This window comes from Elaeis guineensis, chromosome 5 (assembly GCF_000442705.2).
Source record: "Elaeis guineensis isolate ETL-2024a chromosome 5, EG11, whole genome shotgun sequence".
Lineage (NCBI taxonomy): Eukaryota > Viridiplantae > Streptophyta > Magnoliopsida > Arecales > Arecaceae > Elaeis > Elaeis guineensis.
In genome coordinates, this window is record NC_025997.2 from 106,487,734 (window position 1) to 106,559,822 (window position 72,089).

The following is a 72,089-nucleotide window of genomic DNA, read 5'->3' on the forward strand; positions in this document are numbered from 1 at the left end:
ATATTTTTTTCAAATCTATTTCTATTTCACTTAGGAAGAAAAATCAAACCCAACTTGTTTAATGGTAGACATCTTTTTAGAAGATAAAAAGAAAAATCTGACCCAAATTACATAAGGATAGACCTCACTAATACAGCAGGGGCCATGTGCCTCAGTTTATGGTAGAGAATTAAAAAGAAAAAAGAGAAAAAAAAAGAAACTTGAGCTCTACTTTTGAAATTTTTTCTCTCCTATTTTTTTTTATGAAATTCGAGTTGAGCAGACTAAAAAAAATCTTCCTTCACCCCAATCAGATCATATTGGTATTAGAGCTTTGATTCTCAACATCTATAGCAGCATTAGCTTGTAGCCCGGATGCATAGTGGTACAAGCAAATAAGAGAAAGGCTATCCATGTATGAAGTACATTGAAAGACAAAGGCAAATATAGTTGCTAGTTCTATTTCAATGGATAATGAAATAAAAGAACATCTCACATAACTAGAGAAGAAGATTGCCCATGTCTCCCATATTGTATCTCAATTGACGACATTTTCAATATAAGCACCAGCAACTCCTATAGCGAAGTTATTATTAGAAAATATGTCCTAAAGCCAATCGTTTTAACGATTGTGCTCTTTGTAATCTGTATATAAATTAATAAAAGTTATTTTGGTATTTTCATCACAAGATGTACATTTTTCTTATTAGAACTCTTGTATTGTGATAAAGTTTTTAGAACTATATGATAATCGATAAAGGAGGATTTATCAAATAGTTCTTAAACATGTTCGTGATCAAATGATACACCATTAACAGACGATGATATTTATCAAGTATAGGTCGTTGTGTGCCATATAGGTTAGTTGTCCTTATAACCAAGAAGTATAGAGACATTGATATGGCATACATGTGAGATATAGGGATACATCATCACCAAACAAATGACTCACCTGCTGAGTGCTCTGTCAGGTCTGATACATGGATGCATAACTAATTTTTTTGATATGATCACATATTATATGTTACTAGATTTTTTATATAGGATATTAAATCTGATTTAGACCTATTAATTAAAAATTATTTAATCTGATTTTAATCAGATTTCATGAACCTAATCAACGGTTGATAATGGTTAGTTATAAATCTGTTATAACAGAATTTTTTTGATACAAATTTTTATTAAAATAATAATCAAATTAAAATTTATTTTAAATCTATTTTAATAAAATTTTTTGATATTATTTTAGATTAGATGTTAGACATAATCAAGATCTAAATTAAATTTATTTTGATAAATTTTTAGATCTGATTTCAAACAAAATTTTGCACAACGTAAAATCGGGTCTAACCAAAAATTTTATTTCTATGCATTCATATGTGTGTTTGAATTATTTTTTTATGAGATTCTAGATTTAATTTAAGTATTTTATATATCGTACAAAAGTAGATTCAAATCTAAAATTTATATAAAATTTATCTAAAATTAATCTGATGCATTGATCTAATTAGATTAGATACATAATATAAATGATATGATCATGTTCATATGAATACATGCCTATTTTGATTATTGCATATGTAGATGCAATTAATTTTAAAAAATTATATTTCTAATCTTAGTAGCCTAGTACTCAAATTGAGATGATCATCAAGCTGTCCTGTCATAAGAGGAAGCAAGGATTGAGTCTCTCTCTTATCCATTCAACGGCTTCTCTTATGACGTGTAGGGGTGACACTGTGATCATATCTCATGAAGAAGAATAGCAAAAAAAATTTAAAATTATTTTAATGATGAATATATATTTAGATTAGATCTAAAGTGATTATGATTAATTATAATTTTAATGAAATAAATTTAGATATAAAAATTATTTTAAGATCTGAATTGTAGGTTGCATATGATATAATTGGTATTGATCTAAAAGTGGTCATGATATATGTGATGTATATATGATATTTAAATCAAATTTATGCATGTTTAATTGTTAAACATAGATCTAAAAATTAGATTTTAAGATCTAAAAATTATATGACATATGATGTATGCCACACTTGTGAACCCTAGTAAAATAGTTTTACGATTTGAAACACGCATTTCTCATACTTAATTTAGAAGTAAATGATCTAAATTTGAGAACTAAAAGATGTTAAGACATCTCATAAATTGATGGGCCATGGGTTAGCACAAATCAGATCTTCTAACTGGGTTAGACCTAGGATTAGAAATAAATATGAATTAATTAGAGAAATTGATTAAATCTAATCAAGAGTTGAGTTAGATTAGATCAGAAATTCTCTAAGATCAACCTCAATAGTTGTAGCTTGATCAAGTCTATATTTTTGACCATCTTAGATGGACTTAATTATGGCTCAATGGTTTAATCTAAATCCTTTGATTGATCAAATTGAAACTAATTGACCAATTGATGTCTAAGATAAGTTTGGCAATATTGCTTGCCAATATGACCAGTAGTTTTTAACTGGCAGTTGGCTTATCTAGCTATTTTGATGGTGTCTAAGGCAAGTAAAGATAGATCCTCCCATCGATCTCACTTATCTGACCAACTCGATAAATTATATTTTGGTTAGGTCACTAATTGATTCGAGCTAATCTATACCATTAAGAAAAATCAGTGCGACTGATTTAGATATTTTTAGACCAGCTTATCTATAATCCTCTTTATGACTTGATGAAGTCAGTGGAAGAATTTGTGACTTGTTTGTCATTTTTTTTTATTCTTAAATTATTAAATCAATTCGACTGAATTAGGTACTCTTTCGACTAGCTTGTCTTTAATCCAATTCTATGACTTGGTGAAGTCAGTGAAAGGATTTAAGACTCGTCGATCAATTGTTTCTCAAATCATTGAAATCAAATCCTCTAAATTATTAGATCTTTAAAATGAGCTAGTTATGAGGATAACTAGATCATAGCCTCCCATTAAGATGGATGATAATGGGTCCAATAGCCTAGGTAAACATTGTAGTTCTATAGGCCTAGTGTTTATTTGGATATTGAAATTATCATTCATTATATGATGGCTCAGTTGTGCCTATCTGATGGGTGGTCAGGTTGATTGATCATAGTCGGGCCTAATCATTTATTGATTAGATGGGCTGAGTATGGTCATATTAATGGTTAGACCTAACCAGGACTTCAGTGGAGGCCCTAGCCTACTAAAAAAAAATCTGAAATAAAATTAGTTTCTAAAAATTATTTAAAAAAATAATTGGTTAAGAACCTACTCATAGATGCATATAGATTAGCTGGCCATAGTCGGGCTCATGTACAGTCTGTGTGGATTCTAGTACCTACTAAGGAATTACAGTATTTCTTTGAATTGAAGACAGAGACTACCAATTCGTATAAAATAATGGGAGGACCTTTAGACTAAAGTCCAAATCTATAAGATTAAATAATTTATATACTAATAGATCTTTATTTTTCTTTCAAGATGGCTAGTAATTTATCGCTCCACTCACTATTGGACAGTGACAAGCTTATACGATCAAATTTTGATAATTAGTATCGAAAATTGAGAATAGTTCTCGAGCATGAGAGGATCCTATATGTGATTACAGATCCAGCACCTAAAGTACTAGCTTTCAATGTAAATACAATGATTGGAGACACTTATTAAAAGTGGCTCAATGACTGTATGACAGTACATTGCATAATGAGAACTGCTATGAGTGACGAATTTAGCTGTAAATTCAATGATGCTCAGTCGAAGGAGATGCTTCAAATATTGAAAAAGTCCTTTGGTATACTTGAGGATTTGTCCTCAACAGGCATCGATACTCTGAGAGAGAAAAGACAAGTATAGTGTAGAGGTATTGTGCTAGGGGTTCTAAGCCCAATCGAACTAACCAGTCTAAAGCAAATCAGAGTTAGACAGAATGCTTCTTTTATAAGAAGTTGGTGCATTGGAAGAGGAATTGTCCTCTATATCAAGCTTTCCTTGATCTGAATAGGTCTATAAAGAGAAATCAACAAAAAATTACTGGACAATGTACTTATATGATAATATCTTGTAATTTTTCTATCTGTGATACTACTATCTAGGTATTGGATATCGAAAATTTGATTCATATTTGTAATTCATTGCAAAGGCTTCAAATTAGCAAAAAATTTGAGAAGAGCGAATGATTCTTGAATGTTGGAGATAGGAGAGCTATTCCAGTTCTAGCTATAGAAAAATTTCAGCTTGTTCTTAATTCAAATGTCATTATTTTAGATGGTTGTCATTATTGTCCATCTTTTCTTATGAATATTATTTTTATAAGCCTTTTGGTCAAGGATGGTTATAATTTTTTTATAAATAAAAATTACTGTGATATCATTATGAATGGTGTCACAATTATGCGTAGATAATTAAAAAGATGGTATTTATATATTATCACAGTCTGTTAGTATAATGTACACATCAAACAAATATCCAAGAATAGATAATGTTATGGATGCCTATCTTTAGTATAGTGGGCTTGGTCATATTAATAAGAATAGGATAAATAGGTTAGCTAAAGAGAAAATCTTCGATATCAATGATTATGAATCATTGCCGATCTGTAAGTCCTATCTTTTTGGAAAGATGACCAAGTCATCCTTTACTGGAAAGGATGAACAAGCTAGTGATGTTCTAAGTCTAGTACATAGTGATGTATGTGGATCTATAAATATAGGCATCAGAGAAGGATATTACTACATTATATTTACTGATAACCTATCGAGATATGGGTACGTCTACCTTATAAAGCATAAGTCTGAATCATTTGAAATATTCAAACAAATTCATAATGAAGTAGCAAAATAAACTATGAAGAGTATTAAAACTCTTCGGTCTGACTGAGGGGGTGAATATCTTTTCAATAAAATTTTGACATATCTAAAAAAAATGAGATTCTCTCATAATGGATCCTTCTTTGAATATCACAGCATAATGGGATATCAGAAATGAGGAATCAAACACTGTTAGATATGGTTCGGTCCATGATGGGGTTTGTGAGTTTGTCAATCTCTCTTTGGGGTTATACTTTTGAGACTGCGTGCTTTGTTCTAAATAACATTCCAAGCAAATCAATTGTAAAAACACCATATGAGATATAGACTGGACGTAGGCTGATCCTCTCTTACCTTAGGATTTGAGGTTGTTTGACTTATATCAAATATTTGCGGACCAATAAGCTTGGACCTTGTTTTGATAAGTGCTTATTTATAGGGTACCCTAAGATGTTTAGCGCATACTATTTCTATCTTCCTAATGAACAAATGGTGTTCGTGGGTCTTGAGGCATTCTTTTTGAAAAAAGAGTTTCTTGGGGAAGGAGCTGATGCTAATATGATTGAACTTGATGAAGTTCGACAGGTAGAAGAACCAACTCTGACAAGTGGCTTGATATCATGAAATCTGAGATGGAGTCCATGGAGATCAATGGTGTATGGATATTAGTTGATCCATCCGAAAGAATAAAACCCATAGGGTATAGATGAATTTTCAAAAGAAAAAGATGTGCAGAGGAAAAGGTGGAGACTTATAAAGTTTGTTTGATTGCCAAAAAATATTGTCAATATTATAGTATTGACTATGATGAGATATTTTTCTCTGTGATAATGCTCTCATAGTTAAAACATATATTTTAATAAAATTAGAATGTATGGCTTTATTAAGAATGAAGAAATATCAAGTATTATAAATGGACTAATGGTTCTGTAGTCATATTCCTTGTATTATATATAGATGGCATACTCTTAATAGAAAATGATATTGCTACTTTATAAAGTATAAAGCTGTTGCTATCATCATAGTTCTTCATGAAGGATTTAGAAGAAGCATCCTACATCCTAGGGATGTAGAACTATAGAGATAGATCTATGAGGTTGTTTAGATTGTCTCAATTTATGTACATCGACACCATGCTAAAACAGTTTGGCATGGAGAATTTCAAGAATGACCATCCCCTGATAGGTCTTGAAATTACTCTCTAAGTAGGATTGTCCGACAATCCCTCAAGAGAGAGAGAGCGTATGAATAGAATCACATATGCTTCGACAATTGGATCTATCATGTATGCCATAACATGTATAAGGCTGGATATGTCACACTCACTAGGGGTAGTGAATAGGTACCAATTTGATTCGAGTCAGAACCATTGGAAGGTTGTCAAAATCCTTCTTAAGTATTTAAGAAATATTAAGGACCAATAGCTTATCTATGAAGAATCTGACTTAAAACCTATAGGATATAGTGATTTCAATTTTCAGTCGGATCGAGATGGCCATAAAAGTATGTCAGATTATATTTTTACCATAAATAGAGGAGCGATCTGCTGAAAAAGTTTCAAGCAGCATACCATAACCGATTCAGTATGTGAGGCGGAGTACCTTACGGCATCTAATGTTGATAAAAAAGTGATCTGATTGTGGAAGTTCATCAGTAAGCTTAGAGTGGCATCCTCCATTGATGGTCTAGTCTTACTGTATTGTGACAGCACTAGAACCATAGCTCAAGCTAATGAATAGCAGTCCCACCAGAGAACCAAACATACTCTGCATCGCTATCACCTTATACGAAAGAAGTTTCGATGATATTGTTATGGAGATCATAATATATGATCAAGATGACGTCGAGCTTTAGAAGATCGATGAAAAGAAGAACTTAGCTAACCCATTTACTAAAGTCTATAGGATCAAAGAGTTCGACGAACACAAATGAAAGATGGATATTAGATACTGTACCGATTGTCTTTTGTCCAAGTGGAAGTTATTAGGAAATATATCCTAAAGTCAATCATTTTTTATGATTGTTCTCTTTGTAATCTGTATATAAATTATAAATTAATAAAAATTATTTTGATATTTTTATCATAAAGTGTATATCTTCCTTATTAGAATTTTTATATTGTGATGAAGTCCTTAGAGCTATATGACAATCGATAAAGAAAGATTTATCGAATAGTTCTTAAATATGTTCGCAACCAAATGATATGTCATTAAGGGACGATGACGTTTATCAAGTATAGATCGTTGTGTGCCATATAGGTTGGTTATCGTCGTAACCAGGAGTGTGGAGACACTGATATGACATATAGGTGAGATATAGGGATACATCATTACCGAATAAGTGATTCACCTGCTGAGTGCTCTGTTGTCAAGAGTAGCTCACAAAGCATATGGGCATAAGTGTTTCTCAGACCTAAGATCACTATAGTGACTTACAAACAATTTACTGTACTTTGATGTCAGACTACCTGCATTTTTAATACAGTGATAGAAGACTATTGGATACAATCAAATACTTGTGGAGTTAGTATGTAGATCAAAATAAGATTGATCTCTTCGAATTGTAAGAGTTGATGCATCACTGTATTTCAATTTATAAATTCTAAGCCTGAGTAATCCATATGATGGATGTGAAAGGTTGAAATACAATATGGATGACTCATCTAGGATTGACAGTTAAACCCTAAGTCTTTCTTGAGCATTTGAGGTCAAAGCGATGAACTATGCGGTAACCATATACATAAGTTCTTGAATATTGCCTTACAAATATTCGATCCATCCAGACATCGGGAACCATTGTTAAATGGTAACTTCGATTAGTATAAAAAATTATTCCTGTGCTACTGGCTTAGTATTCAAATCTATGGAGTCACGCACAAAGTTAAGCAACATAGGAAAGAATTGATCTGAGTCTATGAATTCAATTTGAAAGTATGTGATTTGATTGAACAAATAGATTAGCTTAATTGAGAATTAAGTTAGAGGTCATATGGGATTAAACAGTTGACTATGTCCAACTAGCACTGGACATGAGGTCCAGGTTTAATTCTGAAGATGATAATGATCTGATCGATGATCTAAGAGATTTATGAGAGATTGAATTCAAGGGCTAATTAATTTCAGGTTAGATCTGATTTAATTAGGTTTGAATTAGATTAAAAATTTAAGTTAGATTTGGATTAGAATTCTAATTAAATTAGGATTGATAGGCTCTTCGAATTTGATTCGAATCATGTTCGAATTAGATCGAATCAGACTAAATTTGAGGTAGTTTGGTTTAGAACCAAAGAGTCCCAAAACCCCGAGACTCTCTCTCATGGTATGGCCGATCAAGAGCAGATGGGGTGCTATTTTTTGTCACCCCATATTCTTGTTCACGTGTGAAAGAAAGGAGCGCACAATGGTTGGCGCTAATCCTTTCCTTCTTAGGTTTCTTTGGTGATTGGAAGAGATCCAATCTGTCTGAAATTAAGAGACCTAATATGTCTGAAATTAAGAGACCTAATCCCTTGAGTCTTGATAGGGCAACAACTATAAAAAGGGAGGGCTTATCCTCTGGTGGATAATAATCCTATTTTGTACGACAAAAAAAAAAACTACCATGAGGAAGAGAAAGGTGTGTGCGACAGGAGAAAAATGTGGGGCACTGATTTGTGGACGTCTCCCATCTTGGCATCATACCTCTTGGGTGCTCATGTCTTGGTGTGAAGAGTCACATTTGAGATAAAATCTCCTCCCTCCCTTGCTACCTTTAAAAGGATTGACATCCCAAGACTTCATCTCTCTTTCCTGTGGGGCTTGGCGTGCGCACGATATAGAGGATTTGTGTGTTCAGACCTCACGAAGTATCGAATTTAAGAAATCCTCAATATTTGATCCCTATTCTACTACAATCAAGATAAATATAAATGTTATATTACCACTAGAATAGAAAAATTTTCAAATTACACCCTGACGATCCGACCCTGATCGGATACTTTCCCTTCAGTTATATCCTACATCTAAAGATCAAGATCTACCAATAAGTAAAGAAGATTAAGGTCAAAAATCATCTCTAGGAAAAATCAGGTGGTTCAACCATGAAATGGAAAAGCAAGATTTTTGATCTTCAATTTTGATTTAGTGGGAGCTAAATCTCTATTTTAAATCTCCTAAACAGAGAGCTTTGATTAGGGAGTATCCTCAAATTCAATATGGACCATTTTGATCGCTATGAGTATGGGCTAGGTAGGATTTATAAGAAAGATCTATGATATCACAAAGTTAAATCACCTGTCAAGCTTCAGGAGGTTAAAACTTAGTCATATGATGTCCAATTAAGATAATCTTTTTTTATAAATTAGGTTTTTTTTTGAGATATAAAACTTTCAATCAGTCCCTTTCCAAAATTGCATCATTTGAACCTTGAAACAGACTGCTCAAACTGAAACTTTCATTTTTAGAAAAGACTTTGATCGAGAGTTATCTTGTAATTCATAAAGAATGAAATAAAGCAAAAGTAAAGAAAGTTGATATATAAATCGAGATCTATCTCTTATAGGAGTTTAATATTTTTTCATAATTTTTTATATTTATTATTTTTTTAGAGATCTATTCTTATTTAAACTAGAAAAAGGAGTCCAACCTAACTTGTGCAATGGTGGACGTTCTTTTAAAAGATTAAAAAAAACAATTGATTCGAATTATACAAGCATAGACCTCATTATTATAAATAGAGGCTATGCATCTTAATTTATGCTGGAGAATCAAAAAAAAAAGAGAGAGAGAAAAGTGGAACCCTACTTTCGAATTTTTTTTTTTTAATCTTTCTTTGTGAGATTCAAGTTGAGCAAGTTAAAGAATATATTTCTTTTTCATGATCAAATCACAAAAGCAAGGATATGAATCCGTTAGGCACTAATATCAATTTTGTAATGCAATAATATTAATTTTATAAAAAAAAATTTATATAATAACACATTGTAATGCAACGATATTATTTTATTCTGGTGAGATCAAAATTTGAGCTTTTGTTAATGATAGAAAATGTATACAGTTAAAGGGTTCAAGAAATGTTAATAAAATGATATCTCAAAGCGATCTTGATATTGTGCCCGGCCAATGGTTGAACCATAACTTTATGAAGAGATTGTAGCACATACCATTTTGATTATGTATGAAACATATGAAATTTATTTATGAAACTTATAAAACTTGATTGGAATATAATGTTGGTTTCAGATCTTTCTGATGAACTCAATTATAAAGAATGGTATTACTTGAATATGTATCGAATTCCATGACAAATATGAAATGTGATATGAAGTTTCATGAAAATATGATATAGAATGTCATTACAAAAAGGAACGTCATTACAAAATAGTCTTATAGAATATTATTACAAAATCTCAATAAAAAAATTATCATTATAGAATGTAATTATAGAAAATCACTCATTATAAAATAGTCTTCCCATGTCATTACATAATATTATTATAGAATGTTGTTGAAGATTACAATATCATTAAGAAATTCCTCGAATATCATTCAACAAAGAAGAGTATGAGATAGAAGATGAGTTTGAAGCATAACTCTTATTTGTTGTGTCGAAGCATGGAAAGTCCAATTCGACTCAAAATCCATCCTTGGACAAATGGCAGGAGTTGGATGGCCAACTTCGATATTATGAAAAGAAACTAAAATTATATACCTTGCATCTCGAGGGTTATATTTATAGAGTGAGGGATGTCATCCAAATTTTCACAAAAGACTACAACTTCAAAGATAGTAAGATCTCTAGCACTCAGCATTTTGGTGGTGATTTGATCAATGTGAGCAAAGTCATAAATAATTTTTTTAATAGATTCAGCATCCCAAGTTTGAGGTGGCATACCATATAAATGTAGTAGCACACAAACCTGCAAATGATGAGGAGCATATCCATCTCTGTAGAACCAAGGTCAAACAAAGGAAGCAAAAATTTCTAATGTATGGCACCATGTTGGATGACCTGTATTACAATGATTTAAGATAGAAAGGTGATTAAGTATTATCCCCTAACTTAATTGGATCCCAATCAAATCCCAATATTCCAAGGCATATGAGAACTTGTGCCACTTGAAATGCATTCGAAAGGTCACCTCCTCTTACAGGATGGATATGGACCATTCCGACACTATGAAGTTTCTAATAATGCTGCAAATGAACATCTTGAGTTGGCAAGAATACTTTGAAATTTTTGGCATGCTTTCAATAACGAACACTCCCAAATTATTCATGTTCTCACCCACCTTATAATTGCCAAAAAATCTTCTAAGTGTCAAGAGATTTATAATGCTTTGCCGCCATCTATCGAGAATAGGTGGAGGATTTTCTGCATTATCATTGCATTCTCAGGAAAGATGGCATCCTCAGAAAGACTGTTGTGCTTCATCATGTCTTTAACAATAAGCTTCCAGAAAATAAACGATGTGAATAACTACTTCCATCGCATCTCTAGGGATAACCTACCCCACAATAGCTGGGAAGACCTTAAATAGCACATTAAACACCACATTAGCAACCAAACATTGTTAAGCATTATATAACCAACAAAGTGGATTAAATGAAATTTCATTAATTTGAAATATTTGTGTACATACTCGATAACATCATTCAAAATCAGAAAAAATTGAAACCAGTCAAACAAAATAATTTAAGAAAAATATCATTGATTCCTAGTAGCTCTGATTCCTCCAAATAGCAGTGTGCCACCAACAACAATAGACATCTAAGATCTAATCAACATATACTTGTAAAACTCTCACTTCTTGGGAGGCCATTACTTCCCTCTCTAGAGCAAGCATCTTCTTTACACGAACAATTCCTTCCTATTTCGAATATAAAAATTAATGAAAAATTGAAGAACTTTCACTATATTTGGAGCAACCCTAGAAATGTTTTTCAAAATTTTTCTTTGTCTATAATGTCCTAACCATTAATTGTTCCTTATAATAGCAAAAAATCTGTCTACTATTGTTGTTGCTTGAAGAAGATAATGAGACATGCTTTACAATACCTATATTTGGATTTTTTTTAAAATTTAACAAATTTCAAAGCAAAAATATAATTTAAAAAAGAGATAATACTCGATGTAGTCCTTCTTCCTCCTTTCCTTCAGAGTGATGAAGGAAAAGGCTTAGATTTGCAAAACAGCCATCAAAATCTTGATGGAGTCTTCAATGTGCTAAAAAATCTTTGATCCAAAGAAATATACCTTCAATTATATAATTTGGGGAAGAATAGAGCTATAAAATCATGGCAAAATGAAAACCTCGATGCCATTTTACAGCATAAGTGGTGATGGAGCAAAACAGAGTCTAATGACTATGGCTTCACGTGGATTGGGTGCTACTTTCTAAAGCACAGTTGAACTTAGTATAATTGGGCCTAATATCAGGTGGGTAAACTAAAATTATCTCAAAAAAATTTATAAACATATACAAATAAGTAGTAAATTTGCAAAGGTACACATGTATTTTGGATTTTAATAAGGGTTTATAAGTATATATACATAAATAGTAAGTTTATGAGGATATTCACATAATTTCAAGTGCTTACAAGGGTATGCATACAAAAAGCTCTAATAAAAATTATATATAATTTATTTAAAAGATATCTTACAATCCTATAATTCAAATACTTATAAATCTAGAATATAAGATGTTACAAACAAGCATTACTTAATCAAAAACATGAGTGAAAATCAATCATATATTAATGACATACAATTAATTTGTTATTCAAATTATACATACATATATTTAGATTAGATTGGTTTACATCTGGATCAACTGACCTTTTAGCCCAAATTTAAGTAGATCCAATCTAGTTTATGAATATACAAACTAGAATCTACATGATTCTATTAAGAACATGAACCAAACCCACCAAAGATGGTTGGCTCAGCTCAAATCTTGGGTTGATCCAAACATATGTGCATGTCTATTTTTGACAAAAATATTAATAAGTTTTTCTAAAATGTAAAGTACTAAAATTTTAAAATTCTCCAAATTACTTTACAACAATTTTTTTATCAGTAGTTATTAAATTATACATGATTTAGTCATGGATGTTACTATTTATTCACAAATTTTTCACAACTGATTCAAAAAATATTTGTGCACTATAAATTAGTGATGATACATATTTATGATGATGTTGATTTTGTCAATCATTTACCAATCTTATTACTCCATGAATATGTTTCTATAAGGATGAATATATAAATATTTCAATAATTTTATGTTATTATTTTGTTAGATACATTTTATAATATTATCATTTACCAATCATTTTAAATTTTAAAATTTTCTAAATTTTAGATTTTATGTTCTATCAAAATATTTCAAAATGCCAATTAGTAACTAGACAAAGCAGCTTTACAAGATTTTGCTCCCTTAAAATGCTAATAAGTAGCCACTGAATTGAAATTTTTTTCAATGTAGATAATGCAAGAGTTTTGTAAGTCTAAAAAGGATGGTAACTAAATACTACTTTTTAAAATCTTTTCTACATAAGAATTTAATTTTATAATTTATTATAAAGAATCTTCCTGTATTCTAATCTTTTTTTTCTTTTTAAGAAAAAGATTTATGAAGAAATGAATAGGGTTCTTCCACCTATCATTTTTCTAGGACGCAGTCTAATAGCTCATATTTTTATATTTCGATCAAAGTACTCTACTACTTTAATTCTCACTTTAATCTCTTGTCTTCTTTGAAGTTTCTAGATTTTTGCATATATCTCATCCTAGAGTGCACAACATGCACCAACTAACATCTCCCTTAAAGTGAAGATCTTTGGTAGCATCTGATTAACTACAATAGCAAGTGTAAGTATTAAAGTTCTTGAATTCTTAGCAAATCAAATACAAGAAGTTTTTACTTATACAAAATAAAATGTACAAATTAGGTCATATTTCAACTTGAAAGCAAGTTTAATAGTATGGGTCTAAAATTTCTTTCTAGGACATGCATGTTAATAAGGTAATATGAATTTCTATATACCATAAGAGTAGTCAGAGTTAAAGTCTTCTAATGAAAGCCTATCCAATTTATATACTTACTCTTTGATGAAGGGATACAGCAAGGATAAAAGTCAAATCATTTTATAAATTAACCAATAGATCCATGTTATTTCAAGCCACTTAAAATATCTTTCAAGATGTTACTTTATTGCATAGGAAACTTCATTGGCAGTGTTTCTTCATAATTATTAAGAAAAAATAAATATTATACGTGTTCAAGTGAATCAAGGAAACTCAAAATAGAAATACATGAAAACTAAACAGAAACAACATAAAATAATTTCATATTCACATTCTAATTGTCATTTAATGATTACAACTTGCAAAGTAAAAACTTTCTAGCCCATTATTTTCACAATCATTTATCTTTCATTTTTCAAGTTATATCACATTCTAAATACCAAGATAAAGTTATAATGCAATGTGTTGAAAGTGACCCATTTGCTTTCTCGGGTGTATCAATTAGACTACCAAAACAAATAGAAAAGATAACAATAGCATACTAAAATTACATAGAAAAACCCTCCATGTAAGAGAAAAAAACACACTGCGAATCTAATTTATATGTATATCAGGCAGATAATGGTTTTAGATCACAATGTCATGTACAAAGCTTATATATAAAGAAGTATAATATATCACCAAGAAAGATGCCAAAAGATATTTGAAAAGAATACCAAGATGAAAATGTAAGAGGACATAAACATAAATACCTACTATTAACTGCAAACTTCATAAGATTAACTGCAAAAGCACATCGAAATATACCAACACCTTGAAACATGTACAACAAATCTAATACTCACATAGACAATTTCCAACATGAACTGATTCCTAATACTTTGATTGCCATGTAATAAGTATTCTTTGACCAAATTATATTTAATATCTAGTACTTAAATACATAATAGATCTCTTTTTCTTGTTACACATAATTAAAATTAAAGTCAAGATCGATCCTTCTCTCACTATCAAGCAAACCTCATTGATGGAATAATGCATAACCTCATTTATACTTCTTTGATATAATATAACTTTGGTACAAAAATCTCTATCAAATCTGTCATGCCCCAAACCCAATATCCAATTTTGCAATGCAATACGGCCATATGAACCCTAAAGCAAAGCCTTAGAGATCATATAAGACATATAAGATGACTATATCACTCAAACTCTAGATCAAATTCATCTGAAACTGTGTCCTACAACTCCAAAAAAGAAAAAAAAAATTATGAGCTTTACAGTCCAGTAAAAATTCTCCATATACCAATATGAATATGAAACATCTTTTAGTAAATATATATAGCTGATAGAAAAATAATAAAATTTATACATCATCAATTTGATAATTGAAGAATATCATCATAATTCTATTAAATACGTCACATATCATCAATCAGTAATTGCTTACATAAGATTCGAATCTCAAAACCCAAAATCACCTTGATGGTTGCAATCAAATATAAATAAGAAATAATCAAAAATAAGAAAGAAGAATATGGATACCTCCAAGAAAACCTTGATTGATTTTTATAAGACACCCAAGCAGATGTCCTCCAATGATGATCCATAAAGAAATGAATCAAAGACTCTTCCTCAACTTTTTCTTGATTCTCTTCTCAAAGAAATCCAGCGTCCTTCTTTTCTTTTCTCCCTTTGCCAAGAACTCTTCTTGGATGTGAGAGAGAGTGGGTGTGTGTCTCAAGAGGGACTTAGATGTCCAACACAAGAGAGGCACTCTCAACCTTTTTCGTGAAAATATTGGGATGTGAAAATACTTTCACATGAGAAAGTCTTGGATGTCCAAACTAAAGCCTTGGATCAAATCACAAGAGAGGCATTAGCCCTCTTTTCTAGAAAGAGGGGAGTGGCACCCAAACTCTTTGGACGTCAAACCTCTTGGGTGTTGATTCCCTTATTATAAGATATAGGATGTCCAAACCTTTTGGGCATGAATCTTTCTTTCACGTGAAAGAGTTATGTTGGAACGCCAATTCTTCTATGCATCAAACTCTTTGATGCAAGGGTTTGTTCTAAGTGTGGAGTTTGATGACGTCAACCCATTGATGCATCAAACCTTTGACATAGCAACCTTTGATTGTTCAAAGTTGTTGAGAGATTGATTAAGATTTTTATATGTACTAGCATGTTTATGGCCCTCATTAGGATTTCTCATAAATTCAATAGGTTCTCCAAGGCCTAATTCTAAGTTTTGATCAATTTTTTTTTGTGCATGACCCATTAAATTTAATATCTAGCCAGCAGTAGGCTCAAGCTTATGTCTATCTAACTTAATTAGAACTCCTCTAATTAATTAAGCTTAAAACATGTAAGCCCATATGCTACAGTTAATTAGAACTCTTCTAATTAATTACTGAATTAAATTATTTAATTCAACAGAATATACAAGTCAGGATTGACGTCTAACAATATATTATGACTTAAAAGATGTAGAATTTTAGTGGAATAACCAAAATATCATTTTATAAAAAAATTATCGTACAATTCAATCCTTTACTCACATAATATTTTCGATAAGTCATGGGCATGGAATCATATCAAGCCCAAATACTTATCTATATATATCTCGATTTGATGACAATCACTTAGTTGATAAAATATTATATATTTTTTTTTAATTTTTATTCTGCTTTGGCCAAACACTTTTTGAGTCATCATCCTATGAGATTATATAGGATATTCTCTCCTCTTACAAAGAGTGATCGATTCTTTATTGACTACTCACAACAAACATACACATTTTATCATACCCAGAACATCTCACATATAATTCAGAGAGTCCTGCTAAAGTATGGATTAAAGCATAAATCTATATACATAAGGTACTATAGTAATCTCAAGTCTAAAGATCACTTATACCACTCCCATCAGAGAACCATCTTTTGACATGCTTATAAGACTTCATCAGATGTTCTCTCTGTGGATCAGTTTAGTGAATTAATTCTTCAATGAACACCTATATTCTTATATTAGTGTCTCCATATAAGTGATTGTGAGATCAATCATCCTCTTCATCGAACATACATAGGATATGTCAATCTTACCGATATCATTGATCCCTAACTCAATGATCCTATAACTGAAAATATTTTAAATTAAGATTATCAAGATTTTAGGTCTCATTGGCATGATCTTATTATGGCCTTAAAATCATTATCCAAACCTATGGAGTTCATCATAATCTTAATTAAATTATAAATAAAATAAGATATAGCATATGATGAAACACAGTACCTCTTATTGTTATCAAATAAACAATATCATGTACATGAGTAGCAAAATAACATAAAAAAATTTTATCGCATCATTCATGTGATTGGCTTACAGGATACTATTCTTTCATAAAGCTTATGTATGAAGAAGTATAATATATCATCAAGAAAAATGCCAAAAGATATTTGAAGAGAATACCAAGATGAAAATGTAAGAGGACATAAATATCTACCATTATCAGTTTATAGATAAATGAATAAAAACTTCATAAGATTAACTGCAAAAGCACATTGAAATATACCAACACCTCATAACATATACAACAGATCTAATACTCACATAGATAGTTTCCAACACAAATTGATTCCTAATACTTTGATTACCATGTAATAAGTATTTTTTTTCCAAATTATATTTAATGTCTAGTACTTAAATACATAATAGATCATTTTTTTTTACACAATTAAAATTAAAGTTGAGATTGGTCCTTCTCTTACTAGCAAGCAAGCCTCATTGATGGTATAATGCATAACTTCATTTATACTTCTTTGATATAATAAAACTTTTGGTACAAAAATCTCTATCAAATTTGTCATGCTCTGAACCCAACATCTGATTTAGCAATGCAATATGGCCATATAAACCCTAAAGCAAAGTCCTAGAGATCATGTAAGATCGGTAAGACGACTCCATCACTCGAACTTCAGATCAAATCCATTCAAAACAATGCCCTACAAGTCTGAAATAGAAAATGAGGATTGTAAGCTTTACAGTCTAGTAAGAATCCTCCACACTCACTCCAATATAAATATGAAACATCTTTTAGTGAATATATATAACTAATAAGAAAATAATAAAATTTATACATTATCAATTTGCCAATTGAAAAATATCATCACAATTCTATTAAACACATCACATATCACCAATCAGCAATTTTATTCAATAATAATTCAATAAAATTATTTATCATTAACTAGTTAACATAGTTATGATTTTGATGATATTATTATTCCAGCACTAAACTAGATCCACCTACTTTCCAGCCCATGGTAGACCAAACACATACCACGTTTCCATCTGTGGCCGACAAATACATCTCAACCCACAATTAACATTAAAAACACCATATTTTTCATACATACCAGCTAGTCCAGATAATCATCAATTAGATATGGTTCATCATTTTGGTTTAATTGTAGTATTAGACTAGTTACAACCATGCTCTAACCCATAGTAGCCTAAATGCACACCATACTTCTGCCCATGGTCAGCAACCATAAATCATTTCTCAGAGTGGTTGATACATCATGTTTCACACATGGCCAACTAGTCCATATACTCCCCTTCTTCCCACTCTTAAAATTATGTAAAAATCATGTTTCTCATATTGAACTAATTACAACCATGCTCCAGGCCGTGGTAGGTCAAACACAATATTGCACCCTAATCTAATGCCGTTCTAGCATATACACCATATTTTTTGTATGATCAATCTATCTAATATGGCCCATACCTCATCCATATCATTAAAATTATGATCTGATTTTCAACATCAAAATAGTCACGATCATACTCTAGTCTATGGCAAGCCAAATACAATGCTCTACTCCAATCTAAGGCTGAACCAGCATATACACCATGTTTCTTGTATGACCGATAAATTCAAATGTCATCCATAACCCATCAATTATGTTAAACTATATTTTTCTTATTCAACATAATATCTATAATTAAATACTAATTAATCATGAACCATGCAATATTAATTCATCAACACATAATACATATATCAATATATACAAAACAAGAAACAATCATGCATATATATTTATATATCTAATTTTCATAATCATATAGATGATTATGTTGAAGAATCTTTATCTTTAATGATGCCCGATGCAACACGATGCATATCGACCCACTTCTCAATTAGATACTAGAGTGAAACACCTTACCTGATGCTCAATAGAACAAATACCAAACATCATAATAAAGATCATGAAATGGATTCAACAACCTTGAACCCTCCACTAAAATCTACTAGGGTCCGTCATCATGTCCATTGACCACCAATTCCCATTGATCGACTAGAGAGGGAAGAAAAAAGAGAGAGTAAGGGAGAAAAGGAGATAAAATAAGAAACATAGATATTCTCTCTCTCTCTCTCTCTCTCTCTCTCTCTCTCTTCTTAAAATAGAAGAAGGGAAGAGAGGCACCATTAAGATGTTGCAGTGGTCAGAGGTGGTGACCTATAGCGGTGCTTCACGACGGCATCAATCGACGATAGTAGTCTATCGATGGAAAGAAATTGGAGAAGAGTAATACAAAAAAAATGAGGATCAATTGAAATAAAAATCCACTTTGATCACAACCAACCCATTGGCTGGTGATTATACCTCATCATGTGACATTGAAGCACTCAAAAGAACTGTGAAGGTTGGCCCAAATCGATAGTTGATGGCGGCAAAATACCAAAATAGGGGAGAGGAGCTGAAACAGAGGAAAAGCTTTGTTTGATCCAAATTCAATGACTTGTTGATGCTACACCAAATGATAAGACTGGCCAGTCTGTCTATCCGTAATAATTAATTCTCGCTGATCGCATCCTATAGGGATCATCAAATCGATAGCAATAAGCTCCGTTTGAAGAGATTTATATACAAAATGTCTCGAAATAATATCTGGGGTAGGAGATTCAATTAATCGAGATTTAGAAGAAGAGGATTGAGAAAACGAGAAGAAGAGACTATGAGGGGTCCTCACGTCGTCTTCGATGAGAGATTGACGGTAACTTGCTAAGGAATGTTTGATGGAAACCAAGAGAAATCAAATTGATCGGAAACTAGGAGTGGGATGATTAGAGAAAGGAGGAGGGACTTTTATAGATCCATCATCGAAGTCTGAAGGTCCTTGAAAATCCTTCTGATGGGATCAAGGAAGAAGAAGTGGACTCCCATCTCCTCTACTTCATTTTTTGGGGGGTTGCGCCAAAATTTGTGCAGAATTTGGGCCTATCTTAAGGTTGAAAAGGGATCGGATTGTAGTATATTTATATCCATATTTATTTTATTTATCAAATATAGATATAGATACAGATATTAATCGGATGCAAAAATGTATATCTATACTTATTTTAAATAGATACGGATATAAATCGGATGCTAAAAGTATGGATATAAATATAGATATAAGTTGGATAATTCAATTTTATAATTACATAATCAAAGAAATTACTAAATAGATGATAAATTAAATTAATAGTATGTTACTATGGTTATATATTTTTCTTAAAACTTCTTGACCGATATATTTACAAATAGAATCGGATACTCGGATATGATTGGATCATTGTCTATCCATATCCATATTCATTTTTTTTAATGGATATGAATACGGATATAGATATTACTTGGATGCTTAAATTTTTATCCATATCTAAATAGACTCGATATGAAAATGGATCCAGATAGATATTATCCGATCCACTTTCACCCATAACCTATCAAATCTCTTGTGTTGGGTGTTATTACAAAATTAATAAGTTGTCACTAAGTATTCATTTGGTTGGGATATATCAGGTTATGGGCTAACTTGATGATCTCTAAGAGTTATTTATCTAGAAAATTAACTTTGAAAGAAAATAAATTTTATTATATTTGGTTAGTAGAAAAGTTACTCCAATAAAATAGCACCAAAAAAAGATTATCATGCTTGATTAGAGATAATCTTACATAAAAATATTATCAAATTTTCAAAAATATTTTTAAATAAACAATTTGAGTACTAATATTTTTTTGTTCAATCTCTTTGTTAACTATTTATAGCCCACTTACATGAAGGTTATCAAAAATAGACCATTTCAAATATTAAATATATTTACATGAGTTAATAAATATTTTAAATTAATTATGCATTAATTATGCATATATTAGATAGTATATTTTTTATTATAAATAGATTCCAGTGTATTTTTGATAAATTAATAAATATATTACTTCTTAAAGTCCCAATCTAGATTTATTAATAATTAATATATTTTTATTAATTATTTATTAAAATTAATATTTATATATCCATATCATAGTTATATTATATTTGTAAATAATATCATCTAACATAATACTTATAATAAAGTAATTTATTACATTAATTATAATAAATAATTAATAAATATATTAATAATGATATAAGATATAATTATATATTCATGACTAATATATTTATAATATATTAATATAATTTATATAATATTAATATAATATAAGTGATAGCATATCTATCGAGAAATAATAATTTCAAATTACTTTTATTCGTAATCTAGTGTAGAAAAATAAATACCATCCTCATGGTATTTATTTTATCTTTTTTTTTATTAAAATAAATATAGGACCTATCATTTATTTTATCATTTCTCTCATCCTCTTTTTCTTACCAAATATAGTAATTTGATATGGGATTTATGTCCCCATATCAAATTAGTCTCAGTAAAACGAACCCTAAGATGATGTTTGGTAACCCAAATGGGATCACCAAGATGATCTAAGATCTATGGTGATCCTTATCCTATGATAATCTGATCTCTAGTGATTTAAAATCACCGTATTTAGTATGCTATATTCTAGTAATTAAAGATTTTCAGATGTCTATAAGTAACTTATTTATTATTTTCCAGAATCTAAGATCATTCACCATGTAATAACAAACTATCCCTAATATATTTCATAAAAATATATTTATTAATCCTATGAATTGTTAATTCTATAAAGATATATTAATAATAAAATCAATATTTTTAGTTATGCTTTTAATGTATTATTTTTAATACTAATATGTATTTTGATTAGAAAAATAAGACAAATAGAAGTCATATAGTAAATAATATCATTATATAAATATAAAGTATAATAATATATTTCTGTTATAATTTTTAACTATCATTGAAGAATAATATAATAATAATAATATGATTAATATATTATAATATAACATATCATAAATACAATATATTTAAAATCAATAAAATATATATAATATAACAACGGTATATTGATATACCATTTTTTTTCTGTTAGATTGAGGGGTATTTTTATTTCCAAACTTTAGTCCAACATTACTAACTTGGGATGATTTTTAAATATCTGACCTCAATAATGGATATTCTATCACCAGATTGGATGATGATTAGAGAAAAATAATTTAGAGTCACTATTCATATAGAATCATCATGATGCAACCAATCACGATGCCTCGACCCATATCACCCTTGGTCTTGAGATAATCACTTCATATCAAATGCCCCCTAAAGTATTCAAAGATAACAAATGATGTCGCCATTGGTTGCCATAGGTAGCGGTGACATGGGGTCCTTTCTGGATTCAAGAGTGTCTATTAAGATTTTCTGATAGAAGTTTTCTTCTTTGGAAAACAAGTCGGAAAAAAAGTGGCAACCGCCAACAAGCATAGTTGAAGCACAGCCATGCATGATCAACCTAATGCTTGACCGAATAGAGTTGATGCCTGGAGCTTGTTCTTGGATCGAAAAGTGAAATAAGCACCTTCCCTTGACTCCGTTTTTTATTTCCTAATCTACCTTTATAAAGAAATAAAACAAATATTTTCTGAGAAAGAAGAAAGATTGAGGCCATAACCAGCCCTTATAGCTGCCGGCCATAGCTGCAGATCTCCAGCACCATTAGTGGTGATCAGAGGTCATCCTTTTTTTTTATTTCTACTTTTATTGTCCCCTCTTCTTCTCGTTGTTCTAGAGACACTTGAGTCTGTTTTCCATTTCCTCCTCCTCCTCCTCTCTCTCCCCCCTAATTCCTTCCTCCCTGCACCTTAAAATGGGACTGCTGAGGAATTGACATGATAGAGATGCTGCAGTTCCTACATCAAAGAGGAAGATATTGTAATTGGGCACTCAACGTTTGCTCGAATAACAAAATAAAGCACTCAATGAACTATGATCTTCTTCTTTATGAAAAAATTATCAGAGTCTTGCATGATCTTATTGGTCTTTGTTGGGCTTCAGATTCTTGATTTTATGTTTTGGTATATCTTAGAGGATTTTATAATGGGTTGGAGAAGAGTGCAGATCTTCCTTACAGGAACTAGGATGCAGGCAATATAAGATCTTCACCAACGAAGTTGGATGACAAGGGGATCACTGGCTAGCAGGAAAAGAAGTGGACGGTTCGGGTTTTTATTCTTCACTAGCATGAAGAGAGATTACAAATGGAGTCACAAAATATTATATTGCATTTTAAGATATGAGAAAATGTGTGTCAATTCTGCACAACCAATCAGTAAATTGATCATACAAGACCGTGCAGCGATTCCATAATTGACCGGTGACACGTTTGGCAACAAATCCTGCAAGTTGCACCAATCTCTTCTTGTTAGTGATTGTTTGTGCGAACATCATGGGAACCTGCGACTCTACTCCATCATTTTAAGACAACCAATTCCTCCTATTAGGTCATTTATCTTAACCTAATTTTTTGTCGCTATTGCTTGCTGACCTCTTTTGTATATTTACAACAAAATCCCCTGCCATAAAATCTTGAAGATTTTATCGGACCGATAAGATCTTCCAACATCCAAACAAGAACCATCTGAAGATATTTAGGCTTCATTAGGAACTTCAATACCTTCTTATGTTGAAGTTTGGACATTTGCTTGGAGACCTGCATTGGTTTCTCACAAACAAGATAAAAGCAAGTGCAAAACATCCAAGTAATCTTACCACTTGTTTATTGTCTGCTTTCCTACTTATTCTCCATTGCTCCCTGCGTGATTTTCTTGCTGATGGTGAACTCAATCATTCTCTAACTGTTCTCTTTCAATTTTAGATAAATTTCACTGCATTTCAAAACATACCCTTCTCGGGAGCTCTTGCACTCCACGAGCGTTTTCGTGTAGGAAATGTAGATTAGTAATGTTAGTTACAAAGGTAAACCTTCCATGCAAGATTAGGACTTAGGAAGCAGCTAAATTTTCCCAACCAGCCAGCTCAGCTGGTTGGCATCCCTCTCTCTTAGGAAGAGTTACAGGATTGGAACCCTAAGGATGCAATCCCCATATATTTCTCAGTAAAGTAAAATGAAATAAAAGATATCAATCTGACACATGCCTCGCCAAATAAAATAGTTCGTTCTTGGAAAACTTTCTTAAGCTACAGGTACCAATTGCAATGGAACTCCAAAGCCTTTAGCAATATGTGCAGTTATATTCATACAAGTTCCAGAAAATGTGAGAACTTACATCAAGTACACTCCCAGCCACTGCAATTACTAAAGCGACCTCAGCCATCACTGGCCCACCTTTATTGATCCCGGACGTCCTTTCATACAAGTTAGGACATCAAATAAGTATACAATGCCTCTAATGTAACTCACAACTCTATGCAGGAGAACAGCTGCTATGTATTTATATGATTTTTTATTTCCCTGTATATTGTAATGCTAACATGGAAGACCATCATAATCTGCTGTGCCATGTGCCTTTCTCCATTCAGTGTTTTGAGAACATCCCTTGAGTTAAAGATGAGAAATCGTAATCACTTAGTGATTGGTTGGGAGTAGTAGAAGGGGAAGAAGATGCCGAGTTTCTGCCTGCTCCACCTGTGGTTGCTCCATTAACAGGTGCAGGTGATCCAGTAGCATGCATGCTGCAAGAGAGTAGCTTTAGACACGTATAATTTCATGCTAGTTGCTCTTTAATGTATCTTTTGATAATAATTTTAATATTTTGGGAGAACATATATAAATCGTATGGAAGAATCAAATTGATTTCAATAGTGTTTCTCTAGACAATTCAATTTTCAAGAATTTCGATATACCAACACTTTTGGACATCCACAATTAGCTTAGATGCCTTTTTGGCATCATTTTCATGTTTTTTAAAAATAAAAACAGAAATTTTATTTCCATTTTCATTTTAATTTTTTAAACTATAAATATATTTGACATAATCAATTATTTTTTAAAAATATAAATATGATGATGATGGCCAAGATGGTGGTGATGGTGGTGGTGGCGGCGGCAGAGACAGCCAGTGTGCTAGTAATATAGCAGCAACACCAGGTTGGTGGCATTAGCGAAATGGTGGTGGGGACACCAATAATGTGGTGGCGGCAATGATAGTGGTAGTTGTCAAATAGTGGCGGCAATGATAATGGTGGTGGTCAAATGGTAGAGGTAGTGGCAAAGGCCATCATGATGACAATGTTGTAGTAGAGGTGATGGGGTGGCAGCTTAGCGGCTGTGAAGGTGGTGGTAGTGGTGGTGGTGAAGGTAGTGATGGAGACAACAACAATGGTGGCAGTGGTGACAATGGTAATGGTAGAGATAATGACAATAGTAGCCGCAACAATGACAGTGACAATGAAGGTGGGGTTGGATGGTGGTAGTAAAAGGCACAAGTTTCTTGTTTTTGAAAATAGTGAGATAAGATTTCTTACTTTTATTTATTTGAAAATAATGAAAATGGATTTTGAAAAATAGATAATAAAAAACAATGGCACCAAAATATTTTTGGCCTCAATTTTTGAAATTCTATTTTCAAAAGCAAAAAAAGAAATAAAAGGATGCCAAATAGGCCCTTGGTTATATTTTCTTCTTAGAGGCATAACATGAAAATTCATTACCTGTTCTAGACATAAGGCTGCTTAAGGGTGAATTAGTTCGAGTCCTCACAACTTGCTGACAATGAATTAATTTTGGTTTAATTGTTATGGACTAAAAAACTAGCACAAAGTATGCAAATTGATTAGGAGTATAAATCCTATTTGGAAATCCCTAGATTGTTTTTGCATTAAAAAGACCTCAGTTTTGGATTTTAAGGGCTTTTAATACATCCAATGTTTCCTAGGACTTGAATATAAATTTGATTTGCATAAGTACAAAAAGGATGTGTATGAAGAATTATAAATTGATTTTCTTCCTTTTTTATTTTGCATGGTGCCTCACAATTTTCCCAGCTTAGTGAATTCCCTCTTATTTCCTTCTCACTATTCTTAGCTTTTTTTCAGCTCATCACCTTTTAATTTACCCCTTCAGTAGACTGCACCAGTTTTGTGTCAGATCCTCCATCCAAACAAACTTACAAAAGTCTGCTAGGAATTACCATACCAAATTAGATTAGGATGTACCATAATTGTGGCAAGTGCATTGAGAAAACTTATGACAGGCTTCAATAGAAGAGAAGAGAAGTTGGATGATTTTCAGGAAGGGACAAGTTTAATGTTGGACTAATTTATTTAAGAAATTATAAAGCCAAATTCAAATGCTAAATTTTTATAGCCTACAAGTTATGCTTGATTCAGAAATAAACTGAATTATACATGTAATAGTGACTGCCAACAATAAAGTTTAAATTAGCCTGAGTATCAGTAGAACACCAAAATCCAGCAATGAAAAGGGTGTGGCATGAACACAAAGATTAAAAATAGAAATGTTAGGCGATTGCCTACCTAGATGTAGGAAGAGGACCAGAATTGCCAGATGGATGTGCCTGACTGATGTTTCCAATCTGCCATCAGAAAGAAAGAAACAAGTCAGAACTGCAGATTTGCAACATCCTGAGTACGCAGTGGTGTATTTAGGAGCATCTTTTTTTTTTTTAGGTGTGTATTTAAGTGTATCACCTGACTGAGGATGTCGGTGTTCTGTTGTCCAGCTAGAGACGACATTCCAGGAATTTGATAACCAAGATTTGGCCAAGTTTGGGCGGTGAAATTTGCATTAGGTGCATGTGAATCAGCACCTCCTGCCTGATGAGTTTTGCCAGGAAATATTGGAGGTGCACTGCCAGATTTAGCTGCAGCCATGAGAAGAGCCTGCTGTTGGGAGAGGAAAGCAAGCTGCTGTTGATGAATGGCATATGGTGACACCATATTGGACTGCAATACATCAACACAAAAAGATGAAGCAATTAAACCTGTTTCTCATCAATCAAACCTGATTAAAATTTTCACTTAATGATACAGAAAATGCATGGTAAGTAGCTTAATTGTGACCTTAAGCTCACCTGTATCATGTAATATAAGCTTAAAAAAGGGTATTCCTGGCAGCACTAGACAAAATTACAAATCTTCCAACTACAAAGGGGGGCAGGCTTGGATAAGGTCGACCGGATTTGGACTCAGATCCAGTCAGATCAAAATTGAACAATGGAGGTTCTACATCGATGATCCAAGCCGTTGGATGTGATCTACTACCTCAAAACTGCTTGCACACCAAAAATCATATAATTTGAAGACCCCTAGTGTCTGCATCAAGTGATCAAAAAATACATCTAATTCAATTTTATTTAGGTTGTCCAATTTTTGACTACTTGATGCATGGGCTAAGGGTCTCCAAATCATATGATTTTTTGTGTGCAAGCAGTTTTGAGATAGTAGATCACATTCAATGGCTTGGACCATTGATATAGGACCCCTATTATAGAGTTTTGACCTGACCGGATCTGAGTCCAAATCTGATCGACCTGATTCTAGCCTGATTCATTACAAATGTTACCGCTATCAACAAGTTTTTGGATTGAATGGGACAAGAACTAAAAATTTATTCATATATTCTCATTTAAATTAATTTGATAACCAAAGTTATGAAAATACTGCAAATAACTTTATACTTATGTCAGAATATTGCTAAAGCATGCCATTTCCTTCATGACTAACCTTATCAAAGAGGCTCATGATGTCATTTTTCACAGTTGCCTGGGATTTCTCTGGAGCTGAGGACAGTGCCATTGATGCTGGATCTTTAAGTAGGTTATCAATCCCTGTTGCTGACCGACTCTTTCCAACAGGTTTTATAGTGGTGTTTTTCTCTGAATCCAACGGCAGTGTAACTAATGGTGAACTTTTAAATAAGTCGTCAATTCCTGATGCAGATTGGCTCTTGCGCTCAACAGGTTTCATGGTGCTGTTTTTCTCTAGATCTGAAGGCAGTGTGGTAGATGGCGAATCCTTAAACAGGTCCTCAATTCCTGATGCAGATTGGCTATTGCTTTCAACTGGTTTCATGGTATTGTCTTTCTCTGTGGCACTGGTTGCTTCTGCAGCTGCAAGATTTAAGAAGTAACCAGTTATTGAACTGCATCATTTACAATTAGAATTCAGCACGGGAGATACATGTGCAGGCATAAGGGACAACAGTTATTATCTCTCTGATCTCTTAGGTGAATGTGCTTCATCCAATTTATTATCAAGAGAAAGATGTGCAGTATATGGACAGGAACAGTACTTGCATAAATGTTTTGGATTCCAGAACCATGCCCGGACTTCAAGGCATTTTACATTATATAGAGCTTAATATACCTGTTTCAGTTCTACCTAAATGTGAATCATCTAAGATGGTTAGAAGAAAGAGATTCGAAATGATCACAAGGAAAAACACAAGTATAGAAAACAATGAAAGCTGCATTTCAGTGAACGAAAATTGACCACAAGAAACAATCATGAACTGCAAAAAAGAGAAATTCTTTGTACACTACCCCCAGTGTAGAAAATCTGACGTGGAGCGCACTACCTTGTCCGATTGGTCCATGTAGCCATCACTTTCCAATGCACATTTAATGCCTGCAGTTTCGCTTTTTCTTTTAAAATTTTGAACGATGAAAATGCCCCCCTTTGAAAAAAATTATGATATTCTGTAGTCAAATTATGACTTCCTACACAGACAGTCATAATTTGGCTCCAGAATGTCATATGGGAGGGGGCATTTTTGTCCAATTATTTTTCAATGCGTATTTAATACCTGCAATTTTGCTTTTTCGTTTAAAATTTTGAATGACAAAAATGTCCCTCTACATCTGAAAAAATTATGACATCCTGTATTAATATTATAACATCCTATGGTGAAATTATAAATTCCTGCATAGGATATCATAATTTTTTCAAAGGATGTCATAATAAGGGAGGGGCATTTTCATCACTAAAAAATTTTATAAATTTTTAATGACGAAAATACCCTTCAAACTTTATAGTTTCTGGAAGAAAATTTATAACATCCTGTGCAGGAAGTCATAATTTGACCGTATAATATCATAATATGGCCATAGGATGTTATAATTTTTTCAAAAGAAGAGAGATATTTTTGTCATTCAAAATTTCAAATGAAAAAGTAGAAATGCAGACATTAAATGCGTGTACTGCAGGTATTAAATACGTGTTGGAAAGTGATGGTTCTGTGGCCCAATCAGATGAGGCGGTGTATTTTTTCTACACTGGGAGCAGTATACAAAAAATTTCTCCTGCAAAAAAAGCCCAGTCTCCATGACTAACAGCATAACTTACACTGGAAATTTGCCCATGCATTGTCATCAGCAGAAGATGATTCTGACACTTTTTCACTTGGGTTCTCCACCGCAAGCACGTTGAAAAGATCAACTGTCTGATCAACTTTTGGAGGTGGGGCAGGTGGAGTATCGACTACAGCAGGAGCTGTCTCTGAAAGCTGTGGAGGAATTACCAAGATTGTGACTGGTTCTGCTTTTGATTGAGGGGGTACCTATATGACAGAAGGCCATAACAGGTTATAATTATCTTCTAACATTCTGTGATTCTTTCATATAATGAACATGAAACCATTTTCAGTGGGAAAGAAAGCAAATCTATTTATAAGAGTTCACACGTATGATAGAAACTACTAGGGCAGAACACATAATGAAGAAAAAGTCCTGCTAACTAAATCAACTGCATCAGGTTTCATGATCATAAATTCACATAATAATGTCCACATTCCTCAACATAGTAGAATAAAATTATCATTTGGAGGGGAGAAAGCATTAAAGAAATCCAATTACAAAAGTTAAGACATCCAACAACTATTAATAACATAGACCAAACAAAAAAGAGTGCACCCACCCCTTCTGAATCCGGTTTCCCCAAGCAATGCCTAGGAATAGAAGCATTTACAGTTCAGAAGTCTACCCTCAGAAATCTACACTATATCAAAGACTGCCAAAGCCGGAGGATTCACATCAGGTTAACAGCCTCTTGTAAAAAATTCGTCAAATAATGACATGGATTCAAGTTCCATAGTCATTAATGCTAGGGTCTCCCCTGTTAAGCTTGTAACATTAGAGGTATCATTAAATAAGAATGCATGGGGGCGGAGGATCTAAAAAGCCAACCCAACTAGTTGGCACACAGATGGATGGTAATGTTTATTTTATGCTGATAAAATATTAAAAGAGAAAATTTGAACTTTGGGAATATTTCAGAAATACTCTATTCGACAATTTTAGTTTCCACCGTATCCTAGAGACCTAGACCCAAATGTAAGTTAGGATTTTCTTTTTTTTCAACCAAATCGACAAGGGACCAGCAAAAGTTCTCACACATCCACCTCTAAGCCATAGCAAATAATTGGATGCATTAAATGCCACAATCCTTATGACTCGGTTGTGTTCTTTTTCTTGATGCCAAAGTGAGAGAAGAGGTAAGGGATTCTACCTCATTGACTATTAAAAGATAAGCATCTGAAAGAGAAGGAAAAAAATGAAAGACCCAAGAGAATGAGAAAAAAATGCATCATTGGTTGTTTCATGCTAGAGGCCTAGATGTCCTAGCATGCTTATGTCATCCTTTCTCTTCTCATGGTCCCACCACAAATGATTCCAAATATGAAATGAAGAGCCAATATTCTAATAGCAAAGCACAAACTGCTTACCAAAAAGCTTTTGCCATCTAATTTCCTAAACCCCTACTCCCAATTTAAACACCCAACAGTAATATTCTGAAATCTTAATTGATTAGTATTGGCCATTATCATAATTAAGAAACTTAATGATGCATGATGGCAGTGAATCAACTGTCATCTACATCCATGGCATTATCTATCAGGCATTCTGTATTAAATCAAACAGGGATATATTATTAGGAATGCATGATTTCATGATATTTGGGATGCTCAATGAAGTTTGCCTATTTTCCTTACATTGATCCTGTCAAGGTGACTGACTTGGGAAAGAAAAAAGAGCAGCATGCAGATCAGATTGCTCAGATGAAAAATGGAGTGAAACTCACCTCGTTGAGGAAGGGCATAGAAACAGTGCATTTAAAGATGAAGTTGACTCTATTAAATTTGAGATTTGTGGAATCCAAATCAGTGAGCAATTATAACAGAACAAGAGGAAGGAAACCCGCATGCGAACCTACAGGAATATTTGTCAATCTGATGGGGAGCAACCTCCTGTTGGATCTTTGATCTTCCTTTTCCTAGGCTCCATATGTGATGGAACTTTTCACATGACAAATAATAATCTTCTAGCATAATTTTTTAAAATATATATCTCTCTCCCTCCTGAAAATACATAATCAATAAAGCACCCAGCTCATCTTTCCTGTTAATCCAATCAAACATAATAAAGAACCAACTACACATTTTTTCCCCCAAGAAATCCAAAACTTAAATTTAAATCAAATCCATCTCTATTACAAATATTTCTTTCCTTAAATAGGAAAATGGCAAAATCTCACGTTCATCTCCCTCCTCTTTTTTTAAGAACACTCATGTTCATCGCCCTCATGCTTCCTAACAAAACATGCCTCATCAACGAGATTTTTTCCCTCTAAAAAATCCATTCTTAATAATTTTAAAAGTCCCATCCCAAATATTGGGCTACTTTTTTTCCATTTTGATCCAACTATTCTCGCTTTTATTCCTTAATTGTTACATAACCGTCTTTGCAATTTGGAAAAGAAAATGATCTTCATGCATACTTTATTGTCTTTATTTCTAGACAAAGAAGAAAATAAGTGAAGCAAAAGGCAGGGATGAATTTAATAATTTACATAAAAATATAAATGTATAGCATCAAAAGTATCATCTTATATTTTTAATTTTATTTTTATCTCTTCATGTTAACACCTCAAAATTCATTTTTAACTTATTTTAATTTGTTTTGTGTTTTACCTTTTCTCAAACTTGTTATCATGCTATTATTGTACTTCCTGTTTCTTCTTATCTTTGAATAATCCTGCCGTCTCTCTTTAGCATATGACAAAACAACTCATGCCATGCACAAAATTAGTGGTAGTACATGAAAAGGAAAATGTTCAGTACAGCTAAATAAGTTCGTAAGTGGAGTAGACACAATGACATTGTAGGCATGTAGGTTTCGTATGAATACATCATTGAGATCCAAAAAACGGTAACCCAGTTGGTTGCAGATGCATCATAACTAAACATGACTGAAAAGATATGAACAAATTGACCACAGTATTAGTTCAAATATTTGGTTCTGAGCTATTTAATTCGACATTCATCTCACTCAACCCAAAAAGAAAGGGGTGAATTGGTCCTAGAAATGCAATGAATATGAGCTTATACATTATGTGCATGATTATACATACAGTATTTAAAACATAAAATTATGTTACTATGTTTTTCATCTAGCTTGAGATGCAAAATTTGAGAGGATGGGTCCCTTACCAATTCAATGACCAAATCTTACATAGAAACATTTAAATAAGTTGATTTACATATATTTTCTTAATTTAATCACAATAAGTTTGATGTATGATCTCATTAATCAGCCAACCGCAAGCTAGTGGATACATCAAAAATCTGTTTCAGTTGATCCACTTACCTGTCATATGCCATGATTATTTTTTTCTTCCTTTTGTATCAATCTCATTTAACCCATCTCATGTCTCACTTTATTATATGTGTAATCAGTCTTCCATAGCTTCCATAAATAGCTCACCTACCCACTGTGGTTTAAGTTCTCCATTACATGCTGATACAGCAGTTCATGATTAGAAGTGATTGATGCGTACCCTTTCAAGCACTTGGTGCCATGCCAATGACAAAGGGAGCACATAGAGAAAAGGGTGCATGGACCCCTGAATGATACTTTTAATCCACATCCCACTTTCCAAGCCAAATTTGGTTTCATTGTTTAAATATTCACAGTGCCCAACTTTCTGTGCACATTGTTGAAATTGGATAGCTCATCTTGTTATTCTTTCTTATACTTGCAACTTATCATCTCTGTCTCCAATTAAACTTGGAAATCTTAGCTAATTTAACCCTTCATTGGTGGCTCCTCTCTCTTGAGCACAAAAACTCCTAGCCCATGCACCAAGTGCACTGCATTTTTCACCATCTCTCTGCATCGTTTTGTCTCCTTTTTGCAGTACTCATAACTTGGTGATTGCAAATGGCCCTTGCACAAAATTCATAGGCAACTCTAAATATCAGAAAACAAAAATGTATATATAAGGTGTGCCTGACATATCCAAAAGAAATTTAGAACAAAGACTCAAACCCCAGCAAGACGTCCCCTAAGACATTTGGAGGGGGTACCATCCCAAGTGTCAGCACAAAACCATCCTACCATTGTCTTACCATCCTAATCGGCACATCCTGGGATATTTGCTATCCCAAGTGTCAGGTCAGGATGGGACAACGGTGCGTCCCATTCTATGGAAAAATCGGGATAGTCTTATCCCACAGGTTTTAAATAACTTGTTTTAGAAGACCATATTTCTTTTTGATATTTTTAAGAAAATTCTTTTTGATTTTAATTGCAAAGTCCAAGTTTCGTGTAATTCATTGTATTTTGGATTTTTTATACGCTTCAACAACTCCAAGTTGCACAAAAATCTGGTACTTTAAGTATTTTAATCCACTTATTTATTGGGTTAATTTTGCATAGACACTCCTGCAAAAATTTTTTTGTGTATTTACCCAGAAATAGATACTTGTATACAAGACCCCCCATCCCAACACCATTTAGTTTTTTTCAGCAATACTACCCCTGCTATCATGGTTCCCCATGCCTCATAAGTCCAACTGCACTATAGATAGGTTATACAGTGACCAGCTAAGTTGAATAACAGACCTGCCCTCAAGTTTTGAAGGGCATTTCTGGAGGGAAATATTAAAATTAAAAAAGAAAACTCTAAAGTTTCTATTGTCCAATGGAGGGGTATTATAGCAAAAGGTAATTCATGTCCAGGTAAATGGCTATCTTTTGACATGGTCAGGACATGCTTTAATCACACAGGCGGTGTTGCTAAAAAACCCAAATGTCAAGAGAATATATGCAAATCAACTTTCTAGGGTTTAAGGTACACAATGAAGGCAATTTCATGGGCACATAAGAAAGAAATCTTATTTATAATATTCATCTCACTTTATTCTACTTGAGTTACAAATGATATGTATCAAGCTTCTTCTCAGCATAAACATTACATACTAAGCAACAAATCCATCATTTTATCATTCATCTCAAGATGTCTTTTAACCCTCTCTAGCTTTTCTCATGCCCATATCCATATGCATTTACATGCAAGGATTGAATAGGAATGTAACCTTCTTTGGGAACCAAAGAAGTACAAAATGGTACATTTCTTAAATTTTTGTCTATTCAATGTATGGTACAATTTATTTTAACACAATGAAATTTAGCATTATGAATATTTCAAAAACACATATTTACAAAAACATTCTTATGATTGTAAATTATCAACTAATATATAGCTAACTTTATGTAACCAATATATGTAAATTCTTAACTTTTTTTTTAATCACAATGTTCATCGCATGCATGCATATGCTAGTACACAAATGAAATAGAAACTCCAATAAACCACTTCTAGGTGATAGGGGCATCAGCGGACCAACTAAAATAGAGCATTATTAGTTTATCTGCCCATTTGTCCTGCACACTTTATAGTCAAGGACAAGATAATCCTCATTAAGATTATAGACAACCATATAGAAAATAAAAGCTGTTTTGAACCGCATAAACTTGGGGAAGATTAACCATGTCCACCTTTTTATAACCATATAATAAAGCTGCCCAGATCTTAAATGTGATATTTTCTTGTGACTACTTTAAAATTGTCAGTAACTTCATTTGCACCTGCATAAGAATCTGATATGTCAATCAACCTCACATTATGAAATACATCATACAAGAACTTTATAAACTCCAATGAAAACTATATTACTTATGGCCTGTTTGGGTAATCCAGCAGCATTGAGCAAGATTTCCTGCTGCATTCACAGATTGGGCAGCCCATGTGGGCATATGGCCCATATCCACCCAATCCCCCCAGCCCAAATCATGTGGAGGGAAAAAAGGTCCTCCACTCATCCTTTCTTTCTTCCTGCATTTCCAACATCCCCTCCCCTCATGGTTGCTGATCCTCCACCCTCTCCATCTCATCCTTCCCTTCCCCCTACGTTCCCTCTCTCCCCCTAGTTCCCGCAAGATATTTCTGCAAAAATAATCAGACAGGCTCTTGAAGGAATTTTCAGCTGATGAGTTTTTAAAAAGTCATTTGTGCATGGAGTGGCTAGTGTGAATATGCCATCCAAGTCAATGGGATCAAATCATCAAACCTTCGTTTTTTGAGGTGTAAAGGCAATGAGAAATGAGAATTGAGAGCACAACAGTTCCTTTTGTCATGTGAATGCAGCAAGTTATTCTGAGATGCTTTCCAGAAGAAAAGGAGAGGGAAAGGAATACTATGGCCTTGTCAAATGTCCATGGATTTTGTGTAGTTTATCTCAAAATGCCTCGATTGAAAGTTGGTGCTGCTGGCAAACAAAGTATGTACTTGAAACGGCAAGTGTGTACTTGAAACAGCAGTGCAACAAATTATTTCAAAGAAATGCTTACATTTTGACATGAAGCTGCTGAACTAAAGCACCATCCTTCCAATCGAAAATAAAAATATCAGTTTGATGCGTTATATCAACATATGTTGTAGAAGCAGTCGATAATCATTTGACCTCATCATATTGGGCCTAAGGTCGTAACCCTGAATCTTACAAAAGTTTACCAGAATATTGATCCCAAAGCAAAAATTGATGCAAGCAAATCTAATAATCTAATTGTAGGTTGGTCAATGTAATGGGTCAATTTGAGATACAAGCAGAACACCACCACTTGCTAAATTTATCGAGTAAGAACAAGATAAAGTTCACATAGGAGGTGGAGGAATCACCTTGGAGACTGAATAAATGTCATTACCTCATTAAATGGCTCAAAAGAATCATCAAGTCTGATTCTATATTTAATAATACTGAATGGTATTAATTAAATCCTCCACATGTTACACTTGATTTGATCCAAGAGGCACAGATACAAAGGGCACAGGAGTGAAATGACAATATGCACTTTTTGGGAATTTCTAGCTGGAGCGTGCGAATAGAAGAGGGAGAACCATGGGGGTCTTGGGGCCAGGTCCCTGCCGGACAAAAAGATAGACCTTTCATGGCCTGTTTAGGTGGTTGGGTCCAAAATTCCATGGGATTCGTGGCCCAACCACCAAAAGTACTGGATTTTAAACTGATCAGCTCTATGTTTTCAACTGTCCAGGGCCGTCTTTTGAGTGGACTGGCCAGAATCCCATTAGAAGAAAAAATGACCTGCTGCATATGTTTTCAACTATCCAGGGCCATCTTTTGAATGGACTGGCCCGAATCCCATTGGGAGAAAAAAATGACATCCCATTGGAAGAAAACAATGATCAGGTCATTTTTCTCTCCCAATGGGATTCGGGCCAGCCCACTTAAACACTGGCCCTGGATAGTTGAAAACATAAGCCTGATCAGTTTAAAATCCAATACTTTTGGTTGTTGGGCCACAAATCCCATGGGATTTTGGGCCCAACCATCCAAATAGGCCCTCAAGGTCTTTTTTTATCCCATAGGAACGTGCCGCAGCACACCAATGCTCTCCCTTCCTTCTCTCCCACTCCCTCTCCTTTCATCCTGCAGTCCAATCCCAGCCTATCTTGCCAGATCTAGCTGAAAAGGCCCTACACTCATTTAAAACATCATGGTGCCCTCTAAAAGTCTCCAGACCAATCAAACCATTCTTCTTTAGAATGCGATAAAACTTAAAAGTCTACCACATGGTAGATATCCATGATGTCAAAAATTGTTCCAGCATATATTCCAAATCCATTCTATAATTAACAGCAAATTCCTGAGTAGTTCATGATGCTCCACTCAGGAGTCATCTTTCTCCATACTACATGTAGTGCATGTGGCACATTTTAGTAATGTAATAAGAAAACAAAGTGATAATTGCTGCATATAAACCTAATGTTCTTTTCGAAATTCCTTGACATAAAGTTTTCATTATACAACCTTCCTTTTAAATGCTAAGTCAGGTTCAAGCCCATGACCTTAAGGTTGGCAGTATTAACATCAACAAGAATTTCAAAGTTGTTCTTTCTCCAGCTAAAGGTATTTAGTATGCTCAAGTACTTCAGTACTAATTCTCCAGCACTAGTGTGAGTACAGTGACAACAACAATGGATGCCATACATTTTAGCAAGAAGTCTTATAATGCGCTGAGTAGTGAAAAACAACTTCTGGTATCATTTGCAAACCTTTCTCATAGCAATAAAATCTTGGTTACAGAAAAAATAATAGTAAAGATAAAGTTTCCATAATGTTCAGGCGAAGGCATCTTAAATAACTGTGTAACCTTTTTCAAAACATTTTCAACATTTCACAGCATATGGGATAGTCAACAAACAGTGCACATGACAATTATTATACAAGTCCAGATTGAAGTAGATATATCCATACAGATCTGTGGATTCAATAAAATAATATACCAAGATTACCGGGCTGGGTATTTTGGGAACCACCAGATTATCCTTCCTTGCATTTTGTGCTGGAATAGTATTCCACTTCTCAGAAGAATTCACATTATTGGCAGATCCATGTGCACCTCTATCGCCTGGTTTCTCTGAATTTTCTTCCACCATCTTTGGAATTGATGCTGATTTTTTATCTCGTGGCACCCATCTTTTTTCTTCATATCTGGAGGCTCCATTTTTTTTGGTAAGAGTAAATCAAGCTTATAGTAACAAAAACCTAATAAATATTTGACAAAACAGACACACACAGAGAAATAAAGAAGTCTGTCTACATTCAGAAAACAATGAAAATAGCCATACTTTGCACGAATGAAGTTCTCTATTCCAACTCTGTCATAATTTGGAGGTAGTTCTGCTTCCCAGTAGCTATTTGCCTTTTCATTTCCCATTTCTGTGCACAACCAGAATCCACAACACAACAAGTGATGACAATGAAATGATAGAGACTTTTGGAGCAACAAATTGAAGAAAAACCTCAAGATATTTACTTTGGATAAATGCAACCTGCTCCGGGAGCCATGTGTCTAGTGTTGCAGACCTTACCTGCAGTAGAATTTAATCAGGTGAATTTAGAAGTGCAAATAAACCGTAAGTCATGAAATATAACCCAACCAAAAAACCCAAGTATCCTAGAAGTCAAGCAAAATGTCAGGTCATATCATGGACCTGTGAATTAGATCTACATATTTCAATTGTCGCCGACTCCACAGTAGGAAGGCCTTGTTGAGTTAAAAAATCCAAAATTAGCTGAAGTTTAAGTGGTATGTTATTTTTCAAGAAACTTTCTGGAATATTTTGTGATAAAGTCACTTCATGTTTATATCTGGTAACGGATCAACAGAAACATTATCCCAATGAAAACAGAAGATAGAAAAGGGGAAAACAGTCATATAATATAAAAAGTTCTCCTAATGGAGATACATGATCCTGATTATGATCAAGATGATGAAGATTAGTACAAAGGTGGGGAGTCCACCCTAATCATCTACACAATCATAACTAATAGAAGGTAAAGTTATTATCTCAATAAACAGAATGAAGCTTAACCCTATATTAGAGAAAGACTTCAATCATGGTTCATTGTGTCGGTACCAGAGCCCAGACTGGTCGGTTAGCGGTATGGTTCCGTACGTCCTCACGCCATTCCATACTAGGTCCAAACTGGCACCAAAGAGCGGCGGAGGGAGAACATGAGAGAGGGGAGAGGGAGAGAGGGCCTCTAGAGGCTGCTAGAGAGCAACCAAGGCCGTCATGCCATTGCCGACCTCGGTGGAAAGCTAGAGGAGGGCGGAAGGAGAGGGAGAGAATGCCGTCGGAGGGGAGAGGGGCAGCAGTCGACTTCAATTGAAAATCGAAAAAAAAAAATAAATAATGAAGTCAGCAACACCGTTACGGACTTCATCCGATAAAACCAAAATAAAAAATGAAATAGGAGCCAAAGTGCCTATGTCAACCGGGAGGAGGATGGAGCCCCTCCTTCGGCTTTCCACTAGGCTCAGCAGCGGCGTAGCAGCCTTGTCAGCCCTCCGGAGGCGGTCTCCCCGCCCCCCCCCTCCTCCTCCTCCTCCTCTCTCACTCTTTTCCTCTCTTTCCTTCTCCCTCTCCCCCTCCACCGGTTTCTTGTTTTGATTGCTGGAACTATCCCGATCCACCGCCAACATGGTTCGATATGTCCCGAACCAGATGGTTCAGGATGGTTCTACAAACCCTGACTTCAATAACTTCTCAAAGGTCAAACACATGCAAAAAATATAAAAACTGAAGTTGGTTCTGTCGGAATTATCATCTGATGCATGATATCTGAAGGTTTGAAAGCTAACAGCAAAAATATCATAACTTACTAGGAACTAGAATGATACAACATCTGGTCAATTAAGCTTCATGTCAATGGCATTGATGTAAAAGTATGTACTATGTTTCTATTTCCATCCAAGGATAACAATATTGGCAAGAATATTACTACTAGGATATCATACATGATATCATAAGCATGACCATTTACAACACACAAAAATAAAAAACTGACCAGTAGATTCAATAAAGGAAATAAAATAAACATGATCATAAGGCATATTGGCCACAAGATGAGCTCGTCAATGTGATTGTAAGTTATAACATCAAAGACTGTATAATGTATTAATAATGCCAATGGACTATAAACCTCTGGTTACAAAAACTCAACTTGGAAACAACATTTCTATATCTTCCAATGAAATTGGTCTACCAAAAACTGAAGTGTAATTAAAGAATGAAGAGCGCATGTAGTTAGGAGCTATTAGTGACCTTTGAAATGTGAACCCCCAAACTTCTATGGATCCCAGAACACTGCATGCATATAAAGATACCCAGATTTACACTTGCCCATCGTGGACCTCTGCAACAATATGAGACACAATTAGATTCAAACAAAAGTCCTACCACAGAACCATCTCAGGTCTGATCTTATCATAAAACCATCTCAGTTATTATTCATTCCAATGATAATTAGCAATGCAAGAAAGTTTTGCTTGATCTACTGAATCAAATGATCACTTTGTGCCTTGATTGGCAAAAATTACTGCAGTCCCATGTATACCATCTTGGTGTTATAGTCAATTCTTTATATTTGGAGTCATTAAATTTAATGAATTCTCAATGGACATTTCAGGAAAAGTAACAGTGATCTTGGCCTAGCTTCAAGAACCAGTATTAGAGAAGCAAAATTCACAGTCCTGACCTTTAAAGAAATAGTCAACCGGCAGAAACCAGAATTTGATAGTATAGGAAAATTAATATTTATACCATTTCTATGTTCAAATAGCATACATGTATTACATGTAGCATAAAATGAAGACTTCAAGCAGTAATTATTTATAATGAGAATTTTTATTTTTCTTTGGTTTTGGAATAATTGCATGGGTTTTGCTACAGTACTTCAAAGGGCTTTTTAGTCCTTTTACTTTTTATCTATTTCTAACCATTGGATTAAATATGCACCACTCAAATTTCAGCTCGGTAGAGTACCAATGTGCATAGCTGGTGCGATAAATAAATCAAAGATTAGGGCTATTTCATACCACTATTAAATTTTTTTTTTTCAAAAAATCTTCGTTTCTCCATGGAACACTCGGGGTCGGGGGGGTCGGGGGCTGGTGTTTGCGGGCCATGGAGGGGGAGCACGGAGGAGCCGTGGGCGCCGGGGGTGGGGCGGCAGCGGCACGAAGAAGCGGCGAACCGCAAAGGGGAGGACGCAGAAGCCACCGGCGCTAGGAAGGGGAGGTGGCAGGGGGCGTGTGGTGGGGAACCATGAGCGTGCGAGGTGGAGCGAGGAAGGGAGACCGAGGGCGGAAGATCTGTGAGTGCCCGAGGAGAGGGGGAGGGGGGTGCGACACAGAAGCCTCGGATGCCCGAGGGGCGACGGGGTGGGGCAGCGCAGAAGCCGTGGACACCGAATAGGGTGGGAACCACGGGGAGGTGCAGAAGCAACCAGCGCTGGTGGGGGGGGTGGGGTGGGGTGGGGGGGGTGGGGTGGGTCGGGTGGGGTGGATCCCGCAGGGAGAGATGGTCGCAGAAGCCATCGGTGCCCAGAGGGTGGGGTGGGGAAACTGCGGGGGCGCCCGACGTGGGGGGGAGGCTGGGGGGGGGGGGGCAGATCGATTGGAGCAGGGGACAAGGGTGGAGGGCAGTGGGCGCCAGATAGGTGGGAGGGAAAGGAGCCTTAGGGTGGGGGCGGAGGGGCGTGTGGGGTGGTCGTGGGTGGCACCTGGGGGGTGGGTGCGGGCAGAGGGAGGAAGAACAAAGGAAAAAATAATAATGAAAAAATATTATTTTTTAAAAAATAATAACATATATAAAAATAATAATCTGTAATACCTTAAATACCCTTTTTAATAAAATACTATAAAAAAGCATCATAGCAAAACCTATAATTGCATAAGCAATTGTATATGGACTTGCATAACAGCACACTAAAAGCTCCTACCATAGGCTTAAAATCTCAGTGCTGGCACTTGTCCTGGTCAGGCACCAGTTTGGTACCACATTGTACCATACACACATGGTTTGGTAGTTGGAACCAGCACAGAAGCCCATCCTTTCTTTCATACCAGTACAAAGGGCATCCCAAATACCGGTCTGATTTGGTACAGAACAGTACTCTGATCCTTGCTCCTAGTAATATCCAAATACCTGTTTAAAGGTCTGGATGAAAAACTAAGCAACAATAAAATCTAACTATATCTTGATCCAAGACTTGCCTAGCTTTGCAGTCGGCACATTCCTTGTTCTCTGGCAGTTTGAGAAGACCCTCCAATATCTGCAAATAAAAGAAGTAGAACATCTTTATATGGAACAGGAACTCAGATGGCACCTCAATGTAAACAAGACAACGAATTTGCAGCTACAAGAAGCAATAGATTTGGCAAAAGAATTATGTAGAGGTGCCAAGCCAGAGGAGGTCAGGGTTATAATTCATCCACCTGCAAAGACTCCACAGGAAGTTAACCACCAAGTGGGGTGCCTCCAGGACAACTGTAAGAACATGCTTGGGAGCTTTCAGACTCACCAAGATTTACAATCTTGATTGTTCAAAAAAAATGTGATGAACAAAAGATTGTTTGCTACCTATATGTGACTGAATAATCAACCAAGCCCTAAATTCCATAAACGAATAAACCAAGTGTATTCAGAAGAACTGTAGGTGTTTACTTATGTTTAATCTTCAATCACTAAGGCTAGAAATTAACTGAAAGGACTCAGATGAGAACAATCATAGACAAGAGACTTACAGGATACATCTTACAGGGCTTGAAAATTGCAGAGAGTATATATCATAATTTTATTGTAATAGAGAAGGATTGTGAAGAAAAAAATTCTATGAAGTTTTTTATCAGACTTTTTGTATTTGTGCAAAAGCACCAGAGATCAATGTCATCTTCGTCGCGATCATTGAAATCACTATTATGCAAAAGTTCCACTCACATAATAAATCAGCATCATCTCAATAGCATTGATAACACACATCACTATGTTGACTGCAATTCTGTTTCCAGTACACTTTGTTTGATATAGTTATAGAGAAATGCCAGCAATCAAAGCAGTTATCTACATGGGACAAGTAATGAAAAAATTTGCAGAAAAGGAAAAATTAGAAACAACTCATTTTACTGGCTTGAGTCAAAAATATAATAGTATAATACAGTATAATGATTAGCTATTTGGACACTGATGAGCAGTCAAAGGCATATCCTGTATGTAAACTACTGACAAATTGATGAAACATGAAAAGTAATGGATGCTATTGAAACATTAGAAAGATTTGAAGACAAAGGATCTAAAACTCTATTGGACTGCAGTAAGAAATGGAAATGCAATCCTCATGATCATTCAAATGATAACATGGTTGTTATCAAAAAATGGCCTAAATATATGGGATCATTATTTTCAACATCTCGGATCCATTATACACATTGGAGAAATATCAGAAATATCCAGCAAAGCACAACCAAGGGGGATGAAATCAAGATTTGCTTCCAGACCATTACACAATCAGCACATGAAAATAAGGGTTGAACAAAAGCCACATGGCACCATACAAAACCAGCAACATTGTAAAGGTGAAGATATTAGCCACTATGATTGGTGAAGGCACATGGTATTACCACTCCAAAGATAATAATGTCAAGATGGAAATGTGAATGCTGCAACATGTCTTCCTACCAAGGCACATTCGGACTAAATCTTCAAATGTGATTTTCAATCTCCTCATTATAAAATCCTAAGATCAAAAATCATAAAATGATTCCAATTCACAAATGGAAGAGAATAGGACAACAGTAATGAAGTGAAGAGGGATGAAGAAGAAGGTTGAGTTGCAATCGACCAAATAAAAAGGGCCAAGAATTATGAAAGTTTATAATTTTTTGATATATCCAATGTCTAGATCATGGGAATGCCTCTCGCAAAAGACTATGGGTCAACTTGATCCAAACCCAGATGACAAAGATTAATGGTGGCCACAAATCCAATTTAAATTAATTTTAAGATTCTGAGCAGAGAAGGAACCAAAAAAGAATCATGTTATATAGGTATATAACTCAATCTCCTGCTCCAATCCCCCAACCAATTTTTAAGCTATGTCTATCAAAACAAAAGATATTAATTGGACAGCATCACACCCACATAACGGTATGCAAGAACATTCTAAAATTTTCACCATATAAAACGAGTAGAGCCAAGAAATGGGAGCAGCCATCAGATCCCTCATTCTCATTGCAAATAGATCCAAGATCGATCTTTTTAATAATTTAGTATTTCCAGGATCGATGTTTGCCACATTGTGTGCCAAATGAAGAAATTGAGGTAGAATTCCTCCACCACCGAAACACCAAATCTTGAACCCGAAAGAACTCAGATAGAAATAGCACGCCCCAATCCTGGATCTACAAAATTCCACCTTCCGGCACATTAACTCACCAAATCATAGAAAACGCATTAAAATGATCGCATCTTTTTACCAGAAAGATAAAAATTATCGGTTAAAGTGATACAAAAAGGGGTAATTGGAGAAAAGAATGGACCTTTCGGTGTTTGTCATTGAGTTCTTTGGAGACGGAGGCCTTTTCGTTCATCCTGATGCCCTCGTCGATTCTCGGAGCTTCCCCTGGATTCAGAGTGAGAAGATTGCAAATAGATGGGAAAAAGGGGAAGAGGAATCGAGGGTTCTCCCCTTTGTCGTCTCTCTAGCTCTCTCCCCCCAGGACAAGAGGCATTCCGACAGGACAAGGAGAAAGGAACCAAATGAACTAATTTTCCTCTTTTAAACTTATTATTATTATTATTTTATTACTATTTGGTTTATTTCATCCGGTCAGCTTCGTGCATGCCTCACACGTGAGAAGGACAAACGTGTGAATGCACGGGATGCAATCCAGATGGGCTAATTTTTTTTAAAAAAAATTTTACTAAATTGTTGCCAATTTTAATTCATTTATCAAAATAATATAAAAGTTAAAAATATTATTTAGAATAATATTTTTTGTTGAGAAAATATCATTTTAAATGATATTTTTTTGACCTAGTCAGCAGTCTTTCCCAACCTATGCGAAACCCTATCAAAAAAAAAAAATTATTATAAAAATATCATTCGGAATGATGCTTTAAAAACGTCATTTAAAATAGCGATTTTAAAAGCGTCATTCTAAATAGTAATTTTTAACTATTTTTTTATACATGATGTCCTTATTTATATTTTGATTTATATGGCTCTTTTAGCATGGTATTTTCTTCCCCAATTTTTCGAGACACATCTAAAGATCTATATCCATGTCCACAAACCATAGCATCCTAACACTTGAAATTAAACAAGCAAAACATTTAAAACTCCAATAGAAACAATAATTAATAATATAAGATAAAATAAAAATATCAAGTCTATAAAAGGAATCTCACAGTCTATAAATCCAAAAAATACTAAGTCCCACAAGAACATCATGGTGCTCGTGGTCGCTTGGACCTTCTCAGGAAGGTCTTTAACAGTCGCTCCTGCTCTTGTGTCACTTGTGATAGCCCCTCTCCTATATCAGTGGACGTATTCTGATCATACATATAAGGAATAATAGGTGCTGCTGGAGCATCTACGAGTTGAGTGACTTTCTCAATCCCCTTATCTAGATCCAAGGATGGGCTTGTAACAAAAGGATCAGACCACTCAGATGAAAACTCATGATGCCGACTCGGACTCGGTGCTGTCATCTGGGGCATGTAGGAAGATGAAGGCTTTGATATCGTGTATCAAAAAATGGTAGTATATATATAACATGCGGCGATGATATTTATGGAATACATGGTGATGGTATATGTGAAACATGTGATGACGATATATATCTCATATCTGGTGCATCGGATGCTCCATGCCAAGACGCACAGCTATCTGGGTCATAGCCAATCACCATCAATATTCCTAAATATGATCTCTCCATCTTCCGCAGTATACGGATCCACTCATCCTCATCAATCATAGAAGAGTACGACGAGTGTCCATAACAAAAATAAAATTAACAATACATTATAGAACATAAAACAAAAATATAATAGAACTACATAAAATATTTTACATTAACGATTAAAAGTAAAATAAAAATTTAATGAATTGAAATTCAATATGAGATTGACATAAGACATAATTTTCGTGGCCTTACCAACATACGCATAGTAGAACTCTCACCCTCCTATCCTGAAATTGTATACCGAGACTGCCTAATAATCGATACTGTAATGCTAAGAAATCAAGCCATGTAATCCTCGATATATGGATAGCCTCCCAATATGTCATCACCATGAATTATATGATCTCACCATGCATTCCAAATGGTGATATATTCTGCATGTTTGATACACCAGTCAATATGAGCTCTCCCTCATCGATCAACACGATGAAGTTGCTGGCTGGTATCAAACTACTCTGAAATACTCTGAATCTGGCCAAACTATCGCAGCACATGATCTGGAAGGTGCCACTCCACTCCATCAAAATAAATAAGTAGCACCCTAGCAGTCCATATATTATGTCCATCCGTGCAAATCTGTGGTAATATGGACATGATCTGATCTGTGTATGGCTCTCATAAAAATTAATAGAGTTAAAAATAAAGTTAGATTAGTAAGCTCATTTTTCAGTAGATTATGAATATTATAAAATAATATTTGTACATAAATTAAAATTTTTCATCTATGTGTATCAATCAATGTATCCAGCTAGTATCTATAAACTTGTACTACCTTCATCGACATGTGGTGAACTTTGAATGCAACGTTTCATCTGCTTGACAGTATATTCACATTAATTGAATTTCATCGGATTTAAAACAGTACTAAGTTTCAAGTAATAGAATCAATATTTTTATATCTATATCCCTAAGGTGCATCTAGTTTGAATGGAACATCGGGCTCATGCTGCTTTGGTGGCATCTCAAGCAACTATCTCCAAAATAGACTGATAATCGGCATCTTTTTTCATATCCAAATCTATCAATTCCAAAAAATGATATACGATATGCCCAATCAGAGCTACAATAGAATATAGAAAACTAAAATTTGTATACCACATACCTACAATAATGCAAGATAACCATCAATCTCTGACTGGTCTGCTGCAGAACTTCAGCACATAGCCCTGTACAGGCAAGCTAGTATTGCATTGCCTCAGTTGAGCCTACGAGCAAAATCTAAATCTTCTAATAATGGTAAAAATATCAATTTCACCTTGTTAGATGAAGTATCAGGCAAAAGAGTACCCCCTAGTAACTGTAATACATAGCCTCTGACATACTGTCGCACCATCTCCTTAGTGCATCATCTCTAATGTGTAAATATCGATAATGATCATCCAAACACTCTATCCTCAGTCGTGAATGATTAAAAAACTGTACTTCGGGCTGAAAACCTAATAATCAATAGCACATAGCCTACCCCTCTAGAATACTAAGAGTGGGATTAGCTTTTGTAATTGCCTCACCATCAACTAGTAGTCCGGTGAGGACACTAACATCCTGTAACGTGATAGTCGCCTCACCGAATGAAAGATGAAATGTGTCTCTGAATGCCATCTCTCAAGGAAGGCAGTAATAAGACCAACGTCTATCTGTATTCGTCCAATCCAATACACTCCATAAAATCTTAGATATCATAAATAATCTACAACTCTATCTGGAATGTCCTCCGTCCTTCATATGTCAGCATCGGTTCGTCGTAATTAGAGGTATCTGGACTCTTGTAATAAAATAGAATAATTAGATAATGTATATAACTTTAATAATATTCTCTTTATAAAAATATAAATAGTAAGAGTAGGAATAGAATGCTTACATTGCCATCTAAGATAGCCTGTAAGTGATGGGTCTCATGTAATGTAAGAATACTACAGTCTCGAGGATCCCGATGCCATCCCTCGTAAGCCATAACATACTAATAAATTCAAAACAATGACATACATCCCAAGTGTATTAGAGCATGAGAAATATGATACTAATTTATATGAGAAATATAACTTTGCAATCATACATGGAATAATCAACAACTCTTTTTAGCTTATCTTTACTCTGAAACATCAAATCTATAAAAAATTCAGTCATCAAGGAGTTCCAAAACTGATAGTCAGAGTTCAATCTTTAACTAGCACTAATACTACTACTATGATCTAAATTTAAATTGTTAAAAAATTATGAAGGTTTATGAAACGAGGTTCAAGTTCTCCTACATTAATATCGAGCTCATCATCTTCATCACCATCTTCATCTTCATCTTCACCATTGTTACTGTCCTCATCAAGCTATTCTTCTTCAGCCTCATTCTCATCTGACTCAAAACCTCTTATCATAATTTATTACAGTACTGACCCAATCATCATCTCCCATTTGAGTGACGTATCTCGCACTTACTGCTACTTTCACCATAGAAGAAGTCATCATAGGAGAAATCACCATAGGAGAAGTCACTATAAGACTTTGAATAATTAGATAAGTAGGGCCAACAGTATTAGAATATTATTCTACAAACATGGCTTCAACACCAACGGTTCGCACCATAGGACTTGTTGGGTACAAAATACCCACGGTCGAAGTTCTCGGCAGGATTAGCCCTTGCGAGCCCCGCCCGGGCTCCGTCCTCAACATTAGCTGCCGGTAAGCCTTGTCCGAACTCCTACGGGAGCCGGACTTCGCCTTTAACTTTAACTGCAAGTAGACTTCGTCTGGACTCCTACGGAAGCCAGACTTCGTCTTCTATTCCGACTGCGGGAAGACCTCGCCCAAACTCCTACGGACACCGGACCTCGCTACCGACTCCAACCGAACTTCGACCGACAAGTCTGGACCCCTTGGCAGGCCACAGTAACGGACAACACTGCTCCACTCCCTGCGACGGATCCTACGCAACTCCATTACTCCCTGACAGGCCGTATTAACGGCCACGATTCTGCTCCACTCCCCGCGACGGATCCTGTGCGATCCCACCACTCCATGATGAGTCACGACAGCGAACGCCGCTCCACTCCCCATAACTGACTCCACGTGGCTATCACCGGGGTGTGCCACGTGGAGTCAGTTACGGAGAGTGGAGCGGCGTTCGCTGTCGTGACTCGTCATGGAGTGGTGGGATCGCACAAGATCCACCGCGGGGAGTGGATCAGAATCGTGGCCGTTAATACGGCCTGTCAGGGAGTAATGGAGTTGCGTAGGGTCCGCCGCAGGGAGTGGAGCAGTGTTGTCCGTTACTGTGGCCTGCCAGGGGGTCCAGACTTGTCGGTCGAAGTTCGGTTGGAGTCGGTAGCGAGGTCCGGTGTCCGTAGGAGTTTGGGCGAGGTCTTCCTGCAGTCGGAATAGAAGACGGAGTCTGGCTTCCGTAGGAGTCCGGACGAAGTCTACTTGCAGTTAAAGTTAAAGGCGAAGTCCGGCTCCCGTAGGAGTCCGGACAAGGCTTACCGGCTCCCGTAGGAGTCCGGACAAGGTTTACCGGCAGCTAATGTTGAGGACGGAGCCCGACTCCCGTAGGAGTCCGGGCGGGGCTCGCAAGGGCTAATCCTGCCGAGAACTTCGATCGTGGGTATTTTGTACCCAACACCAGTCCCCCTACTTCTGAGTTTGAAGTTCGAATGAAGGAAGTATAGGGGGATGGCCGAAGTTATCCCCTCGAATCCTGCGCATAACCGCCCTCGGATATGTTGCCATTTAATGTGCGCACGTCAGAGTCCTTTTTTCGGTTAAGGCGACCTGAAGAGTCTTTTCGGAACTCCCGTCGAAATGTGATCCCAAGCGTCGCGTTACAGAAATTTGCGAACAGTCAATCCTCGATAGCGGCGAGTGGGACACGCGGGACATGTGGCACGCACCAGTTGGCCTAGGGATGCCCGTCGCCATAACTGCGCTAAGATCCGTTGGCTATTTAAACCCCCTGCTCTTCCTTCGGGAGGACGGCACCTTTCTTCCGTCTGAGAGCCTAGCTACTCAGCCACTTCTTCTGCACCAGTCCTTGCAGTCTTCATCTCCTCGATTCTTTTCTAAGAGGTTCCCACGTCATGTCCTCCACCCCGGAGGCCATCCTCGAAGGGATGTCTAGGGCTTGGAGGAAGGCGAGGAGGAGAACAGCGGTCGGTGAGATCTCCGGTCATCAAGTGGCCGCTGAGGATCCCCGTCGTCTCAAAAGGGGCTCAAGGAAGAATTCCTTCAGCAACAGGGGTTTAATAACGGGGGCCGTCGGTAAAGGTATTCTACCCGAGAATTTCGGAGTAGCAAGGTGGGGTGATACCGGTCAAGAGGGCAGAGCTATCGTCACAAGCTGTGGCGGGATCCTTGATGCCGTCGGGGCCGAGGGACCAGAAGCGGTCGACGTCGACGGTGGGGCAGTAAAACTTATTGCGGGGGCGGTGGAAATAGCGCATGCCAACCTTGCCGGAGCTTTCTGGACGGTGGCTACCACGGAGTATTTGGTGATGATGCATATTTCTGGCGCCACCGTTGCCCCCAAGGTGACTTCGGTTCTTCTTGAAACAGGTCTTCGTCGCCGCTACCGTTGCCCTTACCGCCCCCGGGAATCTATCCCATCCTTTTTCCCCTGAGGTTGGGACTTCGGAGGTGGGGCGAAGCAAGGCGGGATGAAAGCCGATAGGCCCGCCACACGCACTGAACACGAAATGGGAAGAGAAGTTTGCAGCTTGAAGTGGCTTCCGGCGTATCCTTTCCAAATCGTGTTACCCATGACCGAAGTTCTCGGCAGGATTAGCCCTTGCGAGCCCCGCCCGGACTCCTACGGGAGTCGGGCTCCGTCCTCAACATTAGCTGCCGGTAAGCCTTGTCCGGACTCCTACGGGAGCCGGACTTCGCTTTTAACTTTAACTGCAAGTAGACTTCGTCCGGACTCCTACGGAAGCTGGACTCCGTCTTCTATTCCGACTGCGGGAAGACCTCGCCCAAACTCCTACGGACACCGAACCTCGCTACCGACTCCAACCGAACTTCGACCGACAAGTCTGGACCCCCTGGCAGGCCACAGTAACGGACAACACTGCTCCACTCCCTGCGGCGGACCCTACGCAACTCCATTACTCCCTGACAGGCCGTATTAACGGCCACGATTCTGCCCACTCCTCGCGGTGGATCCTGTGCGATCCCACCACTCCATGACGAGTCACGACAGCGAACGTCGCTTCACTCCCCGTAACTGACTCCACGTGGCACACCCCGGTGATAGCCACGGGTCCACTCCACTACTCTTCGCAGCAAACTCCGCCTGACCCTGGGCAGCCCACTGCCAGACGGTTACAAATGTCGCTGTTAGGCTACTGCCCCCTCCACCTATAAAAAGGAGCTCCAGATACGTTATTCTATAAGCTCTCATCTTTTATCTAAAAACTCTGCTAAATTCTCCGTTCGAGCACTCCATTCTTGTTGAGGCAGAGAACTGACTTGAGCGTCGGAGGGTCTTGCCGGAGCAACCCCACCTCCGATTTAGACTTTCTTTGTAGGTCCCGGTGGCGACCGCGACTTCCTCGACTCCAGCTTCTCCGACGCAAGCGAATTTTTGCACCAACAGGACTTATGAAAAATGAGGAAGGTCCAGGAGTATTGCCCTCTTGGGTTAAAAGTCTACTAAAGTATCCAAACCTCGGTACCATCATTTGAGTAATATTTTCAATAGAGGGTATATCATCCTTTTCAATATATAATTCAATATATCAGTATTCTAAAAATTTTAAAGAAAATATTAATATTTCTTGGATATCTTCATTATCATCAATTGAAACTAAAATATACTTGCTCTGCATTAACTATCCCGATGAATTAAGAGATCTCCACCTCAATTTGATTTCATATTTTTTTCTGTCTATAGGAATATCACTATATAAATGGTCTAATAATTTTTAACGTGATAATGATGAAGACAGTCTAACCATCCAGCTCACAGACTGACTGTACTGCATGTTATCTTCGTCATTTTCTATTGTGCCATTATAATACAATAGTAGACGAACTCGAGTACTGGCCATTTTCTCAAAAAATTCTATGACAATATCAAAATTAAAATATTTAATATTAATAATTATTTTAATAAAATATCTTACATAATAGATATAGATAGATCTTATCTCATTTAAGAATTACATTAATTCTATAGGTAATTATAGTAATCAAATGATATGTAACAGGGATCGAAAGAAATTTCGACAGTATTTTCTCTTAGTTCTCTCCACACGACTAAAGATGTATGAGGAGAACTAAAAGAAAATACTATCCAAAATTTTTTTCGAATCTTCTACGTATCATTTGATTACTATAATTACTTATAAAATTAATTATAATTCTCAAACTATCCAAACTGGATAGTCAATTGACCAATGTACATAATTCTTTAATCCATACAAAAATATATAAATATAAGGATGTCATAGAATATGTACATTAATCAAGAGATGGATCTATAGTTCTATGCAATACAATATATTTAAATTTTTTAAATTAGCCGTCTACCACAATATCGAGTAGCATTGCAAATGGACCAGGCTGGGTCAGGCACTACTCCTAACCGAGCCTGGTTTGAAAATTCTTTTCGGGCTTTGGATCGAGCTTAGGCCTGATGATTTTAGAAAAAAATCAAATTCAGACCTATTTTCAATAATATAACAAACAATATTAATAGATACATTAAATTAACGAGAACATTAGCTGAAAGGAAGAGATGATGGAAAGAGCCTGAGAGCGAGAAAGACAAGGAAGAGGAGAGTGGGGGGAAAGAGGGGTGTGGTTTGGGCAGAGGGAGAGGGGGCGTCGGATGGGAAGATAGGGTCGGAGGGGTGGGGGGAAGGAGGGAGAAGAAGGAGGGGTGGGGGCAGGGGGGGTTTTAGATTGAAGGGGGAGGGGGGATCGGGCAGGGGGGAGGGGGGTGGTCACAGGGGGCGGGCGGTTGGGCGGTCGGAGAGCGAGAGAAGGAACAGAGGGCCGAGGGGGAGGGAGAGAGAAGGAAGAGGGGTGTGGGGGAGGGGGGAATCAGATGGGAGGGGGAAGGAGCATCAGGAGGGTGGCCGGGCGAGCAGAGGGAGAGAGAAGGAAGAGAGGGCCGGTGGGGGGGGTGGGGGAGGAAGAAGGGAAGAGGGAGAGAGAAGGAAGAGAGGGCCGTTGGGGGAAGAGAAGGAGGGGGAGGGCGTGGCGGCTTATCAGTGGTAGGGCGTCAGATGGAAGGGATCAGCATCGGCAGAGTCATCAGAAAAAAGGAGCTTAAGGCGTGGGAAGAAGAAGAAGGGGTAGGATCGATTGTTATATATATATATATATATATATATATATATATATATATATATATATATATATATATATATATATATATAACGACCTGAAAATGCCATTTCGAATGGTATTTTTAAAAGTACCATTCAGAATAGTATTTTTAAAAGCGTCATTTTATACTTTTTTTTTGGTGAGATTTCATGTAGGTCAGAAAAGACTTGCTGACTGGACCAAAGAAATACCATTTATAATGGCATTTTCTCAGTAAAAAATGCCGTTCTAAATGGTATTTTTAGCTTTTGCATTAATTCGATAAATAAGTTGAAATCTGCATCAATTCGATAAAAAAATTTTTAAAAAAAAAATAGTATGGTAAAGGACTCCAATCCAGATCCACATTGTAACAGAATTTGATGAAAATCCATACCAATAATGGCAATTTATATTTTATATCAACAAAGATAAGAAGCTTCAGTAATAAAAGCCTAGCAAGGCTGAGGTTTCTGCCTGCATGCGGAGCATTTGCTAAGTTATTGTATTTGGTATCTTAACATGTTATATAATAATTTTATATCATATATGTCCTATTTTAATTTTATTACTTTAGCATAATTTTGAATTTTACGATCATCGAAATGCTTTATCTTAGAATATATTATATGCATCATTAGTCAAGATTTTTTTACATATATACCCTTCTACATATTTAAATTTACAAAAATATCTTTTCAAAATTAATATATATATATATATATATATATATATCTTCATAAAATACTTATTTGTGTATTTTGTTTTCTTCTCTTTTTTTTGCACATATGTCCCCACATTATGTAATACCATTAAAAAAATTAATAGTTTAAAATTAAAATAACTAAAATATCCTTATGCATAGAGCAAAAAGATAAATTTATGTGGGTATATGTGTAAATAATAATTTTATGAGAAAGTTCAGACAAATTTGAATATTTAGGAGAGTATAGATGTAAAAAAATTTAATTTACTTTTTATCTATTTCACTTAGATAGGTTTAGACCCTCTCACTTTATATAATAACATGTTACATAGTATAACAATATGATGATGATATTATATAATATATTATATATTAAAATACTATATTATATTTTATTTTTGTGCAAAGATAGGATAGCTCATTAGAACTTTGTTCATTTAATAAATAAATATAAGAAATCCCTCAAATGAAGGAAAGAGAGAGAGAAAGTGACTAGTAAAAGGAATCGCAAAAATTATTGTAAATCAAAACTAGGCTACGAATAACAAGGGGATTAATAAAGATTAACAGCCAGCATAGTTTTCTCCTAGAAAACTTCTCACAATTTTCAAAAGGATGACAAATTCAAACATGCCACTACCAAGTCTTAATTGCATCCTCCAACAACTTCTTATTGGCTTCAAAACATGATGACGTTGGCATTTCTCATGCCTTCCAAACATTCCAGAGCAAAGAAAATACTGTAACATCCTACTTGTTGATTTCTTTCAATACTAGTTACCTCCACTCTGTCCATAGAATATCAAAACTAAAGGCTCAAAAATGATGTAGAGGCCAAGGAAGGAGGCCCGTCTTATTGAAAATTATGTTCTAAAGCCAATTGATTTATTATAAATAATTAAATTTTATATATAAATTATCAATCCATGAATAAAAATAAGTATGACTTTTCATCACAAGGTATGCATCTTCATTATTAGAACTCTTGTGCTGTGACGAAATCCTTAGAACTATATTATGATCGATAAAAGAAGATTTATCGAATAAGTTCTTAAACATATTCATGATCAAATGATACATAATTAATACGATAATGACGTTTATCGAGTGTAGATCGTTGTGTGCCATACAGGTTGATTCTTCTCCTAACTAAAGAGTATGGAGATACTGGTATGGTATACAGATGAGATGTAGGAGTATACCATCACTGAATAAGTGACTCGTCTATTGAGCGCTCTACTGTCAAGAGCAGCTCGCGAAATATATGGACATGTATCTCTCAGATCTGAAATCATCATAGTGACTTACAAGCAACTCGCTGTGCTTAGGTACCAGACTACCTATATTTCTAATACAGTGATGGAAGACTATTAGGTATAGTCAAGTACTTGCGAAGTCTGTATGTGGATCAAGATAGGATTAACCCCTCCGAATTATAGGAGTTAATGCATTACTGAATTTTAATTTAGTAAAATCTTGATCAGGATAATCTCTGTGATGTATTTAAAAGATTAAAATACAATGTAGATGACTATTTCAGGATTGATAGTTAAATCCTAGGTCACGTTAAGCATTAGGATTAAAGGGATGAATTATGTGATAACTATATATCAAAATTTTTGAATATTACTTTACAAATATTCGACCTATCCGGATATCGGATATTATTGCTAGATGTCACTTTGATTAGTATAGGAAGGAGTTCTTATGCCATCGACTTAGTGTTCGAACCTATGGAGTCGCATACAAAAGTCAAACAATATAGAAAAGAATTGATTGAATATTTATGTGTTCAATATAGAAGCATGAGACTTAATTAAATATATAGATTAACTTAATTAAGAATTAAGTTATAAGTTATACAAAATTAAACACTAACTATATTCAGTTAGCACTGTGCATGAGGTGCGGATTTGATTTCGAAAATTAATTAAATCAAATAAATAATTTAAGCAATTATGAGAGATTCAATTTGAATCCTAATTACTTTAGATTAGATCTAATTTAATTGAATTTAATTTTATTAAGGCTTGATTGGATTAATTTATCAAGTTGAATTGGGACAAGAATCCTAATTGGATTAGGATCAACAGTCTTTTCGAAATTAGTTTGAATCGAATTTGAATTGGATTCAAATTGATTCAATCTGAACCAAATCTGATTTGGTGTACTTAGCTGCTTTTTTTAGCCATTCTCTTACCATATGGGCCGATCAAGGTAGTTGGAAAGGGACTGAAAATAGCTCCCTCCCCTTGGGCGTGCGGCATAATGAAGGGAGGCGCAAGTTGGCGCCTCTCCTACTTGGTTTAGGAATCCATATATTTCATGGAGTTTGGATTTGATTCAAATATGGAGAGTCCTATTTCTAGCACCTTAAGGAGTTTGATTAGATCTAGGACCTCTTATCTATTTAAAGAGGGGTTTGAAGAAGAGAATTAATGAATCAACCAATCTTAGTATGGAGATCCTTTTGGTGTGGGCGTCCCCTCTCCTTGAGCGTCACCTCTCCCTGGGTGTCTCTCTCCTCTTGGCATCCTCCCTCCCTTTATGGCAGTGTGTGGGCTATTCTAAAGCCTTGAGATTAGATTTCAAGGGCTCTTCTCCTTCCTCTCCGAAGAAGACATTGATCCCTCTCTTTAATAGAGTTTGGCATGCACATAAAGTAGAGGATCCGCGCATCCAGATCTTGTGAAGCATATTGATTGAGAAGCTTCTTCAACCTTGATCCTTTTCTGCTGTGAATCAAGGTAAAAATTTATAAATATTATAAAAAATTTTAATTACTAATCTATTCTTCCTCCTGGCATCGATGCGATCAGACGAATTTTTTTTTCAATTGGTATCAGAGCCAGCTTTGTATATCATGATCGCATAGTCTGATTTCAGAATTTTTTTTGATTTTTTTCTAATCTGGTTTTGAACCAAAATTTTTAATATGATTAAATCTTGATTTTTTTTTGGTTTTTTTTTTTGTATATTTTTCATCTAGTTTTGACCTGAGTATCAAATCAAAATCAGTTCCTGAATCTGGACTGCTAAAACTTTATTTTAGTAGAAATTTTCTATGCATATTTTTGTAGTGATTTAATACTTGATTATGCATCGATTTAAATCTATTTTGATAGATTTTTTATGATGTAATTCAATTAGAGAATTGATATTTGAATCAGGCTTAGATCGAAATTAATTTGTTTGACAGAGTTTCAGATCTAATTTTAGCATAATATCTATGCATTTTTTATCACATCTCTAATCAAAATTTTTTTTATACGATCACACATATATTTGAAATAGATTTTTATATTATTTTAATCTAAATTAATAATTTTATATGTTGTATAAAAGTAGATTTAGATATGAAATAAACTTATACATTGATCTAATATGATTAGATGCACCTCATATTTGTATGATCATGTGCATACATGGATTGTATGCCAATTTACATATTCATGTAATTAGTTTTGAAATTAGATTTTAGATCTTAGTAGTCCAGTACTCAAATTGAGAAGATCACCAAGCTATCCAATCATAAAAATAAGTAAGATTTAAAGATCCTCTCTTCCTATTCGATGGGATGCTCTTATGACATGTAGGGATGCCATCAAGTCTTGTAATGAAGAACAGCAAAAAAAAATTAAAATTATTTTAATCATAAATATATTTAGATTATATCTAAAGTAATTTATAATTAATTATAATTTTAGCAAAATAAATTTAGATATACAAATTAGATTTTATGATCTGAATTGTATGTTACAAATGATGTAGAAATCTGAATTTTCTATGATACATATGATGTATACATAAAATTGATGCATGTTTAATTATTAAACGAAGATTTAAAAAATTAGATTTTGATTTGAAATATCTGATATGCTTCGCATGAAATTCTAGTAGAATAGTTCTGCAAATTGAAATACACATTTCATACATTTAATTTATAATTAAGTTTTAAAAGGATCTAGATTTGAGAATTAAAGATCTTAAGACACTTCATAAATCGATGGATAATGGATTAGCATGAATCAAATCATCTAACTAGGTTAGATCTAAGGTTAAAAATAAATATAGACCAATTAGAAAAATTGATTATATCTAATCAAATATTGAATTAGATTAGATCTGAATTTTTCTAGATCAATCTCAATAGTTGTAGCTTGATCAAATCCATATTTTTGACCATATCAATTGAACCATGATCGTGGCTCAAAGGTTTAGTCTGAGTCTTCTGGCTGATTGAATTGAAACTAATCCACCAATTGGTGTCTAAGATAAGTTTGACAATATTGCATGGCAATTTGATCGGTGATTTTTAATTGTTAGTTCGCTTACCTGACCACTTCGATGGTGTCTAAGGTAAGCTGAGGCATACCCTCCCATCGATCTCACTTATTTAGTCAATTCGATAGATTATATTTTGAATAGGTCACTAATTGATTCGAGCTAACTCATGCCATTAAGATAAATCAGTGTGATTGATTTAGGTGTCTCTAGTCCAGCTTGTATCAAGTCTTCTTCATGATTTAGTAAAGTCAGTGGGAGGACTTATGACTCATAGGTCAATCTCTTCTCTTATTCTTAAATTATTAAATTAAATCTTCTAAATTATTAGGTCATTAAAATGATATAGTTATGGGGATAACTAGTTCATTGCCTCCCACTAAGATACATAATAATATGTCCAATATTCTAAATAGGCATTGGAGGCACTACACGCCTGATGTCTATTAGGTATTGAAATTATCATTCATCATATGACCATCTTGTTGTGCCCCTCAGATCAATGATCAGGTTGGCCAAGCCACACTTGAGTCTGGGTATTCGTTTGTTGGATGCACTTGGTGTAGTCATGTTAATGGTTGGACTTAATCAGAATTTTCAGTGGAGGCACCACACACCTGCTGGAGAGATGTCTGGGATAAAATTTAATTGCTAAAAATTATTTGATAAAATAATTAGTTAAGAATCTACCTATGGATGCACTAAGATTGGTCGAGCCATACTCGGATCTAAATGCAGTCTATGTGAATTTTAGTACCCACTAAAGGATTAATGTAATTCTTTGAATTGGAAGTTGAGGCTACCAATTCATGTAAAATAGTGAAAGAATTTTTAGACTAAAGTCTATATTTTTAGGATTAAAATAATTCATACACTAATAGATTTTTAGTTTTTTCAGTTATGACCAACACATTATCGCTCTGATCGCTGTTGGACAGTGATAAGCTTATCGGATCAAATTTTGATAGGTGATATTGAAAGCTTAAGATCATCCTGGAGCATGAAAGGATCCTATACATGCTTACGGATCTCACACCTAAAGAACTTGCTGCCAACACACCCCATGCTGCGAGAGATACTTATATGAAGTGGCTCAATGATTGCACTACAGTACGTTGTATCATGAGGACAGTCATGAATGATGAACTTAGCCATAAGTTCAAGGATGTGCAATTTGAGGAGATGATTCAATTGTTGAATGAGTCCTTCGGCATCCCTGAGGATGTTGAGAGACATAAGACCTCTTATGCTGTGCTTAATGCCCGTATGTGAGAAGGAATATTAGTCACAGATCATGTATTGTACATAATCGAGCAGATTGAACGTCTAAGCAAACTTGATTTTTCGTTACATGAACAGTTGGACTAGAACGCTATCCTAAACTTGCTACTGAAGTCCTACCTATCCTTCTTAAGTCATTATAGAATAACCAAGCCCGTAGTGAACTACCATGATTTGCTAGAATTGCCGTAGACATTTGAGGACCATCAGCTCCAGAAGAAGCTGGTGTATATCATGGGAGGATTATCTGCAGGTCATCATTCTTCCAAGAGAGGAAAGAAGAAAATGTGCAAAAAGTTTGTGCCACCGATCCAAAGTCGAAGCAGAGCAAAAAGTTGAAGATCGATAAGAGCCAGGCAGAATGCTTTTTCTGTAAGAAACTGGATCATTAAAAGAGAAATTATCCTGCATATATAGCTTTTCTTGATCTAAATAGGCCAAAGAACAAGAGAAGCAAGCAATCTATTGCTTCACAAGATACTTAGATGATAACTCTTTGTAATTTCTCTGTATGTGATACTACTATCTGGATATTGGATATCGAAAGCTTAATTAATATTTATAATTTATTGTAAAGACTATCGGTCAGTAAGAAGTTTAGAGAAGGCGAGCAGTTTTTGAATATTGGAGATGGAAGTCTTGTTCTAGTTCTAGCTTTAGAAACTATGCAGCTTATTTTCGAGTCTAGTAGTGTCATATTAGATGAGTATCTTTATTATCCTTCTTTTATGATGAATATCATCTCTATAAGCTTTTTGGCCAAACTTAGTTTTAAATTTTTAATAAAGGATGATTTTTGTGATATCATTATGAATGATACTAAAATCATACGAGGATAATTGAAATATGGCATATACTTATTATCACAGCCTATTGGTGTAATGTACACATCGAACAAATACCCTAGGATAGATAACGTCAGTGATTCCTATCTTTGATATTATGGGCTGGGTCATGTGAACAAAAATAGGATAGATAGGTTAATCAAAGAAGGTGTCCTTGAAATTAATGATTGTGAATCATTACCGACCTATGAATTCTATCTTCTTGGTAAGATGACCAAGTCACCTTTTAAAGAAAAAGATGAGCGAGCCAGTGATGTTTTAGTCTAGTACATACTGATGTATATGGATCTATGAACATAGATGTAGAGGAGGATATTATTACTTCATTATATTTACTGACAATCTATCGAGGTATAGGTACGTCTACCTTATGAAGCACAAATCTGAATCATTTGAAGAATCATTTGAACATGAAGCACAAATCTGAATCATTTGAAGAATCATTTGAAATATTCAAATGAGTCCATGGTGAAGTAAAATAGACTGAAAAGAGTATTAAAACTCTTCGATCAGATCGAAGAGGTGAATACCTCACTAGTGATTTTCTGACATATCTAGAAGAGAATGAGATTCTCTCACAATGGACTCCTTCTGAAACATCACAATATAATAGGGTGTCAGAAAAGAGGAATCAAATATTGTTAGATATGGTTCGGTCTATGATAGGCTTTGCAACTCTGCTAATCTTCTTTTGGAGATATGCTTTTGAAACTGTCTACTACATACTTAATGAGGTCCTGAGTAAGTCTGTAAATAAAATACCATAATAGATATGGTCAGGACGTAAGTCAGTGCTCTTATACCTTAGGATCTCGGGATGTCCACCTTATGTAAAGCATTTAAAGACAGACAAGCTTGGATCTAGATCCGATAAAAACTTGTTCATAGGGTATCCAAAAGAAACTAAAGGATACTACTTCTACCTCACTGAAGAATAAAAAGTGCTTGTCAATAATAGGATAATCTTTTTAGAAAAAGAGTTCCTAGGAGAAAGAACTAATACCACTAAAATCAAACTTAGTGAAGTTTGTGAGGTAGAAATATCGGTACATATAGAATCAAATTTGATTGAAAAATTAAATCCAGAGCCTGTAGGGGCACCATTAAGGAGATCCGATAGAGTATCATATCAATTGGACAGATACTATAGTTTCTTGATTCAAGATGATGATCCTGTCAAACTAGATGAGAATGATGAGGATTCGATCACTTACATGGATGCTATGTAAAGGGTTGACTTTTAGAAATGGCTTGATGCCATAAAATCTGAGATGGAGTCTATGGAGATCAATGGTATATAGACACTAATTGATCCACTTGAAGGAATTAAACCCATAGGATGTAAATAGATTTTTAAACCCATAGGATGTAAATAGATTTTCAAGAGAAAAAGAAGAGCAAATAGAAAGGTAGAGACCTATAAAATCCATCTAGTTACCAAAGGATACCATCAGCCTTATCATATTGACTATGACGAGACGTTCTCTTCTATGACAATGCTTAAGTCCATCTGGATCATGCTTACAATAGTGGCATATTTAGATTTTGAAATCTAATAAATGGATGTCAAAACTGCCTTCCTTAACAGGAAGCTGGAAGAAGAGGTATATATGATACAACCTAAAGGGTTCACATCCTCAGATGAATCTAAAATATGCAAGTTAAATAGATCCATCTATGGACTCAAGTAAGTATTTAGGAGTTGGAACATGCATTTTGATAAGACGATTAAAACGTATGACTTCGCTAAGAATGGAGAAGAGCCTTGCATTTACAAGCGGGCTAACAACTCTATAGTCATCTTTCTTGTACTGTATGTAGATGATGTACTGTTAATAAGAAATGACATCCCAGCTTTGCAAAGTGTAGAGCTGTGGCTATCAACGTAGTTCTCTATGAAAGATTTGGGAAAAGCATCCTATATTTTAGGGATGAAGATCTATAAAGATAGATCTAGAAGGTTGCTTGGGTTATCTCAATCCACATATATCGATATCATACTGAAGTGGTTCAGCATGGAAAATTTCAAAAAAGGCTATCTACCGATAGGTCAAAAAATTTTTCTCTCCAATAAGGATTGTCTGAGAACCTCTTAGGAGAGAGAGCGTATAAGTAGAATCCTACATACTTCGGTAGTGGGATCTATCATGTACATCATGATGTATACGAGATTGGATATAACCTATTCACTAAGAGTAGTGAATAGGTATCAGTCTGATCCAAGAAAGAATCATTGGAAAGTTGTGAAGGCAATCCTTAAATATTTAAGAAATACTAAGGACCAATGACTTATCTATAGAGATACTGACTTGAAACTTATGGGATATACTGATTTCAATTTTTAGTTAAATTATGATAACAGTAAAAGCATGTCGGACTATGTATTCACCATGAATAGAGGAGCAATTTGCTGAAAGAGTTTCAAGCAATATACAATGGCTGACTCAGTATATGAAACAGAATATGTTGCAGCATCTGATGCTTCAAAGGAAGGTATTTGGTTAAAGAAGTTCATCATTAAATTTGGAGTGGTTTCCTCTTTTGATGGTCTAATTTTACTATATTGTGATAGTACTGGAGCAATAGCACAAGCAAAAGAGATCAAGTCCCACCACAGAACCAAACACATTCTGCGATGCTATCATCTTATCCATGAAATTATAGATCGAGGTGATGTTGAGCTGGAAAAGATTGACAAAAAAGAGAATCTGACTGACCCCTTCACTAAAGCTCTTAGGATTAAAGAGTTCGATGATCATAAGTGAAAGATAGATATAAGATACTGCTCCGATTGATTTTAGTTCAAGTGAGAGTTATTGAAAATTATGTCTTAAAGTCAATTGGCTTATTATAAATAATTAAATTTTATATATGAATTATTGATCAATGAATAAAAATAATTTTAATTTTTTTATCATAAGGTGTACATCTTAATTGTTAGAACTTTTGTACTGTGATGAAGTCCTTAGAATTATATTATGATCGATAAAAGAGGATTTATCGAGTAAATTCTTAAACATGTTCATGACCAAATAATACATCATTAATAGAATGATGATGTTTATCGAGTGTAGGTTATTGTGTGCCATATAGGTTGATTATCCTCGTAATCAAGGAGTGTGGAGATACTGGTATGACATACAGATGTGATATAGAAGTATATCATCACTGAATAAGTGACTCACCTACTGAACGCTCTACTATCAAGAGCTGCTCGCGAAACATATAGACATAATAATCCCTCAAAATTAAGATCACCATAGTGACTTGCAAGCAACTCACTATGCTTAGGTACCAGACTATCTGCATTTCTAATGTAGTGACAGAAGGCTACTGAATATAGTCAAGTACTTGCAAAGTCTATGTGTGGATCCAGATGAAATTGATCCTTCCGAATTATCGAAGTTAATGCATCACTGTATTTCAATTTAGTAAAGCCTTGATCAGGGTAATCTATGTGATAGATTTGAAAGGTTGAAATATGATGTAGATGACTATTTTAGGATTAATAATTAAACCCTAGATCACCTTGAGCATTAGGATCAAAGAGATGAATTATACAGTAACCATATGTCGAGGTTCTTAAATATTGCTTTATAAATATTCAACCTATCCAGACATCGGATATCATTGCTAGATGGTCACTTCAATTAGTATAAAAAGGAGTTCTTATACTACCGACTTAATATTCAAATCTATGGAGTCACGCATAAAAATCAAACAATATAGATAAGAATTGATCGAATATTTATGTATTCAATTTAAAAGTATGAGACTTGATTGAACATGTAGATTAATTTAATTAAGAATTAAGTTATAGGTCATATAGAATCAAACACTGACTATGTTTAGCTAGCACTGCGCATGAGGTGTGGATTTGATTTCGAAGATTAGTTAAATTAAATTAATAACTCAAGTAATTATGAGAGATTCAATTTGAGTCCTAATTACTTTTGATCAGATCTAATTTAATTAAACTTAATTTTATTAAGGCTTGATTGGGTTAATTTATCAAATTGGACTTAGACAAGAATTCTAATTAGATGAGGATCAATAGTTTTTTCAAAATTGATTCGAATCGAATTTGAATTGGATTCAAACTGATCCAAATCTGAACCAAATATGATTTTGTGCACTTAGTCACTTTTTTCAGTCATTCTCTCACCATGTGGTTTGATGCATGTCATAGCACACTAATCCTACTCACTACTATGTAGATAGGATGAGTCAGGATTGTATTCATAGGGATCTTAGGCTGATTTTTCAAAAATATAAATAAAAAAATAATAGATTGTAAGAAACTAAGAATGAAATATGGAGATTGAAATAAAAATATTTTTCATTGATCAAATAAAGAAGTATATATAATAAAAAAGAAATAAAAGCTCGATACAAGACAACTAAACCAAGTCAAACTTCTCACTATACTCGATAGTAGATGTGCCTCCTTGAATCCTTCATCTTCCTCCATGCAGACAGCGACAAAATGGTTGGAAGGCTTGGTACAGAAACTTCAAGGAAGAATGGTAGATAAAGTATGGGACTATAGAAAGAAAAGGGTAGCGACACTAGGATTAGGACCTCTCCTAGATTTCTTGGGATGTAGAGAAGGGATCTATGGAGGAATATGGTGATGGGTAAGGAAAAAAAAGATAGTTTGCTAGGTTTAGTACCTCTTTTAGACTTATGAAGAACAGAAAGAGAGAGAAAGAGAAGCTTGAAGAGAATTTAGGGTTGGCTTGATTGAAGAAGATGGAGGCCTTGGAGTTCTATTTATAGAGTGGAGAGTGGCTGATTTCTCATGAATAGGGGCACAAAAAAATTTAAGATTTCATAAAGAAAGGTGGGAGCATAAATAAGGATCCTTAGATCAAGTCTCTTGCTTCTCTTCCGTTGATCAATAAGTCGTGTTCACACTTGGTCTTCATTTAGAGTGATCTTTTAATCTGAACCCTTGATATTTAAGTCATGTTCATACTTGGTTCCATAATATCTTGTAATCTGCGCTCTTGATTGGAGAGATTGCTTCTTGACCCTTGATCTTTAAGTCGCGTTCATATTGAAATGAGAGCTGATTGTCTGGTTCATTCAAATCTGATTTGAGTCCAATTTGATCTGTATGAATCCAAACTCTTAATTATCTGCGAAATAGACTAAAGAACATTAAATTCTTAATAAATAAAGTATAATTAAATAGAATTATATACCTCTACTGGCTTAATTCAAGTGTTCATCATATCCTCCAATTTAAACTTTACTCATCCTCGAATAAAATAGATACATTAGTATTGTGCATCAAATTATCTTTAAATCGAAAGTTATCCAAAGCATTCCTAATGATAGTGGATATCCAGCCAGATCATTAAAGAGGTACTTTATTGGATTATCAATTCAACCCAATTAGTGGTTAAGTATTAGCCATAAAAATTTTTAGAAATTTTCTTTCATCGACTCCCCACTCTTCTCTTTAAATTTTCTAACTTAATGTGGGTTTGGTGTAGTATCTTTTTATAGTTTATTCCTCTTATTCTCTCTCTTCTTTTTTTTTTTAATTTTTTTGAAGGAATATTTACATGTACATTCGATGCAATGTCCTAACTCCTTTAGCTTTCTAATTGACTCTTGTAGCGAGCTTTAGGCCAATGACTCCCAAACCAGTTGATTTTAGGGCATTAGGTATAAAACATCTTTCATGCTTACTAACTTGAGTCAAAAGAGATATGAGTTAAAACTGACTGTATAAAAGATTTCTTCACATTTTCACCTTTTGACATAAACAACAATGCTTCTTTGGATGAAGAGGTCTGGTTACTTAGTGAGAAATACTAAAAATTTATTTTATTAAGATGAATTTTTTGCATACTTTGATATTTACACCCATACCCCCATGAAGTAGATTTTTCATCGAGATAGGCAAGAAGAGTGTTCTAGAATTACTCTAAAATTCATTTTGATCTAAATCCTACCATTTATTGGGTGTTCTTAATAATTTTCTCCTCGATATCTCTAAAATTATCTAGACTGTCAATCACTCATTGATTAGGATGCTTGATTAACTCCAAATCAAGACAAAGTTTAGATACACAAACTAATTATTTCTGATCATACTTGAGGACTTAATTAAATTTATTATTCTCTCTTCCAACTTAATTTTTATTATCTCCAATGGAAGAAGAGAATCATAACAAAGCTAAAATAGAATGTAACAAGGAAGGACGCCACCTGAGTTCGATGTGTGTAATATTGATTGAGAGGTCCTTCATTGTTGGGCGTGGTGTGTTTTTGACTCCATTGATTATGGTGCTCCTCTCAACTTGGCTAATTATCTTTCTTAGAGATTTTTACAAAATAAAAAAAAATTAAAAAAATAATTACATATGTTGGATTGTCTCTCTACAAGCGCTAAGTTTAACGTCTTCAGTCAGACTGTGTTCAGTTATAGACTGGATCTTACAATTCAATTGAGTTAACTTGTTCGCCATCTCTGATTTCATCTACATAATATTTCAATCATTAGCCATTCACTTTGAAGGTGTTTCCCTATTTAGGATCTTTGATTTTAATTGCTTCATGAGGGAACACCTGAATTACAATATATGGTCCATCCTAATGTGAATGGAGTTTTTCAGAGAATAGTCACAACCTCAAATTATAAAGCCACACTTTTTGATTAGGTTCGAATATTTTTCATGAAATGTATTTATCATGATAAGCCTTAGTTTGAGTCTTATAAATTAGTGAACTCTCATATGCTTTATTGTGTAGCTTTTCTAATTCATTCAATTATAGTCTTCTATTACTACCTATATTTTTTATGTCGAAATTGAATTGCTTTATAGCCCAAAATATGCGGTGTTCCAGTTCTATAGGTAGATGACAGACTTTTCCAAAAATAAGTTGGTAAGGAGATATTCCTATCGAGATCCTATATGTAGTACGGTAGATCCATAATACATCGTCTAATCATCCAGACCAATCTTTTCAATCAGACCTAATCATCTTCGCGAGAATTTATTTGATATCCCTATTGGAGACTTTCACTTGACCGCTAGTTTAAGGATGGTATGGTGTGGCAACTTTATGAGTGATTCCGTATTTCTTCATTAAACTTTCAAAGTATCTATTCATGAAGTGTGTACCTCCATCACTAATAATGACTCTTGGGCAACCAAATCGACTTAAGATGTTATGTTGGATGAATTTGATTACCACCTTGTGATCATTCGTTTGGTTGCCATAGCCTCAATCTATTTAGATACGTAATCTACCACAATCAGAATGTATTCATATCCATAGGATGGAGGAAAGGGGCTCATAAAATCGATTCTCTAAATATCAAAAATTTTCATGACTAAGATGGGAGATAGGGACATCATGTTTTTTTTAGAAATACTTTCTATCTGCTGACAGCGCAAACACTCAAGATAAAATTTATGTGCATCCTTAAATAATGTTGGCCAATAAAATCTACTTTATAACACTTTTGTGGTTGTTCTCTTCCCACTGAAATATCCCTCGCATATATGAGAGTGGCAAAAAATAAGTATACTTTGATACTCACTTTCAGGGACAGCGTCAAATCACATGATCAGGGCAATGTTTGAACAATTCAGATTCCTCTCAATAATAATGTTTGACCTTTGAGAAGAATCGATCCTTCTCCTATTTTATCCAATGGAGAAAAACTTGCTTTGTTGCCAAATAGTTAATGATGTGGGCAAACTATGGGATTTGATCAGAGGAGGTTGTAAAATATTGTTCGTCAGAAAATTTCTTCTTGACCATATCTGTACCCATCGTATGATCAACTAAGATTCTAGATATGTGATCAGCGATCACAATTTTAGAATCCTTCTTATTTTGAATTTTTAGATCAAATTCTTGAAGCAGAAGGATCCATTTGATCAATCGTGGTTTAGTATTTTTCTTTGAGAGCAGATGTTTCAGAGCCTCATGATTAGAATACACTAAAACTTTAGATCCTAACAAATATGAATAAAATTTTTCAAAGGTAAATATTATAGCTAGTAGCTCTTTTTTCGTTATAGTGCAGTTCAATTGAGCATCATATAGAATCTTGCTAGTGTAATAGATCATATGTGGCTCTCTATTGATTCTTTGACCTAAGACGACTCCTATTACAAAATTGGAAGCTTCACACATGATTTCAAATGGGAAGGACCAATCAGGGAGTTTTATTATGGGTACTGTTATCAGGACTGTTTGTAACATGTGGAAGACTTGTAGACATTCTTCATTAAAGATAAATGGTATATCTTTGGCTAGCAGATTGCATAAGGGTCTCAAAATTTTGTTAAAATCTTTAATGAAGCGTCTGTAAAATCCAGCATGATCTAGAAAGGATCGTATTTATCGAACCAAAATGGAAGATGGTAGTTTTAAGATGACCTCAATTTGGGCTTTATCTATCTCAATTTCCTTTTTAAAAATAATATGTCCTAATACGATTTCTTTTTGAGCTATAAAATGATTTTTTTTTTCAACTTAAAACCAGATTTATTTTCGTGTAGTGCTTAAGAACTTTAGAGAGATTATGGAGACATCTTCAAAGATGGTTCCAAATATGGAGAAATCATCCATAAAAATTTTGAGATATTTATCTATCATATCTGAAAAAATGATCAAGATGCACCATTAAAATATAGTGGGTGCATTGCAGAGCCCGAACGGTATGTGCCAAAAAATAAAAGTGCCATAAGGGCAAGTGAAGCTGGTTTTCTCTTGGTCATTTGAAAATATAGGTATCTGATTGTACCCCGAATAACTATTTCGAAAATAGAAAAAATGTTGACTTGCCAGCTGTTCTAGGATTTGGTCGACGAAGGGTAATGAAAAATGATCCTTCCTAGTAACGACGTTTAGCTTTCTATAGTCAATGCATACTTGCCAACTAGATGGTGTGTGAGTGGGAAGTAATTCACCTTCTTCATTCTCTACCATAGTAATACCTGATTTCTTAGGTACTACTTGAGTGGGACTGACCCATTTACTATCAGATATGGGATAGGTGATTCCAGCATCTAACCACTTTACCACCTCTTTCTTCACTACTTTCTGTATGTTGGGGTTCAGTCTCCTCTGCATATTTTGATTGGATTTGGCATCTGCCTCATAATGAATATGGTGTATACAGATGGAGGGGTCAATTTTTTTTAGATCAACAATAAACCAACCGATAGCCTCTTTGTTTTCCTTTAGAACACCAACCAATTATGCTTCTTGATATGGGGTCAAGTCTAATGCAATGATCACCAGGAGCATGTCATTAGGTCATATAAATGCATACTTGAGTGCAGTTGGAAGTGACTTTAATTTTAGTGCAGATGGTGATTCTAATAATGGGACTGTGGGTGTATTGGCTAATGCGGGCAATGGCTCATACTTGATTATCTAAGAGAGAGTAGTTTCAACATTTGATGTATCAACTGAAGTATTTACTTCACTACCTCCCTCCATATCATAGTCATCCACTCCAAAGTGTGTCAAGTGGGTGTCTCAGGAATCATATGCAAAAATTGTTGATGTTGCTTCCTCTATGATGTCCTCGAATGTATCTATCTCGAAGCAACTATCCATTGATGGTCCCTGGGATGCACTGAACACATTCAGTCTCAGTTTCTTATCTCAAATGATACATCTATGACTCCTATCCTACAATTGATGCACACATTTGATGTAGCTAGGAAGGGTCTGCCTAAGATAATGAGAATTTATCTTGGATTGCAACTCAGTTCTATGTCAAAGACTAAAAAATTAACTGAAAAATAAAACTCATCTATCTTGACCAAAACATCCTCGATCATCCCACGTGGTGTCTTAATTGATCTATCAGCTAACTGTAAAGTAACCGACATGGATTTCAGTTCTTCGAATCCAAAAAATTTATATACCGAGCTAGGTAAAAGGTTCACACTGGCTCCTAGATCTAGGAGAGTTTGTTCGATGTAAAAGTCTCCTATAATGCAAGAAATGGTAGGGGCACTTGGATCTTTAAGCTTTAGAGGGGTAGCGTGCTGGAAGACAGAGCTTGCTTGTTCGATGAGGCATACTTTCTTTGAAAGTTGTGATCGAGATTTACATTTTTGGGTGCATAATTTCTTCAAAATTTTGCATAAGCTGGGACCCGTTTGATTGCATCTAGAAAGGGGAGATCAATTTGGACTTGCTTAAATAATTTCAACATCTCGTCGAGTCTTCCTCCCTTCTTATCCATAGGAGTAGGGGCTTTTAGGGTACTCAAAAATGGAGCTTTAGGCAAGTAAGTTAATTCTGATGCAGTTGGTTTATTCTCTACTTTTGGATCCTTCTTATTCTTGGGCGATTCGGGTTTGGTCAGAGGTCTAGGGTTGGTCTCATTAGTTTTACTCATATGTTCAATGATCTTCCCACTTCTGAGAGTCATGATTATCTTGGCATATTCAGAAAAGGTTACTGGAGCATTGGAGCTCTTAACCATGAATTATCCTCTCAGGTTGGCTAGGTAATTTCTCTCCTTCCCTCCTACTAAATATGGTTGTTAGTTGACCTATTTGGGTCTCTAGCTTAGTAATGGATTGTGTGTGGGAGTTAAGAGTTTGGGTGTTGACTTCTAATCGTTCTAGCACTTTCAGAACCTTCTCTTCAAAAGCTGAGCTGTGACCAGTGGTAGATAGTTGAGGAGTATTTTGGAACTCGTAGTATGGTCCATCCCTATATGTCGGATCCTGATAGTTGGATCTAGGTATAGCAGGGCCAACCACTGGCTGTAGTCTTTAAAAAAAATTTAGGTGATTTCTTCAGTTGGGGTTATAAGTGTTCGAGTATGGATCATTTTCTGATCTACGAGCTTGTTAGGTTTAAGCTTGCTGGCCCTGCTCGTATGCAAACTCAGAAAATTATGGTGCAATTGGGCACTCACTAACAAAATGGGTCGGGCTTGCACACAACGTACAAGCATCTTAGACTGGGTTAGGTGGAATCGGAGAGTGTCCAATATTTAGAAGATTATCTAATTTTTGAGACAACTCATCTACCTTATTGTGAATATCCATAACATTTTCAATCTGATAGATTCCACCTATTTTTTGTTGAGATATGGGTTGTTCTCTAGAGATGACAGACATATGATATAGGGAGTTCTCACTAAGTATTTCAAAGAGCTGCCAAGCCTCATCCTCACTCTTTAGCATGAATATCCCACCACATGATGCATCGATCATTTGTTGGTGTTTCTCTGATAGACCATTGTAGAAACACTGAACAAGTTGCCATTTGGGGACAGCATGGTGGGGGCATTTATGAATGAGGTCCCTCAACCTTTTCTATGTCTCATGAAAAAGTTCACCATCCAATTGAAAAAAAACTAGTGATGGCTTTTCTAATTTGATTTATTTTTCTAATTGAAAAATATTTCTGGAGAAACTCTCTCTAAAGATGGTTCTAAGTTGAAATGGTTATGGAATTTAGGGAGTTTAACCAATACTTGACTTTGTTCTTAAGTGAAAAAAGGAATAGTTTCAACCTGAGGGCTTCATCAAAGAAGTTTTGGATTTTTACAGTGGAGCATATCTTAAGAAATTCATCTTAGTATTTATATGGATCCTCATTCGACAGTCTATAAAATGATGGTAGCATTGAAATAATGCTAGACTTGATTTTGTATTGTGTCACCTCCATAGGAGGAGGCTGGATACATGGCGAGTAGGTGTAAGATGAGGGAGTAAAATACTCCCTCAATTATCATGGTGGGTCAGTCTCTTGTTTTGGATCCATAGTTTTGATTCGATTTGTTCGAATCATTCTTTCTAGCTCTAGGTCTAGTGGGTGTAAATCAGGTTATAATGATCGACGTCCTAGCATGCACCCAAAAGATCTCATCGAGTTTTAATTTCAGTAATTTTTTTTTTAGAAAGAGAAAAGGAGAAAAGAAAGAGGGAGAGAGAAAAGAGTTCTAAAGAAGAGAACCTAAGGAGTGCTAAGGCTAAGATGAGAGAGAAAAATTAATT

The 72,089-nt window shown here is 35.0% G+C and overlaps 1 protein-coding gene and 1 non-coding gene across 4 annotated transcripts; one reads left to right on the forward strand and one right to left on the reverse strand.

Moving 5' to 3' along the window:
• Positions 1-24,251: 24,251 nt before the first annotated feature.
• Positions 24,252-44,455, reverse strand: LOC105045424 (ADP-ribosylation factor GTPase-activating protein AGD5). 3 transcript variants are annotated; one of them, XM_010923698.4, is made up of 11 exons: positions 44,245-44,455; positions 41,923-41,981; positions 39,971-40,061; positions 38,176-38,230; positions 37,988-38,078; positions 37,652-37,850; positions 29,345-29,558; positions 27,725-28,110; positions 26,690-26,944; positions 26,516-26,574; positions 24,252-24,712 (listed from the first exon to the last, which is right to left on the reverse strand). In XM_010923698.4, the coding sequence occupies exons 1-11, from the start codon at positions 44,293-44,295 to the stop codon at positions 24,556-24,558; spliced, it is 1,617 nt and encodes a 538-aa protein (XP_010922000.1). In that variant the 5' UTR covers positions 44,296-44,455; the 3' UTR covers positions 24,252-24,555. The 3 variants fall into 3 exon arrangements, with proteins under 3 accessions (XP_010922000.1, XP_019705902.1, XP_073114147.1); XM_019850343.3 differs by having other exon boundaries at positions 37,643-37,850; XM_073258046.1 differs by lacking the exons at positions 41,923-41,981; positions 44,245-44,455 and adding an exon at positions 41,649-41,789 and having other exon boundaries at positions 37,643-37,850.
• A 26,906-nt stretch (positions 44,456-71,361) lies between these two features.
• LOC114914268 (small nucleolar RNA R71) lies at positions 71,362-71,468 on the forward strand. The gene has a single exon (XR_003801053.1). It is a non-coding gene; the product is annotated as a small nucleolar RNA R71 (small nucleolar RNA).
• The last annotated feature ends 621 nt before the right edge of the window (positions 71,469-72,089 follow it).

Coding starts and splice junctions, on each gene's coding strand:
- LOC105045424 (XM_019850343.3), bottom strand. CDS start 44,295: ATGAACGAAAAGGCCTCCGTCTCCAAAGAACTCAATGACAAACACCGA. Junction 37,851..37,987: donor GAGAACTTCATTCGTGCAAA/GTATGGCTATTT, acceptor TGGAGCCTCCAG/ATATGAAGAAAAAAGATGGG. Junction 29,559..37,642: donor TACCCAGCCCGGTAATCTTG/GTATATTATTTT, acceptor TCTGTCATATAG/GTACCCCCTCAATCAAAAGC.